Below are 72089 nucleotides of genomic sequence, written 5' to 3'. Positions count from 1 at the left end.
AGCCCACCTTTTATTTCACAGTGTAGTGTGCTCTTCAGCTTAGCACTCTTTAAATACAAACCTGAACTGTCTTGGTGTTGCACACCTTCACATGACATAAATTTAGGTTTCATTTTATTATAAGACTCTGAAATGATGATGTCCAAATAGTGTGATTTCCAACAATATCTATATTCCACACTGTAAACAACAAAAAGCAATTTTCTTTGTAATTTAATTGCCCCTGCATTCTTCTTTACATGTGCTTTTAACAGTAATAGTGTTTTGTTTTGTTTTTTAAGGAAAGAAGACCTTTTGTGAAAGAAACTAGACAAAGACCCAACATATAACAAAGTGGCTTAATTAAGCTGGCAAACCTTTGAGAAGTTTCTCCAGTAGTTCGTCAGAGTATTTCAGGGCTCCCAGGTAAACAAGAACCTGAGGTAATCTATAGTCAGCAAACATGGTGATTCTGGAGATGTCCTTAAAGCAGCCGTCTCCTTTTCCCTCTAATACACTCCACGTATCTGCCACAAGGATTTGGGCCCGTTTGTAAAAAGAAATTCTTTTCCCCTGATGAATGAGGAGAATATAAATGTTACCTGGGTATGTGAAAGCTTTATGTATGCTATTAAAAAAAGGCACACACAGAAAACATTTTTCAAGGGTAGAATAATCTTACTCTTTGGTAAGAAATTATAGGCCTTTTACAGAAAAAAAGAAGGGGTCTAATAAATACTAAGTTATCTCTATCACTCCAAATTTACTTCCTATATTTTTCAAAGCACATAAAATACAATTTATGTAATCATGGCACTATTTAGTGTTCTTTTTCAATGGCATTACTTCATATACATATTTCTGTGTCACTATAATCCACCTGCTTGCTATTGTTAAGGGCTAGATAGCATTTCTTTAGAAAGTTTAAGTTAAAAAATATATGTTTTTCTGATTGCAACATAATTCACATTAATTGTATAAAATATGGAAGAGTATAAAGAAGAAAATAATCATTCCTAAATTCACCTCTGAAGAGAATTACAACATCCATTTCTTTTTTTTTTTTTTTTTTGCGGTATGCGGGCCTCTCGCTGTTGTGGCCTCTCCCGTTGCGGAGCACAGGCTCCGAACGTGCAGGCTCAGCGGCCATGGATCATGGGCGCAGCCCCTCCGCGGCATGTGGGATCTTCCCGGACCAGGGCACGAACCCGTGTCCCCTGCATCGGCAGGCGGACTCTCAACCACTACGCCACCAGGGAAGCCCTACAACATCCATTTCTTAATGTTTCCTTTCAGATAAAATGATTAACTTATTTCAGAGATAAAGACAAAACTGATCAGCAGCTATAATTTATCAAGTCTACCCTTTTTGGAAATGGTCCAAGTTAATATGTAAGTCCATATAACAAAATTAGTTACCAATTATATTTATACATGGAAGAAACAAATTTAACCAGGCATTATAAGATAATGGGTCATAATTTAACTCAAAAATTCTCTATAGGGACTTCCCTGGTGGTCCAGTGGTTAGCACTCCATGCTCCCAATGCAGGGGGCCTGGGTTCAATCCCTGGTCAGGGAACTAGATCCCACATGCCGCAACTAAAGATCCCGTGTGCCGCAACTAAGACCCCGGTGCAGCCAAATAAATAAATAAATTTTTTAAAACTCTCTATAAAACTACAAATGCTCATTAGCTTTCACTATGGAAAAACAGATAAATACAGTCTACTCCTAGTCCTAACACCAATGCTAATAACCTCAAATCATCTTTTATAACTGCTAGTCTGCTAAATGTGAATAATCAGTATCACTGGCTCCCAAAATATATTCTGACCACCTTGGAGAATGTTTAAATAAGTAAATGACATAAAGAAGTAAATAAAAAATGAAATTAAATTCTTCAAGGAAAGACTCCATATAAAAATTCTTTAAGATGATAATACACATTCCTTTATTTACTAAAAAAACCTCCAATGCTACACTGTCCTAATGAGAAATAACCTAATATTCCTTAACCTTAAGGTATACCTCTTACAATCAATCCAGATTTACTTTTACTAAATAAACTAAATTTCATTTCTTTTTTTTTTTAAACTAAATTTTCTAAGGCCACCACTAAAAAAGCAGGTATCTTGTTTTCTAGGGCAAACACATACACTCATTTTTTGACATAGTGTAAAGACTGTAAATTACAATGAGTGCTGGGGGAACAAATCACCACTAAGAAATATCCCTATATCGTTTGCTAATAATCTATATTCTCAAACCTATCAAAATATGACAACCTGGCAGCTGTTCCTCTATATACACTGGACTTATATATGGTAACTAGGTTTCTAATTCAAGTCTACTTTATTAAACAGCAAGGCATAAAACTTAATTGGCAAAATAAAACTGTTTCAAACAAAATTATTACATCATAATATTTACTATGATAGAAGCTATTGTCTCCTATTTTTAACAAGATTCATAGAGCAAACTGGAAAAATATAGGAACCAGACTTATATAACAAAATCAGTGCTGGCATCTAACAAAACACAAATTGTCACATCATGAGCACTGTTTCCATGGTAGCCAACTAGTATCACAAGGGTTAGATTATAATACCCTAAAATGAAAACAAAAACAAACACAAATTCAAGCAAGGAATCTAAAAATAAACTCAAATCACCTATAAAACATTTTCTTAACAAGCTGATATGGTTTTTAGTAATGAAATAATTTTAGTAATAAAATTCTACATCTGTAAAATATTAACTGATATCACTGAAAATACCAGTAAATCCCCAAATAACAATTACCCTATATTTCCATAATATTGCTTTGTGAATAAAATATTTTCAAAATAGTACCTTTATAAAGTAATTACCAGTGTAAAACTCTATAACCATGAGTTGATTTTCTGCAACAAACTTATTATGAGCAAATTAGAAAGGTCAAAAATTACAAATGCTTAAGAGTAACGTAAAATGTTATCAATTAAAATATCAGAAAAGCTCATGCTTTTCATGTATATTTATCAGTACATCAGCGTAAAGGAAGCCAATCTATTAATTAGGACTTTTATATAGCTACTGAATAGTTAAATCAGAGTCACTTGAAGAGCTTAAAAAAAATAGTTCTTTTACCCATAGATCAGAATCTTTGAGGATGGTGCTTTGGAAATGTATCTGAATTCTGAAGCTTCCTAACTGATTCTGGGGCACAGCCAGGTTGGGAAATCACTGATCTAAAACTGTCTCATTTAGACAAATTTTCTAATTTCATTAATTTGTTCATAATATCTAAAAGTGAATGATAAATCGCAGTAACTAAATAAACATTAAAAACAATTGTAACTATTTTTATGTAACTTGCTGAAGATTAAAAAATACAGCAACCAATACCATGACCATATTACGAAGGAGCAGGGAAAAGGGCATTCCAATATGCTGTGGCTGATCATCTTTCTGGAGAAGAGTTACCATTTTTATGTATCACAAGCCTGAAAATCCTGGCCATGCTCTGACTCAGTAATCCCATTACTAGGAATCCATCCTAAGAAAATATTATGGGTGTGAACTGTTGTCAGTATTGCTTATTATTATATAAAACGGAAAACAATAAGATACAAAATTTAATTTAAAAACTAAAACTGTGTATCACAATTATTCTGGTAAAATAGTTCAGGCAAATAATTATGGTAATGTACATCCATATGGTGGAATACTGTGAAGTCATTAAAAATAGTAGTATGGAAAAAAAAGTGTGCTGTGAAAGAATTTTTATTTACATAGATGCTCATAATATGTTAAATTTTAAAAGTTTGTATAGCATAACTCTCCCCCACTCATATGTATACACATTCACACACACAGAGAAAAAGACCAAATTGTGAATGGCGGTTACCTCTTGGCAGAATAAAGACTGCTCCTCTGTACCTTCCAAATTCTGTATTAATTTGTTTTACTTTTGCAATTAGAAAATTTTAAAATATGGATTAAAAGACATTTGATTTTAGCACTTTCTGAATTCAGAAGCAGCGCCCAAACTTAATTAGAATTCCTTTAGACTTGGAATTAATTGAGCAAAGTGCTCTAACTATTTATATATCTTTTAAATGAATATGCAAAAGTAACTGTAAATTAACTAATCAAAGGGTTAAGTGAGCACCCACTACATGCTCAGTGTTATGTTAGGAATCATACGGCTTTCAGAAATATAGTGCTTTTGTGTAACAATAATGATAATCTTATGAAAAAATACATGAAAAAATATAATACTCCTTTAGGAAAGTGTTAAAAGGTTTAGGTTTGATTTTTGTTACATTTTGGGGATATTTCTGTAAGAATGTATTTTAGAAATAAATACTGATGGGAAATGGTTCAGGTACTAATTTTCATTTAAAATGTATCAGCCTTAAAATTAATCTATATCCTGGTACAGTTTTTAACTGAACTTTTCAGCATACATAACAAATCAAAAGAAAGCACTATGCTGTAAATAAAAGAGAAATTCAACAAATGCTTACTAAATCAACACCATAATCTACCAAAAAAATCACTCCTTTCTTTCACAAAGACAAAAATTCAGGACAACTTGAAAGTAAATAAACTACATGGTGTCCTGAATTCATTCCATCCTGAAGTCATGTTAGATTTAATCTCAGCCCTTCTTGTACAACAACCATGTCAGTTCTGGAATACACAGAGCCTTAGCCACATTAATGGCAGTTTGATTTATTTTATACACTTTAATATATTTATAAATGGTCGGAATGATGGACCAAGGAACTTGATCCAAATTTCCTGAAAAACAAGGTTGAAATGACATACTTTGAAGACAAAGATAAATCTCAAAGTACGCTCTGCATTAGTAAAATTGTTCCTCAGAAGAGAATAAAGTTCAACAGTGGCCTAGGGCCTCTTTTCTAAGAACTGCCTCTATCCGGCCCATTCAGTCCTCGCCCAGGAGTTTTAGAACCCAGAGGAAGTTTCTCCCTCTCTCCCTGATGGCTGAAGTGATAAAATGCAAAATTCATGGACCTTTTCTACTTCATGGAGAAAGCTGGTCTGCAGTAAAGGAAAAATGGAGTCAAGAGAAACAAAGAAGAGAGACTGAATCCTGATGGCATTGAGTCCCTGATCCTGGATGTTTATCCCCAGTACCTATCCCCAAATTCTTTTTGCTTAAGTTTTTTCTTGTTTTGTGTCTGTCAGTTGCAATTAAAAGAATCTTAACATACATAATCAGGCATCTCTCACTTTACAGCAGAATTGAAAAGCTAGCTATTTCTTGACTAAATGACCTAAGATACACTAGTTAACCTTTCTTTTTTTCAGACTTTGGTTCTTGGTCTGCAAACAGGACTGTAATGTTCCTTGTCCCTAGGCCCCACAGAGTTGTTCTGTGGATCAAATGAGAGCGTCTGTGCAAACACCTTGTAAATCATAAAGAACGATTTGAACAATATTACTGGTAATTTTAGTTGCAGAATTGTGATTACAAAAGGGTAGCTTCAAAATTTTAAGTTGACACAAGTATTCATTAACTTAGTCAATAGATTTACATTATATGATCCCCCTGAAGTTGCTTTCAATTCTACGTCACAGTTAAAATAAACAGTGATAACAAATTCTAAACGAATTATACAAAAGCAAAATCCAGGTGTACACTGGGAGAGTACACAAAATGTTCACCCTTTTAAAAGAATGCCTATTTAAACTTTTTTGTACCATAAAGCAAATAATACTGTTAAAGTACCCTGTGTATGAAAAAGAAAACACACAGTATATATACACTAGAACTCTGCAAGAAATATTTTTTATTAGAGAGAATTTAGTATACATCCTGATTTTCATCCAATGAAGTAAATTTTTTGAAGTACTAAAAGGACCTCACTATCCCTAAGTGACAACATCATGTTGAAGGTCTAGTGTTAATTCAGGTTTGAAAGATTTTTAAAGGACAGAATAAAGAGAATACACTGATTAGAAAACATTAAGAAAAGTAATATCTTTGAAACACTACTTAATAATTTTGTTATTGTTCCTTTGTTCCACATGGAAAAAAATTCCAAAATTTAAATTTTTATTCTCAAAAGGAATTCTGGAAGTAAAAGAGTTAACTATGAGAAGATAATTAAAGAACTCTAAAATGGCCAACAGGGGCTTCCCTAGTGGCACAGTGATTAAGAATCCGCCTGCCAATGCAGGGGACACGGGTTTGAGCCCTGGTCCGGGAAGATCTCACATGCCGCGGAGCAACTAAGCCCGTGTGCCACAACTACTGAGCCTGCGCTATAGAGCCCGTGAGCCACAGCTACTGAGCCCGTGTGCCACAACTACTGAAGCCCACGCGCCTAGAGCCCGTGCTCCGCAACAAGAGAAGCCACTGCAATGAGAAGCCTGCGCACTGCAACGAAGACCCAATGCTGCCAAAAAATAAATAAGTATATTTTTAAAAATAAAAATAAAAAAAATTAAATGGCCAACAGAAGCAACTCACCTCAAACTGAGTCACATCTCTATAAGAAGGAAAGCTTTCAACTACCAGGTGCAATAACTTCTGAGCACTTTTATCACTTTTTCGGACACAATTAAGAAAAGAGCCTTCAAATTTCTCAAGCAGAATATTCCCGGTTTCATTGAGAATCCGATGCCTCTCTTCTATCAAAGGCATGGGGACGTCTGTGTCAGAACGGAGTATATGCCGAACCTCATCCAGGGTAACTGTGGCATAGTACGAAGCACTAGTTATTGGTATCCCTTGGGGAGAAAAGAAAAGGCATTGGAACAACGTCATACATTTATATTCATTAGGCCCTTGCTATTGCAACACAATTAAAATGAAACCACATAATTGTTAAAGGAATGCATAATTGTTATAGGAATGCAGTAAAAGCGGATGAGTAATTAAAAATCAGAAGCAGATCCCTCATTCTCTATTTGCTTGTCTGTATTTATTCATCCACTTCTAACAATTGTAATATTACATCAGATGGATTTTGACTGTGTAAAATGTGTTATAATTTCTGCCCTTTGTTCCTCAGATGCCATCAAAGTGGCATTCTTTAGAAAACTGACTTTGACTTAGCTGTGACAATGATAAATATTAGAATCATTTCCCACTGAATAAAGATTTCATGCCAGCCTCTTCTCATACTTTTAAGCAGAGGTACCGGCAGTGAAGAACTTCAATTTCGCCTTATCAACACATTATTCCATCTCCCAACTCGCTCTGTGGGACCCTCCCACTAAACTGAAACCCAAAGCTGCTGGGTCTGACCGGGAGAAGGGGCACCAACCTTCGTCCAGGGCTCTGTTGACCGCGGCGCACAGGGACCAGTACCCACTGTACGTTTTCCCCCCGTACCCCACCAGACATCTGTGCTCGTCACTCTCCGACCAGAAGGAGAAGTTGAGCGTGTCTGTCACGAACACCCAGTTAACGGCGGCCTCGTCGGCCGCCTTGGGGTTCAGCTCATGAAGGGCCTTCCAGGCCCCCACGCGCAGCTCGGGCCCCGCGGCCTTGGCCAGCAGAAGCTCGGCCACCCTCCGCACGCCTCCGCCGTCAATGAACACATCTCGACTGTTCTCCGCAATGAATTCTGCGGACTCCCTGGGAGTCAGAAGCCCGTCCATCCGCCCCTCTCCTGTGTAAAGGGAACCGACGCTTTCGCCCGCAGGCCGGCCAAACTCTCCTCCCTCTCTAGCTGGGGCAAGGGCCAGGGTCCCCTACGACTCCTCCTCCCTTTCCACCGCGGGATCGCTGCCCTAAAAGGCTCCCGCCCTCTCAGAGAGGCTACCAAAACCGACCGGGCCCGGCCCCGACAGCCGAAGCCGTACCAGACTGGGGAACTGTGCATACCGCTGCGCTGCGCAGCGCGCCAGCCCGAGGCCAAAGGCACTTCCGGGAGGGTGGCCCCGCCCACTCGCGCCGGGGCGCACTCCCGGGACCCGCTTCCGCTTCTGAAGGTCTGGAAAGCGCCTCGAAGCGTCCGGGGCGCCCTTGCTGGGAGTTGCCCACTCCGAGACGTGGGGCTTGGCCGTTTTGCCCGTGCTCCCCCCTCCCTCGGGCAGGTGGGCCTGCGTCCGCCGCCGTGGCCCGAGTCGCGATGATTCCAACCGGTGTACTGCGTTGCCCTCACTCGGCTCCCGCCCCTCCCCTCTCCACGGAGGGCGAAGTCTAGGCAAGATATCCGTGGCGACGCCCTGCATCCGGGTTCCTGGAACGCGAGGAGCTTTCTGGCCGCGGGTCTCGGTATGGGGGGCCAAGCCACCCCTAGACTACGACACGGGTTGGCGGTCCCGCCACCCCCACCAACCATGTCCCAGGCAGGCCACTGCTTCATTTTGCTGAATCCTGGCCCATTTGGAGGTTTAGGATTAGTTGGAATGTTTGGAGAAATGGATGAGGAAACAAGTGTATTAAATCGTTAAATTAATATTATGTGCCTGGATTTGTGCTTAGATACCGAATCCCATGTAGTCTGCGGCCGTGTCAAAAGCAGCAATCGTAATCCCTATTTGTGCAAGAGAAGCTGAGTGATTCAGTGCTTACTTCCTGGTCATGGCAGTGGTCTGGGCTGAGATTCCATCTCCAAGTCAAAGGCACTTTCCACGAACCAAGCTCACCAGTGCCAACCATCCTGGTCAAGTAAGGGACTATGTCAGTGGCTCTAATCAACTGAAGAGGCATTATTATAAAATATAAGTATCACCTTACAGCCCCAAACTTAAAAAAGCAAAACAAAACAAACGCACACAAACCTTCTAGTAGTATAAGGAGAGAGGTTTAGGAGTCAGTTTAGTGATGATCCAAGTTTGCCTCGTGATGAAATTTTGGTATAGAGGCATGTATTTTTTTCTCCTTCAGAGACTTAAATCTCCATGGATCATATAAAACGTTCACATCTTTGAAAATCACCCATTAAAAATAATCATCAGTAGTCATCTCTAGTTATTGAATTGGGGGAGTATTTGGAACTTTAAGTCTGACAACTGTGCCTTTAGAGAAGCAGAACACCTTCATCCCTGCAGTTTCTTCATTTGGATAAGAAAAAGGAATTTTAAGAGCTTCACTACGATTTACTCTTCCAGAAAAAGTAACTAGTACAGTAATACGGTTGTTGAATAAATGTCAACCTGTTGACTACCCTAGCAGTTGTAAGTCTTGGGAGTCAAAGAAGTTGATTAGTAGGGAGTTCCCTGGCGGTCCAGTGGTTAGGACTTGGTGCTTTCACTGCCACGGCTCCAGGTTCAATCCCTGGTCCGGAACTAACATACCGCAAGCCATGTGGCCAAAAGAAAAAAAAGTTGATTGATTAACAAGAAAATTTAGCAATCTATGAAAGAATCCAAGAGGTTAAATAATTTAGGCCATTTTCTTATACTGAGGCTTGTTGACAAAAAAAAAAAAAGTCAAAATTCTATGTTCAGGCTATTGAGTGAGACATAAGAGTAGTATAAACAAAAGTAAAACATGCTTCCTTCTCTCAAGGAACTTGTTAAGATAAAGCATAAACTTTTCGTGTATAAGAGTTGTTTTTTTTTTAAGTATGTTTGCAAGATGCTAGGAATAGAAAAAGTGAGTTCTTTACCTACTCAACATCCTTTCCCTCTTTCTTCCTTCCCAGCAGAATTCTTTTTTTTTTTAACATCTTTATTGGAGTATAATTGCTTTACAATGGTGTGTTAGTTTCTACTTTATAACGAAGTGAATCAGCTATACATATACATATGTCCCCATATCTCCTCCCTCTTGTGTCTCCCTCCCACCCTCCCTATCCTACCCCTCTAGGTGGTCACAAAGCACAGAGCTGATCTCCCTGTCCAGCAGAATTCTGACGTTGTTCAGGAATCTCTCTCTTACCCATAGTTGGTGTAGCACAGCATCCTCAGCTCCAGAGGTGGTCTGGACTGGTCTAAGGGTAATATTACCCTCTTGCCAGGGATTGGATTAGGATCATGCATGTTCCCCAGTTCACCTCAATGAGTTGCAAGGATAGGTTTGCAGGATGCTTCCAGAAAAGCTATTCCAGGAGAACTTCCAGAAGTGATTCATGCTCCTTCTGGACATGGTTGTTCTTGGATATGAGGCTTGAAATTGCTACAGTCTTTTTTTTTTTTTTTTTTCGGTACGCGGGCCTCTCACTGCTGTGGCCTCGCCTGTTGTGGAGCACAGGCTCCGGACACGCAGGCTCAGCGGCCATGGCTCACGGCCCAGCCGCTCCACGGCATGTGGGATCTTCCCGGACCGGGGCACGAACCCGTGTCCCCTGCATCGGCAGGCGGACTCGCAACCACTGCGCCACCAGGGAAGCCCACGTCAACTCTTAAGTTTGTCTTACTTTTGGATTCCAGTTATCTGAGTTAATAAACTTCCTTATAGTTAAGGCAGTTTTGAGTTGGGTTTTCTATTATTTGCTATGAAAGCTTCCTATCTTAGGTAGCAAATACAGACATGCTATCTGACATCTTATGATCTAGTGGGGAAGGCAGACAATCAAATGTCTGGGTAGAATTATGCTTCAAGCAACAGAAAACAAAAAGGGGATTGTTATTCTCATATAAGAAGAAGTCCAGAGGTAGGCACTCCAGGGCTGGTGCAACACTTTGAGAATGCCAGCAAGGAGCCAGGCTCCTCGCTTCCTGTCTCACTATCACTAGTATGTGGCTTTATGGTTGTAAGATGGCTCTACCCTTACAAGGCATTGTGTCCACAAAAAGAAGTAAAGGGGGCAAAGGGCCAAGGAAACATGCCAACTGAATATGTTTCTTTTGAAAACCTTTGCCAGAAGCTCTACCACATAGGCATAGGCTTTTGAAGAGATCAAGGGAGGGAGGCATGGTCAATGATGTTGTGTCCCTATCATTTTCCACCCCCCAAACAGTAATCAAGTTAGATTATTCCAGTTATCAAGAGAGCCATCATTCTGAATAGCTAAATTAAATGTCAAGCATTGGCAACAATCATTGTTACATCTGCTATTTTCTGTCATGATCTGCTATGGCAGATACTTAAAAAAGTGGGTTAAAATGTATTCTTGGGCAAAATTTGCAAAAGTTGGCTAGAGCAATGGATGAACAATAGACATTGCTAGAGAGTGGTAGTTTCTGATATATGCAGAAGGAGGAAATTAAAGAAGTAAAATGGATTTTGTGAAGGTAGGATATCTGTTATTTTCATTTCTCCTGACTCTCCCGAAGTGACCAATATACTAAAGCCCCAAGAAGGCTTAACAGAAAAGAGATATGGTTCACTACTATGTAATTTTTCTGTTCATTTTCTCCTTGATTTATCCATGTATAGCATTTAAAATTGATCACTTCCTTAAATTCACTCTTGGCTTCTAGGGCATTATATTATATTATCCTAGTTTTCTTAGTACCATTGAAGGCTCCTTCTCTTCCTCCTGTCTTCTTATTGTATGTAGAACGTCCCATCTACAGGCTTTGCTTAGGGACAGAATGGACTCTTTTTAGTGAAAACTCTGACTCTTAAATACTTCAACTTCTATTTAAAAATATGCAGCTATAATGGAATAAATATATCATTTCCATTATATACCATTAACATTCTCACTACAGTTCAAAACCAATTAGAATTTTTTTGAACCATAGTTTGCTTTTAACTAGTGAAATATTAATATTAACATTTCCTACTTTGGAGGAAGAACTAAGTATTATTGAAAAAACAGTACAGAGCTTCCAGATTGGTGAGATTCGGGGAGAGTAACATGCTGGGACAGCATGGAAGCTCCATGCCCCTTCCCACATACCTTGCCCTATGTGTCTCTTTCATCTGGCTGTTCCTGAGTTTTATCCTCTTACAGTAAACTGATAATCTATTTATTTTCCTTGCTGTCTAAAAAACACAACAAAGTTCTGGAACAAGCCAGACAGTCGTTGAGAGGTTTGCTGAGTTCCAGGGATGTTCCTTTAGCAGATTACAAACAAGACTTAAATGTCATTGAAGAAATGATTTCAATGATATTAGAGATCATCAGTTCCTGCCTGCCAAATTCTCTTCACCACCCTCCAAACTTGGTGTATGCACTGCTTTGAACATGAGATCTCTTTGAACAATTTTGAACTCACCCTTCATTTCAGGATGTAACACAAAATATTGATCTGGTAATCACCTTCTTTAGCTCAAGGATGCTACAAGCTGGAGCTGAGCTGTCAGTGGAATGGGTTCTGGAAATCATCAAGCAAGGGGTTGTTGCACTGCCCAAAGACAAGCTAAAGAAATTTCCATAACTGATATTTAAATATGTGGAAGCAGGGCAGGGGAAGGGGGAATTGGATGAAGGCAGTCAAAAGATACAAACTTCCAGTTATAAGAGAAATAAGTACTAGGGATGTAATGTACCACATGATAAATATAATTAACACTGCTGGATGTTATATATGCAAGTTGTTAAGAGAGTAAATCCTAACAGTTCTCATCACAAGAGAAATAAATTTTTTTCCTATTTCTTTAATCTTGTACCTATATGAGATTATGGATGTTCACTGAACTTATTATGATAATCACTTCATAATAAAATTGATGTATGTAAATCAAATCATTATGCTGGGGACTTCCCTGGTGGTGCAGTGGTTAAGAATCCACCTGTCAATGCAGGGGACATGGGTTCCATCCCTGGTCCAGGAAGATCCCACATGCTGTGGAGCAACTAAGCCTGTGCACCACAACTACTGAGCCTGCGTGCCACAACTACTGAAGCCCGTGCACCTAGAGCCCATGCTCCACAACAAGAGAAGCCACCACAATGAGAAGTCTGTGCACTGCAACGAAGAGCCCCCGCTTGCCACAACTAGAGAAAACCTGCGCACAGCAATGAAGACCAAAAAACAAACAAAAAAAAGTAGCCAAAAAAAAAATCATTATGCTGTACATCTTAAACTTATACAGTGCTGTATGTCAATTATATCTCAATAAAACTGGAAGAAAACAACACACGAACCAAAAAAACGCAAAAGTGGGAGAGGTTCTGGGGAACAGAAGTAGACAGATTGCCTGGTGTACCTTCTAGTAAAGAGGATCACATGATCATGTTTGCAATGCACACTTTGATTTGCAGAATTGGTGCCAGTTGGCAGCAGATCACTTGGTAGTGAAAAAAAAAGGTGTGGGTGGAGTGGGGATTCACAGTAACATATGCAAAAAACCTACTTTTAAAAAGTGCAAAAATAAACAGATACAAAGGAATATTTATCATGACAGAACCTGAGGCAGGGATTAAGTGCTGATGTTTTATCTATGAGGTGCAATCTGAGGGCATTGACAGTGAGGGAGAGGAAAGGAGGAAGTTCGGTTGGCAAGTAACACAGGGGGACATAGTATGTGTGCTGGCTACTGCTTCACGATGAGCCTGGAAGAGACACAGCTAATCACTGTGTAGAAGCATTGGCACAGCCTGCACTACCCTGGACAAACTATGTGAAGAAACTGTGCCTCAGAGCAGTCTGTGGAGGAAGAAGAGAAAGGAGATCCTCCTCTCTCTCTCTGTCTCTCTCTTTTTCTAGCTGTTTTAGGATTTTAATGTTCTTCACCTATTCAACATAAAATACTGACAATATATAAACAATAAGGGAAAAGACTCTTCAGCAAAGACCTTCCAGAACTCACAGTTTCCCTCTGGTCAAACACTATAAAAGAACATTCAAGTGAACAAAGGATAAGGGAGTTTAACAGAGAATTTTAGTTCAACGGCATAACCAAAAAAGAGCCAATCAACCAACCTTCTCTTCTACTCTTTGAAAGGAAAGCAAAAGTGAACCTGAGAACTTCTAAATCTTTTTTGTAAAGCAGCTTTAAAAGGGAGGGAGGGTGGAAGTGGGGAGCGCAACTGTGGCTAATGTAATACTATAATGCAGGAAGTGAAGGATTCTAACAAATTCTAAAAGTCTCTATGTGTATTACTGAGAACCACATTATTGGAAATATAAGCACATAGTGATATAAACTATTTGGTACTAAAAACAGACCTTGCTATATAAACATGTAGTACGTCACTTTTGTCTCTTTATGAAAATAACAGTATAAAGAAAGATCTCCAGTTTGCCCTTTAGTCTGGAACTTCTGAACACTCAGCACACGGTCAGTGCAGGCCTGAATTAACAGCTGCAGAAGCCAGGAGACCCCACTGCTGTCACTTTGTAAAGGATCAAGAATCGAGTTTCTAGAGAACACCATCCACCCTCCTCACTGTGTGTTTGTGTGCCTCTAGAAACAACTTCAGTTTGCATAATTAAGTCCACAATCAAGTGTGAATACTGAGATCTAGCTAGAAAAAGTAGCAGCAAAGGCAACATAAGCTAGTTTTTGTTAGAAAAGCAAGAGGAAGATTTTTTAAATGTTTCCAGTTCAAGTCAGAATTAAGATGTCTAAGTCCCACCAGCTGTGGATGTTTTGCTATTGTTCCTTGAAAAAAAGAAGAGTCTATAATAAATATGTCCATTCGAGAAAAATGCCATGTTTGTTAAGATTTTCGTAGCCATTCCCAAGTTACTTTAAATTTTGTCCGATGTTCAAGGACAGAGTACGTATTGGTTAGGATGTGTTCATAGATGTGTCTCCAAATAATTTTTCATGAAGGCTGCCAGCTTCTGAACATCTTCTCTCCTGTTGGCATTATACAGAGAAGCCATGATGCCTGCAACAGACCCACGCCCTTTCAAGGAGATTATATTGAATTCAAAAGCTTTATTGAGAAATCTTTTAGTCTAAAGCATCATCTCCTTTGGCATTGCCAATGCAGAATGCAATATTCATCTTGCTTCAGAATGGAATATTTGCCTTGCTTCTATTCTGGGCTTCACTGGATATACATAGGATCCTTGAGAATTATCAATAACATCATAAATCATTTGAGATTTGACAGAACTAAGCTTCATGGTTGCTTCACCACTGTTAGTCTTCTTTTTTTTTTGCAGAACTTCCCCGACCAGGGATCAAACCCTCGCCCCCTGCAGTGGAAGCATGGAGTTTTAACCACTGGACCACCAGGGAAGTCCTTCACCACTGTTATTCTTAATATACTCCAAGACCAAGGCAATGCCATAGAAGCCGAAACAGGGAGCTGTGTTGAATAGAGTTGTTTCTGGCTTGCACTTTGTATTCCAGGATGGAGGGGCACTTTCTGAGGGTGAATCCTAGCAGGATATCTTGAAAGATCACCACTGTGACCCCTGAAGAGCCAGCATTCTGCTGGGCACCGTCAAAAATCACACCAAACTTGTAAACACCAAACTGGTTTATATGGGAAATTTGAGGACGTGTCAAAAACCAGCAGTGCTCCCCTGACATCAGGGATAAAGTAAAATTCTACTCTGGACCTGGTCTCATTTGTGCAGTAATACATAGAGGAAGTGACCTGATTGAAGTTCCAGGGGCTTGGATCCAGAATTTTCCTATAACTTCTAAGTTTAGAATGGATGACACAGTTCCCAAACTTCTAGGCTTCTGGGGGTTTTCACGTCAATCAGGTTTAAGGGGACAGCACTGAACTGGCCCAACCAACCCTCCTCTTTGCACAAAAATCATTATCTGGAACGGTTAACAATTTCCACATGAGATTCTTTTTTTTTTTTTTTTCCACATGAGATTCTATGTGCCGTTAATAATCTCAGCTAAAGCTGATGGCCTGTGGCTCATTTCAAGAACACTAATGCAGACTCCTTTGTGGTCTAGTAGTTCTTTTTGTATGTCTAACAACACAGAGCTAGGCAGCTTGATGGCCTGAGCTAAAACTGACTGCCTACCTCCAAGTGTTCGCAGTGCATCCCGAGCGGCATGGGTGGAGCTGGCTGGAGAGGATCCATCACAGGACAGTGTACATCTCTCTCCTGTCTCTTATTTCCCCATAGTCAGAGTTTTCCCCACTGGGAGTTAACTCCTCCATCATCCCAGATTGCATCACCCAGCCCCTTTGGTGGCTGTTAGAGAAGTCAGAATCCTTGCCTGTGATGTGTGGCATTTTATCGCAGTCTGAAAGTGGAAGAAAAAGCCAGAAACTCGGGGCACATTGCTAGTTGCTCTGGATGTTCAGTGGCAGCCTTGAGATAGGGCCTGGCACTCTCCTATAAAATGACTGATTTATGCCCCAGATGGCATAGCTGTGAAGGCCCAACTGACACTGGTTGCAGCAGTGGCAGCTGAGGTGGAGCAGGAAGCTCTCACCCATAGTTTGTGGCTCTCCTCCCTGAAATTAGCCATGCTGCCTGTACAAGAAAAGCCTCTTCTTGCAACAACATGGATGGACTTGGAGGGTACTATGCTTAGTGAAATAAGCTGGACAGAGAAAGACAAATACTGTATGATATCACTCATGTGGAATCTAAAAAATACAACAAACTAGTGAATATAACAAAACAGAAGCAGACTTACCAGATATAGAGAACAAACTAGTGGTTACCAGTGGGAAGAGGGAAGCGGGGAGGGGCAAGACTGGGGTAGGGGATTAAGAGGTACAAAGTACTATGTGTAAGATAAATAAGCTACAAGGATATATAGTACACACAGGGAATGTAGCAAATATTTTATAATAACTATAAATGAAGTATAACCTTTAAAAATTGTGACTATGTTGTACACCTGCAACTTATATAATATTGTACATCAACTATACCTCAACATAAATAAGTAAGTAGAAAAGCCTCTTCATTTAATGGGCTGCATATAATAGCAACTAGCTAGCTAATTAAGGAAAACAAATTTTTAAAGAAGTTATGAAAAAGCTCTCAGGATGGAAGGGAAGGCTGGGGAATGAAACGTGTAAACAGAAATCAGGCAGTTCTAGAGTACTGAGAGCAGAAACTACCCAAAGTTCTCTTCTACTGGTGCTGCTGAAAAAACGATGATAATTTTAACTTGCTTCCGTTATTTTGTTCAAGGTTCAAAGTCCCAGGACAAAGTGTCTGGTTGGGCAAGGCTGGGTCAAATGCCCACTCTTTTGGGTGATAAGGAGTCTCTAATGACCAAGATTTCTATCTCATCAAGTCTACATACAACCGGGAGAGAAAAATTCTAAAAGGAAAACTGGGTTCTATTAGAAAGGAAAAACTAATGCTGTGTTGTTTAACAAAATTCACCCCTATGGCTGTTCGGCACCCAAACAATTTTATTCCCATATGTATACCTTCAAAAATACTCCTGCCTAACAGAATGCAGCTATGCCTCATAAAGTAAAAGGATTCGCACTCCTTCCTCAGAAGGAGATAATTCAATGTATCATTATTTACTGCATCAACTCTGTCAAGGGTGTCTAGGTGAAATCAATTTCTGCTCTAGCTCCAGCTCAGCTGTCTTAGATCAAGTGCCTAGAAGCAGCGCCCAGCCCAGGGATTCTTGTGCAAATGATTTGCTGGGGAAATGCTCTCAGGTGAAAGGGAGTGAGGGAAGCAGGATAGGGCAGGGAATCAGTCAAGCCATGATTTGATCTCAGCTGGAGATTAGTGTCAGCCTGATCCCACAGAATTCTGGAGTCTGGACCGTACACAGAATTGGTGCCACTTTGAAACACAGGTATGAATAAATGATCTAGATAAAAAAGGCCACGTGATTTACCAAATGAAGGCCCCAACCCAACTGGGGCCACCTCCACCTGGAACATATAGTTTGGTAGTATTAGCCTTACCTCTCCTGATTTTATTTTTTATTTTTGGCTGCGTTGGCTCTTCGTTGCTGAGCGCGGGTTTTTTCTCTAATTGTGGCGAGCGGGGGCTACTCTTCATTGTGGTGGCTTCTCTTGTTGCGGAGCATGGGCTCTAGGCACACGGGCTTCAGTAGTTGTGGCTCAGGGGCTCTAGCGCGCATGCTCAGTAGTTGTGGCGCGCTGGCTTAGTTGCTCGGTGGCATGTGGAATCTTCCCTGACCAAGGCTTGAACCCATGTCTCCCAGGCGGATTCTTGACCACTGCACCACCAGGACAGCCCCTTTCCTGCTTTTAAAATGGGGACTTCTAGAGGTCCCAAATTCCCTTATACCCTCCTTCTCATTAAGTTTCCATTTTCCACTGAGGTTAGAACAAACACATAAACTTGCCAAGTAAAAGTAAGTTGATCTCTTCCAGTTTAAAATGATCTAATTCAAGTTAGATTAACTTCAGTTAACTTAAAGGTCAGACCTATTATTAGGGCTGTTTGTTTTCGCTAAAAGCTCTTTCATTTCCACCTTTCCAAGACTTTCCAAGGTCTGGGTGCAAAGGATTTAGGTGTTCTGATAATGGAAGGAAAGGGCCTTTATTAGTAAACTCTGACCTCTGAGGCGTAGTCTGCCTGGTGTCTGAATTTTGGCACCTACTCTCCCTATAGTTACCACTGAATGACTAATGCTAGTTTAACTGGTGGTCTGGTTTCTCAGCACTCAGGCCAGTGGTCTTCCTTGACTAACTTGATCTCACTTTGGCTTTCACTGGTATTGACAACCCTTCGAAATTCTGCTGTGTCTCCATCCAGTCCCTGGGTGGGCTGTCTACCTTATAGCTCCTGTCATGCAGTAACCACCCCCTTCATCACAGTGGCCCCATGGCAAGCCCCTTAGCACTTAACTAATGTTCCTCTTATGCCATATAGGAATCAAAGGTAATTCTGAGGAGAACGAGAGCGTCAGGTTCTCTCTGTGCCCAAACGTGATATGTCTCAATTCTGCTGTGCTTTACTGGCTTATGTGGTCATAAGGACACTTTGCAGTGTTCCAAATAGGTGTCTTGAGCCTTGCTTCTGTTTTTGGCTTCTTATTCAACCTCCCTGGAATTTCTGCTCACTTGCCCTGCCCCAGGCTGAACCCTAGGGCGATCTCTGAGGGACTTAGCTGGCACTTTCTACACTGTTTCTGCCAAATCTGTCTCATTACTATCAAAATCACTTCTCCCACTTTTGGTCTGATATGCAGATATCATATGCTTTCCCTTGCTACGCTATAGACTTCCTTCATACTAGGTGAACAAGGTGACCCTTCCTTTCCAGTGAAGCCTGTCCTTAATGGTAGAAAGACTTTAGGGAAAAAAGGGGCAAAGGGAGTAGATGTCCAAAAGGGGAAAACGGGGAATTCCCTGGCAGTCCAATGGTTAGGACTCTGTGTAGGTTTGACTGGTTGGTCCGGGAGCTAAGATCCCGCAAGCCGTGTGATGTGGCCAAAAAAAAAAAAAAAAAGAGGGGAGAAGTGGGGAGAATGTTTGAGATTTTGAGAAGTGTGAGGTTTTGGTGACCAAATGTTTATTTCCTTCACAATTACAGGTTTGGGGGTTATAGGTCTGAGTTCGGGGGAGGAGGGAGAAATTGGGGGAGATCTGTAGAGAGGGAGGATAGGAAAGTCTTATGGGTTCTGGACAAAGAATGAGGTGGATAAAGCTTTGAGGTCATAGGATAGCTGGTATATCATTTTACCCCAACACTGTTGCTAGTGCCTGTTGCTCAGTTAGCAAACAGGGAAGCCCAACCCCACAAAACACTTGCATTTTACATTTTTCCATGTGTATTTGCACATCCAACCACCTTGATTCAGCAGATGAGCTCCCCATTTTTAATATAGACAAATGGTAACTGCTTGGGCTTTTTCAGGTATTCCCTTCTCTCCTTTTCCTCAGGTCAGATGTCTTCCCTGACTCGAAGTGTTGAGGCCTGGCCTGGGTAAATGATGTTGATCTGTGTATATATGCCCCATGTCTTTATTTTTTCATCTGCTAAGAGGAGCAGAAGGCAGAATTTTAGTCAACACACTAGGATATTCCTAGTGCAGTTTTGTTTCAAGCAATATGCTTGTGATGACTATACATACATCTACACACACGTATGCTGGTTTCTGCTTTCTTAAACACATCTCACAGTACTGTTTCTTTTTCATTACCAGCTTGTAATTATTGATCTCTCCAAATACTTTTTGCTAACCACTGCCTCTTCAGGGCCTACCACTGTACACCTAGGAACAAAATATGTATTTGATGAATTAATGAAAAAATATAGAAACTTGTGGTTCTCTTAACTACATGTTGCTATATTACAGGTCTTCAAAACTATTTTAACTCGGGGAATTTGTTAAATATGCAGATTCCTGGCACCTCTTATAGAGATTGTGGTTCAGTACAGCTGAAGGATGGTCCAGAAATTCTCATTTTTAACCAGCACTGCTGATTTTGAAGGTGGTCCTAAGAACAGCCTGAGAAACACTGCAATATTGCTTCCCAAGGGTTCAATGCCACCATCAAGAAGTTGGGTTGGGACTTCCCTGGCTGTCCAATGGTTAAGACTCCACGCTTCCACTGCAGGGGACACAGGTTTGATTCCTTCTTGGGGAACTGTGATCCTGCAGGCCACAAGGCACGGCAGAAAAAAAAAAAAAGCCGCATCAGTTTCACTTCAAACTTGCCAACAATGGGCAAACCTTGATAAGTGGGAGATGTAAAATGTAGCATTCAAGGTTACTTTTTCAATAAACATTTTGATGGCCCTGAACACCTATTGACAGAGAAGTTTCCACTGGTCTAAAGAGAATTTAAAATACAGGTCTCTTTATCTAGCAGCAGTCTTAAGCAAACCACAACCTATCATGTTTGTGGAACAGTAATTCCATTTTGAGTACCAACAACATAAGGCATTTCAAAACAAAACCACTAGTATGGTTAAGAGAAAAACTGCTGTCCACTTTCCTTAAAGACTCAGTCTCTATGTGTTGCAGTGGTATCAGTGATTAGATTTAGCAGTAACTGACAGATCATTCAATAAAATTCATGTACTTTATTATCAGTTTCATTATGCAAACTATTAACATTTGAATAGTAGGGAAAAGATTTAAATTCCTTTCCTCGATCCTGAAAAAACTTTGGTGCAATCTGGTTTCCAACATTGTTTGCCTATCACTTGATTTTCAAAAAGTTAGGCTAAAAACATTTTTGAAACTACATTTAAACTTTTAAAACTTCAATAAATCCGCCTAATATTTTTTACAAAATAGGCTCAAATTTCCGTTTGTTCAGTGAATTTTAAACTTACTTCAGAGAATTTTCTCAAATTGCCAGCCCATGTTCAGACACCATTTACCAGGTAAGAGTGGAAATGAAAAAGGCCCCTCCCTCCAAAGTTGTGTCCCCAATTTACCAACGTCACAGATTTTTAGTAGGTTGTTGTGTTCAAAGTCTGATTTTTAAAAGGCAAAAATAAAAACTTTCAGCCAAGCCTATTTACGTAATCCTTTAAAGATTTTTTTTTGATGTGGAACATTTTAAAGTCTTTATTATTAAACTTGTTACAATGCTTTTGCTTTTTGGTTCTTTGGCTGCAGGGCACGTGGGATCCCAGCTCCCCAACCCGCACCTCCTGCATTGGAAGGGGGAGTCTTAACCACTGGACCCCCAGGGAAGTCCCTACACAACTAATTTTTGAATGACAAACGAAAACTTTGAAAGCCAGTGTTCTCGCCAGGGATACTTTCCTCCAATGTAAGTAACAATTTGACTAAAATGTCATTACCAATAGTTTTTCTCTAGGGGAGGGGCACATTTCAGCATAAGTACACTATATTGACCCTATGCAACCCAAACTTACCCATACTTAAAACAAACACAAGAGGGAAACTAACACCCAAGTGGCAATTCAGACTAATTTCACCTTTGGGGAGACCTTATCACAGGTAGCATTTTAAGTGATGTTGTGGTATCACTGTCACTTATCAAGAGAACACCCCATCTCCCTCCCTAAAAAGGAGTATCACTGAAATTTTAAACACCTTTGCATGTACTAGTCATACATAGTCCAGAAAATTCTGCTCACTTCACGTTCTTCTATCATACACAAGCCTCTTCTAGACTTAAACAGAATTGCATCCATGAGTTCTTTTCCATGTAATTGCTGAGTTCTCAGGCTTTCTGGGCAGTTGGAAGTTAACAGGTAGCATTTTAAAGATTTACGGAGCCAAGAACCAGAAAAAAAAATTTTACATTCATCTGTAAACACTCTCAACAAACTGGAACTATTTTAAAGTTAAACCTAAGAAACTCAAAGCAGCTCACAGGTAATGTGAGAATAGGACTTGTAGAATTGGAATGACTCAGCTCTCATTATGCTGGACTCCCCTTTAAAACTAAGAGCCCAACTACTGTAATTTTTAACTTACCACCCCTACCATATCTGATTTATAAATGCTAGAAAAACACTTCACACAAAAAATATATAATTTAAGATTACTGTATTTCCTTACAAGAGGAATGTTTTAACAAATTTTACAGGTGTCAATCAACCTTTGTTCGAATTGGGCACACATCAAATCTAGCATTTTGGGAGTTTTATTTTGGAAGTGAACTTTTAACTATCAATACAAATGCCAAGATACTACACAAAACATCCACAGGAACTTTTTTCATCTTTTTTTGAATTGTTCACAAACATTTCCTACATAATCCAACATACAACAGAGAAATGGTACATCTTTTTCTTTCAGTTTGCATACAATGGAAAAACAAGAATATATATATATATATTACAAAGTTTAACTAATAGACACTACCAAGCTGACAATTTAAGTCTATAGGTGAGAAATTATCTAATAAAAAATAATCAGAATTTATTTAGCATCAGTCACTTCCATAACCAAGTATTACTCTGATTAATAAAACTTGCTGCCATTAGGCTTCTGGTATATACTTATACCAACTACTCCATATCTGTTGTATTGCTCCCCACCTTGGTTCTTCACAATTACAAACAGAAAATCGTTGCAAAGTAGGGGCAAGCATTTGCAAAAACAAACAAAAATCCCCAGCTTATTATAAGCATGAATGTGTGGTGGAATTTCCTCCCAAGCAATGGACTTTCAAATCACTTAAGAAATCACCAGAACTTAATGTGTCAAGATACTTTGCCTAAGTCCAAGAAGAGATGCATTTATTTATATCCAACAGAGGACTGAAAATTAAACTTAGTGTTTAGTTTGGGGGCAGGTTGGGGGGAATTCAGCCATTTGAAAAATGACCGTCTTAAAAAAAAAATGACCACCAAAAATAGGTTCACTAAATTTATTTTAAAAATCATAAAACGTTTCTTACAAAAGAGCATTACATTCTGCACACTGCTCTGAATAGATGCCAGGGACATATGGACTATTGTTACTTTCCCTCCCTGTCCCACCCCCCCCAAATGTTACAGTGATCACAAAGTAAAGTGTTCACAATAATTACATGGGGGGATTTTTTTTTAAACCACCAACAATGAACAAAAATTAAAATTCACTCACTCTGCTGCTGTTTCAAAATTTCAATGTTAGTTTTTGCACACCCTCCCCCACCCCCCAACCCTGTTTGTAAGGAACTAAAACATTACATCTGGTGAACAGCAAAGATTTCACTACACCTCAAATGCAGAACACCTATGAAGCAGAGGAATGTTGGCTTTTTAAACAGAAGCAGATAAAAAAAAAAAGATGCAGGACTCCTTCAGTTCTTCACTAGTCTTAGAAAAACTTTCCAGAATACTGCTTCACACTATAAAAAAGAAAAAATATCTTGCATTAGAATCCTTCAACATCTGCATACTGCTTCACACTATAAAAGAAAAGAAAAAAAAGTACGAATTAGAATTTTTGTTCGTAACATCTTAATCAACATTAAGACAATTTCAATGCTAAATTAAAATGATAAACATGTCCATTACACAGAGATAAGAATTAAAACATTAGCAATTACAAATTAGAGCAATGTAAAACCCAAGAAAAAAGATTAACAGTAAATCAGACATTAGTAGAGCAGAATTAAAATCAGAAGTTGTTAATATTTGGTAGAAAAGACAAAGAAATGTCAGTTAAGGTGTGAAATGCTGCATTTTACAGCACCAATCATTTGTCCTGTAGAGGCATGGCCTGTGCCATATGGCAGACTGTGATTTGTTGTCGATTTAGTTATCTAAAAACAACAAAATCACTAGTCTTCCACACAGAACTAGACCAACATCCATTGAATCTTCTATATTTTCTACAGGCTCTGTATAATTTACAACAAGTGGTTTTGGCAGCAGTTTTCACCAGAGAAATGAGAAGTTTGCTTGGTTAAGGCTTCTTCCAGCAAGATTAGTATTGAATGTCTTCTTTTTTTAGTAAGAAAGCAGAAGAAAATTAAAGCAAAGCTATTAGAATGTTTAGAAGTTAGGTCCCCAAAAGGTTGAGACACCATGGCTTCTAAAAAGAAAAATCAGTTGAGAAGAGAAGCTTTTTAAGGTTTTAGTATGTTTACGCTAACATAAAGCTAAACAAACTGACCTGTTCTGCAGCAAGTACTGTGCATTTTGTATCTGGTCCTGTGTTCCTGTAATGGTAATGATCCGGTCTTCGGACCCTTCTAAAGGCTCATCAATTTTGATAGACGCTCCTGACTCATGACGGATTTGTTTAATCCGCTGACCACCTTTGCCAATAATAGATCCAGCCAGCTGAAAAGAGTTTTAAAAACAAGTGTTTATTATATACTTTCAAAGTATTATCCTGTATGTTCAGTGACCATCAAGAGTATTAACTTTGTACAACATACTGACCATGCTGTGCTAATTTAATGCCCCACACTAGTCAAGGTTTGAATTACAATGTAGTTACATCACCCATAGACATTTCCTTTAATAAATGAACCAGGGGCTCAGAACCCTGCTAACTGCTTTTTAATGGTACTGAACATCTTTTGACAAGGCTTAAACTGGAGAATGACACCTCAGCTTAAGTCCTTGAAACACAATTTTAATCCTAAAATGGAATATTTTTGTTAAAACCTTTTATTAAAAGCCAGGGAACTTAAAATGACTTACTAAATGTCCCTTATAATATTAAAGATACTCACATCTTTGGGAATAGTTACTTGTGTAGTAATAATAGGTCCACCAAGATCACCATATGAGCCACGACCCCCTGCATAGGAATAATCTGATTTAAATAATGAGTATTAAGTTCATTTACAAAGCATGAAATAATATTTGATTTCACAAAGAAGAAAACTTACCATATCCAGAGCCACCCTAAAAACAGAACAGAAAAAAATAGAAAATTACTTCGCCTTCAAAACTTCAGGTGTTTTAACATTAAATCCCCTAGAGTTTAGGAAAGCAAAGTCCTCCCATATCTTCCCTAGTAAGTAAATTTCAAAGACAATCCTCAGGGGAAGAAACCATTCAGGTACACAGTATCCCAAGAAACAAAAAAGTTATATGGGGGGAAATAAAACACTTATCGATGAGTAAACGAGAATGTTAAAATTATTAGTGACATGAATAATAAACACCCATGATACTCAACCTGTGGTTCATAAGCCATCTGCCACTCTGATGGGCTCCATGTATCTATTGCAGAGTCCCAGGTTTCATCAGCACTGAAACCAACCTGTGTTAGAGATAAAACTATTAATATGAACCTGCACTATATTTGTCTGAATCACCATTTTTATATGACCAATTACTATTTCACATCTCTATACACACTGGCAGTAATCATGTATTTTGGGGGAAACAAAGATGGAACAAGTCTTAATATCCCAGCAAACACCCAAAACAATGATTTAAGTGGCTATCTACAAAAGCCCGTTTGTAAGACAAAATTCCTCAGTTAATAATCTTGAACAAAATCTTAGCTATCCGACTTTAAGACCCCTTTTAGCACTCATAAATACATTGATGAAATATCAAAGTTCTTACCATGCCATCATAACGGTCTCCAGGTCTTCCTCTTCTGTCATAGGCCATTAGATCTCTGCAAGCATAGTACTTGTTGTAATCTCAGCTGGTCACACATATGAAATAAAAACTTACCCCCTCTACCCATAAAGTGCAGCTTCTTGTATGTTAATGTGTGGATGAAAGAAACTTACCCCCCTCTAGGTGGTGGTGGTGGAGGAAGAGGAAGATTCCGAGCTCTGCTACCACCCCGGCCACCTCGTCCAGGAGGAGGTGGAGGAGGTCCTCGACGAGGGCTCATATCATCATAATCTCTTCTGGATGGAGGCATGGGACGCCCACCCCGACCAGGAGGCATTCTGTCAAAACCACCTCTTCCCCGCATGGGAAATCCCACAGGACGTCCACGGCGGTCATCAAACATCATTGTAAAACCACCATAATCATAGGTTTCATCATAAAAATTGGGATCGTAAGGCTGAGCACGTCCTTTAATGGGAGACTGAAACAAAAACATAGCAACTTTATAGACTGAGGAAAAAGCCTTAGTTCACACCAAACATTCTTTTAACAAACAGAACATTTCAAGCCCTTTGTATTTATCCTGGGAGGTACTCGAGATAGGGATAGGAATATATACAAAGATAGGAAGGATTTAAAAAAAGCATTTCTGGTGAGTTTCAAACAAAAAAATTTGAGGTTTACTGCTTGCGAGGTAAGGATTAACAGCTTTATTTTACCCTTAGAGCTTAATTAACAGACTACAAACCCCTTTCACATTTCACAATGGGGATTATGAAGAAGCGACCACCCCAAGGGCTGAGGGGATCGGTATCCTGGGTATGCAGTGTAGTACTATAGAGGAACCATAGAAACTTCTTTTGAAGGACCAACGGCTATTAAAAACCTCACCAACAATGTAAAGACAACTCTCCAGATTCTCCCAAAGTATTTCTAAGTTAAAGTGATAGCTAAAAGCAGGGTGATAGAAAATTGTTAGGTGAAGGAAAAGTAAAAGCCATTTGTCTAAATGTTCTCAAAGTACTTTTGAACAAGACATCTGTTTTACAAAATTAAGCGCAAATAAAATAAAGGGTTCTGAAGGTACCTCTGATATAAGATCAAGGATGATCTTTATGCACTCTACAACCCTATCAGGTTTTCCTCCAATAAGAACGACTCTGTCAGTGGATTGAGGACAACATTCCTGGAAAAGCTTGATTGTTGTCTGAGTGTTCTGTTAACAGATTTACAAAAAAAGCAGCATTAATCAATCATTGATCAATCAGAAAAAAGGAAATGCAGTACAAAACAATGTCCAGGTTTAGACAGATTTAATTTGTATTTCAGTAAAATTTCCCCCCATATAAAAAGCTTGTTAGTAACACTAGGACTTTGCACGATAAATTTTTGGCAAAATAACTTGTATAGCATGGCCAGGCCTTTCTGTTACATTTTAATTAGCAAACTAGATAAGGGAGGAAACTCAAAAAGGGGAATGAGAGAAGCCCACGGAACCAAGTCCACATAAAAAGCTATTTTCTAGTAATATGGCAGGAAAAAAGAAAACTATCACTTTACCTCTCGAAGTTCTTTGATTTTAGCACCTTTGACCCCAATAATTCCTCCTGCCAGACTCTGATGAATCAACAGTCTCAACTCGCAGTCAAAGTCGCTTCCTTTATAGTGTTGGTACTGCGGAGGGAGAGTTATAAAATTTTAGTCCCAAATCAAGGATTCCCCAAGAATACACACTTATCTGCTATAAGCATACCAATATACTGTTGCAGTGAGCAACCTGAATTTATATTTCAATAACTTTACCAGTTATGTGCTTATTATCCTCAATAGCCAGGCCCAAAAAGGACATTCTGCACCACCTTAAAAAACTATTTTATTTTCAGGTCCTGCAACACCATACCCACACTGCAGCCATTTAGCATGTCGCTGTTACCACAAAATTATTATTAACATTCAAATAACACCATAATAAAAATGACTGCAAAGCACTTTGCAAATGTAGTTAATTCCCACTGCAGCATGGAGCAGGGTCAACAGTGAGTTGTAAGACCATTCATTTATCACGTTTTTAAGCCTTTTTTCTATAGAGATGGGAAAAGTACGCTATGTTGAAAATAAAATTGATCCTATGGGCCAGGCTCCATACTTCAGTGGGGTTCAATGGCACTATGACATACATTTAAGCATTCCACAGCATCAGATTCGAGCGGGAGCTGGCTGGTTGCAGTGGGTGATGGCAACTGCAGGCCCTGAAAGTAGAAAAATAAGAGTAATAGGTTAAGTGTCTAGTGTGATCAGGCTATTGTCGCATATATTGGTAAAGCTACTACAACATATTTCACATCTATATCATTAAATAACAAGAAACTGCTTATCTACATTAAGAATCAACATACATGGTTTTTCTCTATACACCTAGTAAATAAATGATTACATAAAATTTAAAAATCCTTGAACTAAATCAAACACAGTCCTTTCTGACAGTCCCACAATCATTATTCTAACTCAAAACCTCTAAAACTAAAGCCCATAAAACATATGCTAAACCTCATGAAAGTGTATGGCCACAGGTATTTCCTATCTACTCCAGTGGCTAGACTACATTTTCAAACAAGTAATGTGGGTATAATAACGCTACACCTTAAGTGGCAGAGTGCAACACATTGCTGCTACAAAACTGTTATAGCCAATGTCTCTCCACCTCCCCCATTTTGCCTCATTAAAACATCCTTTAAGCACCCCCCAACTGCCAAATACATTTTAAAAATGAGCCTACCTCTTCCAAGGTAGGGATGATTTTCTTCAGAATTTCTCCAATTGTTTCAATATCAGCACTGATACTCAATATGCTGTCAAACATCACAAATACCAGATAGTACAAAAAAAAGGTGGAAAAGAAAAATGAGTTTTGTGGTCATCACCAGTAGTCAAACAACTTTTACAGAGAAGAACATACAATTATTTAATCCTCCCCATTTAAAGTAGCCTATTTATACATTTTTCACATGCATTTTGTTTTATGCCCAATACAAACATGGTAACATTATTAGGAGACTTGCAGAGAGACAAAGAATGGGCTCTTGGAAGGGCTCAGATTAAGTGGGCAATAAATTGACCAGAACTGAAGCAGAGTTGAATACTTATGTTCCCCGCCACCACTAAGTTAATTAAGGATACCCTCGCTGTTACATTGGTAAAACTGGCACACCTTCTCTTAGGCAAAGTGGGGGAATATGCAAGTGGTGAACATTATATTTGGAGTAAGGTTATGAATACCAGTTAGAAATTAGATCACTAATGGGCTCTGCAAGAAAACAAATACAAATGCGAGACAAAAACAAAGACAACACAAATGAGAAGTGAAGGAAAGTGAACCAGAGTTAGCATTTCATCAGAAAAAATTATGAACAGGCAATGTTGGGAAGCAAGGTGGGCCACAAAGACAGAGCGAGAGACTATTTCGGTAACAATTTGATTTACAATGCAGCAAATATGCAACACTTGAAGCTGTGCTCCTTCCATCGAAATAAAATTAGTGGATCGTTTGGGTGGGCAACTCACGGTAAAAGTTCAGTGACAAAAAGACTTAATGGGGAAAATAAGACAGAAACTTGAAAAACAATACACCGTCTAAAGGGGATACTATTTAATTATATAAAAGGCAGGTAATAAAATACATTTCTCTCTTTCTAATCAGGCAGTGAGGCATAAACTGTTGGGACATACCGCTCGGGGCCACTGCTGTCTGGGACTGAAACACTGGCATTGTACTGCATTGGTCATTGGCGTTCGTGGATGTTGGCATTGGGCATGGGCATTCAATCAGAAGTTGTCAAGTATGGTACCCGTTTGGCAACGAGCACATTTTTGGGCATAGCCAACCAGGGTTTTCACATGGGCGTTCAGGGGCGGATGGGCCAACGTCATGGTGGGCAACGCAGGGGTAAGTCGATCCAGTACATGGGCAACGGAGATATATGGCCAAAAAAACAAGGAGAGGGAAAAGGGGGAAAAGCAATAAATTTTAATTTAATACAAACTATACTCATACTCTCAATTAATGAAACAAGCTTAAGTTGTTCTGAAGACTAACACAATAATGGACTTCTCTACATCTGACTGTGGCTTAACATTTAAGGACCTTTAATGATGGTACTTTTTTTTTTTTAAACAAACAATGTTTCAGTAGCAGGCTGGCTCATGAGGGTAGACACAAAACCTGTCATGACTCGAATTCTTGAGGAAATGGGGAAATTATTAACCCAGATAATTATATAGAACATCTGGATTAAAAGGAAAGAGGTTTATAAAAGACAAAACAAAAATTCCCACACCACCAAAAACCCTGTTAAAAGACTGTTTGGTTTCCTGGAGATATAAAAACGCACTCCTAGATCGTAACAGGCAAGTTTGTAAAATTTAAACAATTTTCCAAGTTCAGTTTACAGTAATCAAGAGGAACATACAAAGATCTGTGACCAAGAGAGAAATGAAAAAATACCAAATAAGTATTCAACACAGTTATTATTTGCCTCAACTTTAGCAAGGAAACATCAAGAGTGTGTACATGAGAAAAAAAATTTAGGAAATCTGGTGTACCCAAGTCCTATAAATATGCTCACTTCTGGTGATACCAACATTTAATGTGTCTAATCACAAGAGTCAACCCACTATAAAATATGAAGACTTAAAACAAATCATCGGCATTGACAAACGGCTTCCCAGTTGTAAGATTAAGTGCCTACTCTATTCTTTACCCATATCTTAATCATGCAACCTTAATTTCTTTGTGCTCCACGTGCAAGCTGTTAAAGAACAGATGGACAAATTGGAAAAAAAAAAGGGAATAAAAAATTTGGAGTTTAATCAGCCACCTGCAATGGTTTTCAGTAATACTGTACTTGATTCATACACGGGAAATGGTACAAATTAAGGAGTTTTATATTGTTATTTCTAATTAAGATGTTATCTTGCTTGAAGTGAATAATTTGGTGTAAAGTTATTAGAAAGGGAGGTTTAATATAGACCACCCCCTGCTCAATCTGGGCTTTGTTAAATCAGGAATGTCAAACCTTGAAAATCATCTATGTAACCAATTATTATAAAAGGCTTGAATCTAGACTATTAAATGATTTCTATGATGCAATTCTTTAATCCTACAAACACATAAACTGAAGCTTCTTGTGTAGTAGTTTAAACTCTTTAATACTTACGTCTGTACGGAGAGCCTTAATATTCTTGCCTCCTTTTCCAATCACTGCCCCAGCATTCTGGAGAAAATAAAAAGAAACTTATTTTGTCTTTTCCTAGAATTATGGTGTCTTCCTACGCTCCTAAGATTTTAGCCAAACAAACAAACACCACACATGTCTAACCTCTTTTTTGGTTATAGAGATGAAAATCTATCTGGGGATGTCAAGACCATCAGGTTAGCAAAAACTAAAGAGTCTATGTGCTTTAGGGACTAAACACCAAGGCAGAGCTTTGAAATACTCAGAACATACTGAGTCTAAAACTTAAGCAATAGCACTAACTTTACAATGCCTTTCTGCAAGCCAATTAAATAATTTAAATGCTAGTAGGTACTTTCACATTGTGAGGTGTATTATCAGTCAGGTAAGCTGCCAACCAGGATGTTTTCTAATGAATTCACAATGTAATCAGACACAATCTTTAATCCATTAATGCTTTAAGGATCATCCACACCCATCTCCTAGTTCAGCCCTGTAGTAGGCTCACTATGTTAAGGGCTTTCTTTTAATTGTTGGCAAAATAACACAATTACCATAACCTAGAAAGTCTGTTTAGGAAAATCCACACAGATCTTTTATATTCTGCAGGCTGCAAGCTTTTGCAAGCTTCCCAGAAGGTTCAATCAGAACTTTTCTTAATTCCTACTTAAGAACCACTTTCAAAGTTTCAAGAATAAAATTTATACCTTGCTCTGAAGCAGAATGCGTAATTCAACCATCTCATCAGTGTTTCTAGATCTTTTAAAAGCTTGTTCCTCTTCCATATCTTCAGCAGGGCGTTTACCTAAAAATTAACAGTTCAAATTTCAGAAAGCACCAGCATCTTCAAGGAAGGGTATGTTTAATTATATTTCAATTTTAACCTACAGATTAGAGAAACTTTAAATCCACTGTTTAAAGGGATTTGTTGCTAATCTTAGGTATGTTTTAAAAAGGCCAAAGGCACTAGTTCTTGGACTTTTAAGCATGAATTTAAGCACTCCATTCCAAATGGTTTTCCAAACACAAGATATTGTGACAACACTTCAAAGGATAAGAAACTTCAAAATGCAAGAAAAATATTAGTTTTACATTTACTGGCTTTCTTTTAATCAGTTTACAGTTACCTATGCAAATGAGTTACTTCTGGTTCATAAATATACACTCAGATGTAACTGACAGGGATCTCAAATTAAACATACAAAGTAATAATGAAATTAACAGAACACCAACAAGAATAAAATTGTTAAAATGTCTTCTCACCAAATTCGCCATTGGTTTCGGTGTTGGGAAAGGTTTCCTCTGGCTGTTCAGTTTCCATTTTCTTGTATTAAAGGGACACACCAATCTGTTGAAAAATAAAGAGGCTAGTACAATTGGTTTATTGAAAAGTAAGCTGTGCATCTTGCTAAATGTTAAAAACAAGGGAAAGTAATGACTGTTTCTAGAACGTACCAGTTATTAAATATATCCTTGCAGGGCAGAACTGAAGTGTTCTGGGCGGGACCAACTGACACCCTAGTGCTGCAGTAGCCTATAAAAACCAACACAAATCAGTTTTGCTTTTTTGGTTATTACTGAATACTAAGCAACACCAATTTGAACACAACAAACAAAAGATCTCTTTCTAAAACTTGCTTCTTTGTTTTAGGGTCTTAAACTTCCAAACGATTGCCTTCAAACACAAAAACACAAGCCAAAAGACCGTATCTGATTCTTTTGTAAAAGGAAAAACACATTCTTAGCCTTTGGATCAAGTCCCACCACAGCAATTAGTTATTTTATATGATAAATACAACGAAAACTAGACACATGTAGGGCATATCGATAAACCCACGAGTCTCACTATTGTTCCCGAAAAATATAAATTTATAAAAAGATACACAAGATTATTTTTACATTGGGATTTTAAACCGCTTTTGGGTTTCTTTCCATTGGTGACTTGAAAAACTACCTTCTGAAATCTTTAAAGTTTACAAATACAAAAGCGAATTCAAGCCATACCCAACCGGCAGGTCAATCTACTGGAGCGATAAACCTGCAAAGCTGATACAGGAGCACACCCAAACTGCTAATACTACTCGACTATCCTACAGAACGCCTGAACACCAACACCATCACTAGCGAGATATTTTACATTACGTTAAAAGCGGTATAACCTCACAATTATACCTCCAACACCACACTGGCGATAAGACTGCAAACAGCCTTTTAGCTCGCCTCTCATGACTGGCAAAAAGCGGCGACCTGCGGCCCCCAGGAATAGCTGAACAGCTTAGAGCTAAAAACCAAGGCCATATTTACGCCTTCCACTCTTCCAATGACCAACTGAAACGCTAACCTGGCCCATCACTCAGTTAAATACTGAGGTGTGGCGGAAGATTTGGGTAAAGTGGTTTAACGACCGCAAGCTCTATTTATGAAAATAAACAAGTATCCTTCAGGTCCTTCAGTCACTGTTTCTCAGACCGTGAAAATCGCTAAGTACATGCGTGGCCAGCCGAGCGCAAACATGCCGTTCTCTCTCCAACGCCCGGGACACCGGGATCGGCAACGGCCCAGCAACAGGAGTTGAAAAAGCTCCCGAGGCGAGAGCACCAGCGCCGCCGCACCTCTCCTCACCCAGATCCGACAGGAAATGGCGGCCCGCGTAATGGCGACTACGTGCTACTAGGCGGAGCCGAGCGCGGACCCCCCCTCCCCCACCCACCACGCGGTCCCGAGACCTCGTCCCCCGCGCCCTCCCCCCACCGCGGGAGAGACAAAGCAACTGTGGCAGCCCCGACCCTTCCAACTCGCCCGTTCCCGCGTCGGGCCCAGGCCGGGAGCGCCCAAGTGCGCCGGGACCCACACAAAGAGAGCGGCGTTCTCTACCGCCCTCGGGGCCCGCCCGCCGACCCCCTCTCCTTCCCACAAGACCTAGTTCCCAACACTACAAAACTGCAGCTCATCCCACCGTCACAAGCCTCGCGACTCCCCGAAGCCTCCAGTACCGCAGCGCAGACTGCAGATATACGCTCAGGGAAATGGCGGAGGTGGGGGGAGGGGAAACCCGGCAACGTTCCATCCCAGAACAGGCCAACCACCAAGCAGCCCCAACCGCCTCCCTCAAGTGGAGAAACTGGTCTCCGGCCCTCGCCCCCACGCGCCGTTCGCCCAGCCCCACTCCTCACCGGGCAAGGCTACCGTCCCTATGCCGCCGCGCCGCCTCAGCCGGTCACAGCTAGACAGAGAACGAGCGTAGGCCCCCACCGCCCTCCCCGCGCTCTCCTACCCCGCCGCCGGGCCCGATAGGCTGCCCCAGCTACAGCGGTGGCGCGAGGGCGAAGCGATTGGCCCAAGGCCGCGTCAATCAAGGCGCTGGAGGAGGCGACAGCCCCGCCTCCCGCCGGCGCCTCCCTTCAGGCTGTAAGGCCGCTAAGGGCCCGAGAAAAACCAGACTTGGAAAAAGTCAGCGCAGCCTTTAGGGAGGCCAAACCCCTGCCCGAACCCATAATACCCAAGCCCCAATAACCCTAATTACCTATGGGCCGCAAACAACCGGGAAGTAGGGAAGACGTCGACGTTGGTGCAGCAGAGAAACAGAGGATAATGGCGCCTGCAGTGCTTTCGCCCGGAGAGCCCTCCTCCTTTCTCGTTCGCGCACTCACTAGCTGGGGGGAGGGGGGAAACCTCTCGCGAGAACTAAAGGCTGTCCAGTTCACGCGCACAGGGAGGGGGCGGGTGAAGGGGCGTCTTCGGGGCCCTGAGGAGTCTTCAGGGTTTGGAGGAGGGGCGTGAGTGCGCGGCAAAACGGGCGGGAAGGAGCAAAAAAGGATTAGGGCGCGCGCCGTGGTGGTTCCTGTTCTCACAGTCGCGAGGCCCAGGAACCAGTTTTGCGCGAGGGGAAGGCGGGACGTCCAGGTCGGTGTTAGGCCCAGGCGAATGTCCCCGTTTCCACAGCCCGCATTCGCGTCTCCTTTCTTCCCCCGTGCTCCCCTCTCGCCCGGGCTGCGGGGCGAGTTGTGTGTAACGGGCCGCGGCGCCGTCAGGCGTGGCCCGGCCCGGGGGCGCAGCCGGAGGGTCGCGGCCCGCTGTCCGCTGGCGGCTCGGGGTTCCGGGAATTGTTGGCCGTCCCGCTGGGCTGTGGCGGGCGAGCCTCGGAGCCCGGGAGAACTCAGTTCCTTTGCTTCCGGCGCTGAGCCTGTACTCCCGGGGTCTTTACAGGGCTCTCCGTTCTGACGAAACCTTTTGTTTTTCCTTTCTTTTTCTTTCTTTCTTTTTTGTTAATGGGACCTGCGATACGAGTATTTTGTAGTGTCGGTGCTGCCGCTACGTGTGAAAAATTTCTGGAAGTATTGCTTTCATATCCTACAATGAATGCAAATCGCAAAATGCGTTGTAGACATCCGCTTTGCGTTCGTTCACCTCTTTAAAGCGCCCACCGTGTGTCAAGGTATTCGGCAGTGATTAAAACAGACTAAAACCCTCGCCCTCAGATATGTTACCGTTCTAGCGTGTTCAGTTTATACTTGCTTTGTGTGCGGTTACTTCTAAGGCCCCTGTGTCAGGCTTTGATGGTTCCCTTTGTTAAGGCACTTAAGGTCACTCTGAATCGGTGACAAACCTGGGAAATTGCCAGTAAGTAGTACCCAGTATCCACATCCTGACTCAGCTCTCCAGCTCTCACCCACAACCCCAGACTTGTGTTCAAGCATAAAAATGTTATAATTTACATGGGATGTAAACCCACCGTTAGAATACACTTTTTTTTTGTAATTATGAATTTGTGCTGATTCATTCCGCTGTAACTTGATTTTCCTCTTGAATACTTTGCAAATTAGATGTAACCAGCATTTTAAAAAAATGTCTGATTTCCGCCATCTTTTATCTTTTACTTGCTTAATCAGGAAGAGAACTCTTTAGGAGGAACTGAGAACTTCATGAAGCACCAACATTTACTGGCTGGGAGGATAGTTAACAAATACTGTTAGAGCATACTGTCTGGGATTGTGGAGTTTTTAAAAGGCTCTTTGAGTTGTAATATTTTTTAATGGCCCCACCATGAAGAATATCATAGTCTTGTTGGGAGGTAAAACTTAACTTGTGTTTGGTTTTACGATACATAGTTTGGATTTTTATTTAATGTTCAGCCAAGAAAATTGAGTGTATGAAGGGGCTGGGGATACTTGGATTGTAGAGATTTAATCTGCCAGTCAGGATTTGCAGCATTTAATTGAATCTGTCATTTAAAACCTGGGACACTTCACTAACACAGATAGGCACATATAGGGGTACTGTACTAATGATGTTTTCTTCAAGCTAGTATTTCTGTTGCAACCATCATTTTCTGCCTTGATAAACAGTGATGATTGATGGGCCGGAATGCAAAGTAAGCAGCTTTATCTTAAGAACTTATTCCCAGTTTCACTGTCTTCTGACTGGACCCTAACTGCTGAAAGGTCTTATTTCTCTTTTCTAGATGCCATTGTCAGGTTTTGTTTTTTTTTGTTTGTTTGTTTGTTTTGCTTTTTTCTTTTTCTACTTGTTTTCTTCCTTGCCTCTTTTAATTTGCTTTATAGGTTTACTGTTTAAATAACAAGAAAGTCTGTTTTTTCCACCATTTTCATTCAGGGACTTGCTAGCTTGAGGAAAGTCTCTCTTTTCACCATCCTTTCATTCTCTATTGTTTTCAGCCAAACTGTTACATCTGTGCTCATTCAAGAACTTACCAACTTGGTTGCTACATTGTGGCTCCTGTGTTGAGTAAATAATTGTATGATTATTTGGATTCCTGATGAATTTAGAGCTAGTATTACTTAGCTTGTGGGATTTACTTTAGATAAACTAATGTAATTGAGATTGTACACGAGCGAGCTGGATGATTACTTAAAATTTTATAACTACCGTTTTCTGAGTTTGTGCCAGACCTTGTGCTGGCAGTTTAATGCTTATTACAGTTCAGCTAGTAAATTGTGGTTAAGAAAAAGTTAAGGAACACGTCTAAGGTCACATAGCAGAAATGGGATTCAGACTCCTAAACCTATTCTCTGTCTGTCTTTTCCTTACATTAGGTTATGGAGGATCCACAAACAGCTCCACTAATTTCTTCTTTCTGATTTCAGTCATTAAATACAAATTTTTTTCCCATAATTTTCAGAGTGCCTTCTCAAAATTCTGGGGTTACCTTAAAGTCATCCCCAAGGAGTTAAAACACAGACTCACCTGTATTTTTTAGATGAAGACAGTGGAAACATGGACTGGTTATAACTTGAGTATTTGTTAGTGCTTTTAAGTCTTAGCTATTGATTGAATGCCACATACAATGTCCAAAAGGATGGTATCAATACTTCTGCCTCTTTTTCTATTTTTTAAAAAATTGAAATATGTGAGGCTGACTGAAAAGTAACATAAATCAAATTTGCCTAAGTCTTAGTGGCAAATGATAGAATTTTTTTACTCTATTCTCTTCTGCTCAGTTCCTGCAGTCAAGATCTAGAATGTAGATTAGTGTGGTCAGCCAAGTTTAGCAAGCACAAGATGTAAATCAATTTTTAAAAAACATTTTTTCATGATTATAAAATTAATGGAGATTAAGATGTATGTAGTTTTACATCTGACCTTTTCTCCTAACAGAATAAAAATATGAACATATTTTCATGTCATTAAATAGTACTTAAAAATGTTTTTTCAGAAGACTATTTCATGGATCCAATGTAATATATTTAATTAAAAAAATTTTTTTTTTTACTGTTGTTGAACATTTAGATTGTTTCTGTTTTTTTTCCAAACTGTAAAAGCCCAGTGATAAACACTCTGGCACATAAAATCTTTGTCCTCATTTCTGATTATTTTCTTAAGATTAGGTTTTGAAATCATACGGTGTGAACATTTCTTAATGTACAATTTCAGCGTATACTTTTTCATATTTTTTTCTTGGAGAGTGATGTTCTTGAGGATCAGGGGCTGTTCTTTATGTATGAGCAGATGAGAAGTTGTGCTGCTATAGCTAACACCTCCCCTCTGAGTTGCTTCTACCTGCGGTGACTATGGTTACTCAGTTTCTCAAGAAAGGGAGGAACAAAAACCTTAGGAATTCTCTTGAAGGAGTAGATGCAAGTAATACAATTTACTAAATTATTAAGGGGCTCGGTTATTGAAACCCAGTCTAAACTTTGTAATCCCACATGATAATACTTTTTCCATTTAATTAAAAAGTTTAATAAGCTTTTCTTTTTTACCTGTAGGAAAAAAAAATCCTATTATATGTAGAAACATCTTATTGAAATTGTTTTTAACATGCAGTTGTGGGGAGTAAACCATGTTTCAGATCAATATGCCCTCCACTTTACTTACTTTGCTGTTAAATGAAGAATTCTATGTAGCAAATGTGCATTTGGTTATAACATTATTATAAAATTGTAGTATATCATGTAGCTCTGGAAGTGGAAATTTAAATCCTAGAAGGTAGTATTTGGAGAAAATTATTAATTAGAACTGCCACGTGTTTATAGAACAATTTCCCTGTGGTTCATTGAGCACTGTTTCTCAGAATTTGTCCCAGCTATCATCTGAAAGGAGTTTTGTCACTTGCCGAATGCAACAACACAAACAAGGAAGTGCGTGTTTGAGATAACTACAAAATTAAAAAAATAAATGAATACATAAGCCTTAAAATATCAGTTTGTAATATTTAAAAATTTAAAAAAACTTTTATGTCATATTTTAATAGAGTTATAGCAAAAGGAAAAGTACTTAATGATAACACTGTTTTGAAGCTGTTACAAAGATAGATGCAGTAGGTGATGTGTTTCTTTGATTTGACTTAGTAAAGGAAATAATTTAGAATATACTAGGTGAGCTTGTCGTTTAAATGAGATCTGAGAAAAGTCTGTTCATTGTAATAGTGTAGTGCTCTTATAGAATGGCCATTTATGAATGAGTTTTATAGTTTATATGCAAGTGGGTATATGTAAATGAGGGACTGGCTTTACTTTCTCTTTTAAGTCGAACAGGGTCTAGAAAATGTTATAGAAATGGAGGTGAGCAGAATTTCGTTCTGCGTTTGCTACCATGTATGATCTGTATGTCTTAATCTTCATGCCTGTTTCATTCTCACCCAAATAGATGACAATCCCTACCCTTTCTATCATAAATGACTATTTTGAGGTTTAGATAATATTACAGATGTAAAAGTATGTATTTTGAAAAAGTTTAAAATCTTACAAGTAAGAGGTTTTAATTTTTATTAAACCTTTTTCTTCAGTTCTCTGTTTAAACAGCTGTACTGCTGGGATATAGAATTAACACCACTGAAATTCCTTTCTTTCATTTTCTATCCAGCCTTGACCTTTTCAGTTCACAATCAATCAGTCTTTCTTTTTTATTGGTTCCTTCATCCTCCTAGAAGTACTAACAGTATTAACTCCTACTGTTTAACAGGTTCAGGTAGAAAATAGCATTTGTGTTAAATGGCTGCATATAATAATTTAGGGGTATATACTGTATACACCGAGTAATTTATAGTACAAAACATTCTGCAAACAATTAATTGTGGCATTTATACTTGATAATTCATTTAAATAATTATAACTTTACTGAAAGTACACTGTCTTGATTTCAGTTTACTTAATGACTGTCATCTCATTACTACAACACCTCTGCCAATTAGACTAGGCCCATTTGCCAGTGCTGTGGTGTTTAAATTTTAGTGAAGAAAGTAAGGTAACTTACTATTGAATGAGTACACCTAAGAGCCTTGGATCTAGCTTAATTTTTGAGGTTAAAAAAATGACAACAGATGCGATAAAGTAGCACTTGGGAATCTTAGGTTATAGAAGTACAGATCTCTGTCTTGAGGATAAGATGTCACTCAGCTGTGGCCTCATAATATCATGCTTGGGGATTTTAACATGCCTTATTTTAATTAATTTCATGCTTCGATGTTATTTTGTTTTAGGGTCATCTTTTAAGCATGCAGCTGAACTTGGTTTTTTCAATTTGAGAGTATCTTTTAACAGGTGAGTTGATCTATGTTCATTATGATTGCTGATATATTTAGACTTATTTCTACCACCTTGTTTATTCTTTCTATTTATAGTGCTTGCCAGTTCCTTTTGTGCCTTCTTTTGGATTGTTTTCTTTATTCTGTGTTTTCTTCAGCAAGTTTGAAAATTAGTTATTAAATATCTATCCTTTTGGTGTTTGTCTTCAGTATTTTTATTGAGGATATAATTTACATTCAGTAAAATTCATGTTCTTTTTTGTATATAGTTCTATGAGTTTTGACAAACATTAGTCACATCATCGCTGCCACCTGTTTCTATAGTGTTGCCTTTTCCATAATGCCATCTTGGACTTATACAGTGTTTGTCTGGCTTCTTTTACTTAGCTTGCTGCATTTAACATTTGTCTTAGTCTATTTGGGCTATTGTGACAAAATAGCATAAACTGGGTGGTTGATAAACAACAGAGATTTATTTCTTTGGAGACTGGGAAGTCCAAGGTCAAGGTGATGGCAGATTTAGTGGGTGTCTGATGAGAACATGCTTCTTGGTTCTTAGATGACAGTCTTTTTACAGTAACCTCCCATGGCAGAAGGGGTAAGTAGCTCTGTGGAGACGTCTCTACTGTTTATTTTTTTGTTATTGGGTTGTAAGTTTTTTTTTTAAATTAATACCTTTTCAAAATTCTGACTTTATTTTTATTTATTGATTTATTTTGGCCATGCTGCACGGCATGTGGGATCTTAGTTCCCCAAACAGGGATCGAACCCGTGCTCCCTGTAGTGGAAGCACAGAGTCTTAACCACTGGACTGCCAGGGAAGTCCCATGAGGGCTTCATTCTCATAATGTAAACACTTCGCAAAGGCCCCACCTCCTAATGCCATCACATTGGGCATTAGGATTTCAACATATGAATTTTCTGAGTGATACCATCTGTAGCAATATTCATCCATGTTATTGCATCTATTAGTTTATTCCTTTTTATTACTGAATAGTATTCCATTGTAATGATGTACAACAATTTGTTAATCCATTCACCAGTTGAAGGACATGTGGGTTGTTTCTAGTTTTTTGGTGATTATGAAAAAAGCTGCTATAAATGTTCACAGAGATTTTTAATGAGTATACGTTTTCATTTCTCTTGAGTAAATACCTAGTAATGCTGGGTTGTATGGTGAGTTTAACTTTGTAAGAAAATGGTAAACTGTTTTTCTTCCTAAGAAACTGCTAAACTGTTTTTTAAAGTGGCTGTGTCATTTTGCTTTCCCACCAGCAATGTATGAGAATTCCAGTAGTTGGTATTGTCAGTTATTTTTTATTTTAGCTATGCTAATAGATGTGTAATATCACACTGTGATTTCAATTTTGCATTTCCTTAATGTCTTACTCGTTATCTGCATATCCTTTGGTGAAATGTCTATTCAAATCTTTTGTTCCTTTTAAAATTAGTTTGTCTTCCTATTGAATTTTAGAATTCTTTATATAGTCTGGATATAAGTCTTTTGTCAATTATGTATTTCTCCCAGTCTGTGGCTTGTCTTTGTGTGTGTTTGGCTTGTCTTTATACTCTTAACAGTGTCTTTCACAGAGCAGAATTTTAAAATTTTGGTGAAGCTCAGTTTATTAATTTCTTTTATGGATTATGCTTCTGGTGTTGTATCTAAGAACACTGTTAAGAAACCAAGATCACAAAGATTTTTCTCCTAACTTTTCTTCCCCTTTAAAAAAAAATTGAGGTATAATTGACATATAACCTTTTAGTTTCAGGTATACAACATAATAATTTGATATTTGTATACGTTGCAAAATGATCACCACAGTAAATCCAGTTAACATCCATCACCACTTAGTTACAAAAAAATTTTTTTTCTTGTGATGAGAACTTTTAAGATCTACTCTCTTAGCAACTTTTAGATATGCAATATAGTATTTTAACTACAGTGACCATGCTGTACATTACATTTCCATGACTTACTGATTTTATAACTGGAGGTTTGTACCTTGTGACCCCCTGCACCCATTTTGCCCACCCCCACCCCTTACCTCTTGCGGCTACCAATCTGTTCTCTCTTATCTATGAGCTTGGTTTTTTTTTTCTCCTAACTTTTCTTATAGATGTTTTATAGTTTTAGTTTTCACATTTAGGTCTGTGGTCCATTTAACTTTTATATATGATGTGAGGTATTGGTTGAGGTTCATAGTTTTGCATATGGATGTTCAGTTGTTTTAGCATCATTTGTTCAAAAGACTATCCTGTTTCCTTTGAAATGCCTTTGCAAAATCAATTGACTGTATATGAATGGGTCTATTTTCTAGGCTGTCTTCTCTTCCCATTGACTGATATGTTAATCCTTTTGCCAGTACTTCACTGTCTTGATTACTGTAGTTTATACTAAGTCTTGAACTCAGTGTGAGTCTCCAACTTTTTGTTTTCTGAAATTACCTTGGCTATTCTAGTTTCTTTGCCTTTCCATGTAAATCTTAGAATCAGCTTGCCATTCTTTTAAAAAAAAAAATGCTGGGATTTTGAATGGAATTGCATTGAATCTATATATCTGTTTGGGGAGAATTGAAACTTGATCATAGAGTCTTCAACACAGCATATCTCTTCATTTGTCTAGGTTGTCTTTGATTTCTTTCAACAGTAGTTTGTAGTTTTCAGCATATACATCCTGCACATATTTTGTTAGATTTAAGTTTTGAGGGCTACTGTAAATTGTACTCTTTGTTCATTGCTCGTACAGTCAAGTCTCATTATTCCTGGTAGTTATGTTCTATATAAAGTCCCTGTGAACACTGAATTAGGGAATACTGAACTATTGTTCCTAGGGGAAAGACAAGGTTAGGTTCCTGTGAGCCTCTGGTCATGACATTTTCACCAACTGATTAGTACATAACCTTGTTTTATTTGTGTTTCTGTTTAAAGACACTTTATTCACTATATGTTGTTGATTCATTAACTGAACTTATGACCAGTGGCACTATAACTAATGCCTGAATGAAGCTTAATCTAACACACAGATTTTACATATGACACATCTCACACAGTTTTCTTATGCTTTGGAACACTAGACAGCGCTTCAGAAGTATGCTATGGAGCTGTTTTAAATAGTGAAATCATCAACAAAAAGCACAAAAGTGTGAAAATGTGGCACTAAATAGAGCACAAAAAAGACACTTGCATCTTGCTAACTCGTTTATCAGGTGATATAGTTTCTTTGTACATTCTTTGGCATTTTTTCATAAACATTCATGTCATCTGCAAATAGAGGTACTTTTATTTTTTCCTTTTTTTCCTCCTCTACTTCCCTCTTGATTTTTCTCTCTTTCTAAAAAATTATGGTAAAAAACATATAACATAAATTTACCCTCTTAACAGTTTTGAAGTGTACATTATGTATCTTCCTGATGTGGGATAGGGATGCCACATTCTTAAATGTCTTAAAGAATCGTCTAATCAATCTTGTTTTTAGAGTACCCTTTACTTCCAGGCATACTTAGTATTGCCTTTTGTGGGTTCTGGGTTTTTATATCAGCCATTCTTAATGCCACCTTAGAATTCAACTTTCTAATGTCTGCTAAATCATGTACTAATCTGTTTGCTTTCCAGTTTCCAAAATTTGTTGCCATTGTTTCTTCTCCCATTTTCTTTGTTCTTAGAATTTTATGGCTTTAAAAAATCTATTATCTGAGTTTTGCGGGGATTATAAGAATGTTTTTTCAATCTTTCATTATTACCCTTAAACACATAATTTTTATATTTTTCTTATAAAATAGTAAACATAATCTCTATTATCCTCCTTGACAAAACATAATACCTTAACTTCCCTCTGAATTCCTTTTGTATTTTCTACATTTTTGTTACCTCAAATTTTAGATCCAGCTTGTTGAATCTTAAGATTTAAAAAAAAAAAGATTTTTTTTCTTTGTCCTTGATGTTTTACAGTTTACCATGCTATGTTTATAGGTGGATTTTTACACTTGTTGCTTAGCAGTATTGAGCTTTTACACCCTACAGAATCATATCTTTCTTGAATTTTAGAAAAATTTCAACCATTATTCTTTATTTTTTTATTATGAAAAAATTTCACTTTTATTTATATTTTTTTCTAGTTTTATTGAGAAATAATTGGCATACATCACCATATAAGTTTAAGGTGTATAGCATTTACATATACTGTGAAATGATTACCACAACAGATTAAGCTAACATCCATCATCTCATATAGATAAAAAGGTAATTGGGCTTCCCCAGTGGTGCAGTGGTTAAGAATCCACCTGCCAATGCAGGGGACACGGGTTCGAGCCCTGGTCCGGGAAGATCCCACATGCCACGGAGCAACTGAGCCCGTGTGCCACAACTACTGAGCCTGCGCTCTAGAGCTCGTGAGCCACAACTTCTGAGCCCACGTGCCACAACTACTGAAGCCCACGCACCCAGAGCCTGTGCTCCGAAACAAGAGAAGCCACTGCGATGAGAAGCCCGTGCACTGCAAGGAAGAGCAGCCGCCGCTCACTGCAACTAGAGAAGGCCTGCGGGCAGCAACAAAGACCCAACACAGCCAAAAAAAAAAGAAAAAGAAAAAGAAAAAATAAATTCTCCTTGTGATGAGAACTCTTAGGATCTAATCTCTTAACAACTTTTGTATATATCGAACAGCAGTGTTAACTACAGTCATCATGTTGTGCATTACATCCCTATTACTTGTTTATCTTATAATTGGAAATTTGTTCCTTTTGACCACCTTTAACCATTATCTTAAAAAAAAACAAAACTGTTTCCTTCACCTCTTCTATTTTCTTCTGAAACTGTGATTACTTCAGTGTAGAAGCCTGTTTTCCCTACTTAGCCTTTTTCCCCCTTCTTTGCTTAATTTCTTAAATTTTCATACTCTGTTCTATGTAATTTCCAAAGTGTAAGTTTTTTCTTCATTTGTTTTTAGCCTTTTGTTTATCCCATCTACTGAGTTTTAAATTTCTGAGGCTGTTTCCCATTTCCAAGATGTCCAATTGATACTTTTCATAAATGCCTGTTACTGTTTAATTATCTTCTATTCTTCTTTAAGGATTAGTCCTACTTTTAAAGTGTATTTAGTATGCTCAAAGACATTTTAAAAATATTTAAGATTATTTTAAAAATATTTAAGATTCTTCATTTAAAAACAGATTTCTCTAGGTATAAATTCTCCTGTTAGTTGTGTCTGCTGATGTGGCTTATGGTGGTGATTTTCCTTAAATATGTTATAATTTTGGTTTGAGAGCTCATGTTGGATAGAGGTTTTTCCCATGTGTGTTTTTCCCTTTTGTGTTTTTTTGGAGTTGCTTCAACCTGACCCTCTGGCTGGCATAGCTCTAGATCAGCTGTGTCATTAGAGACTTGGGTTTTTATGTGAATAGCCTAGTTCTGGACCATGCTATATGTACTACACAAGTTATGTAGGCCTCATTTCCATTCTTACGTTATCTCTGTTTCCTCCATAGGCCATAGGTAGGTATTGAGTGGAAGATTTTTTTGGCCCAGTTCTAGCAAGTAGTCTGTTCTGGTCTTCTGACCTATAATTGGCACACTGGACCCTTAAACTTAAAGCCTTGGAGCTTTAGCCTGAAGTCTCCTTTTCCTGGTGGCTTTAAATCAGCACTAAAACTCTAGGTTTCTCCTCTGTTCCTAGCCCACAAGACTTTTTAAAAAATTAATTACTTTTTATTTTTGGCTGCGTTGGTTCTTTGTTGTGTGCGGGCTTTTCTCTAGTTGCGGCGAGTGGGGGCTGCTCTTCGCTGAGGTACACGGGCTTGTCATTGCGGTGGCTTCTCTTGTTGTGGAGCATGGGCTCTAGGCACGTGGGCTTCAGTAGTTGTGGCACACGGGCTCAGTAGTTGTGGCTCGCAGGCTCTAGAGCACAGGCTCAGCAGTCATGGCCCACGGGCTTAGTTGCTCCATGGCATGTGGGATCTTCCTGGACCAGGGCTCAAACCTGTGTCCCCTGCATTGGCAGGCAGAGTCTTAACCACTGTGCCACCAGGGAAGCCCTGGCCCACAAGATTTTACTCTTTGTTATTGAGTGTAGCTATGTATTTAAAGTTTTATCTAGTTTCTTGTATATCCTTCTAGAGGTCCTTTATGTATAAAGTAAATAAGAATGTGCTTATTTTCCTTTCTTTTGTACACAAAAGTTAGCACACTGTGTTTTGCTTTTTTTAGCCAGAAGGTAGAAAATATTTCCGTTTGATAAATCAGAGGACTCATGTAGAGATTGTTGGTTTCTTTGTTAAAGAGACATGCCGATTTGACTCTGCATGGTTTATTTTTATCACTATGGGCAGGGACCTATCCTACCTTTGAATTTTTACATTGTTTTTCACATGTAATTTAAAAATTATATATTTGTACTCACAATTATTTTCTTCAGTGTAATGATTTATCAGTTTGGTAGTTATGACCTTCTTAATTCCTCCTTTAAAATGTTATTCTTGTATTCCTCACAATAACTAACTCTTCCTTTAAATTTTAACCATTTGTTAAATTAACAATGTGACCACTTGTTTAGGGTCACAGAGTTTGTAAGTGAAAGATAATTTGGCATCACACTTGCACTCTGAACCGCTAGATTATATACTGGCTCTCATTTGTTTTTTTATTTCTTTTTTTTTTTACACGATAAGAGGGTTTTACTTTTATTTATTTTATTTATTTATTTTTTATTTTTTTGTGGTACGTGGGCCTCTCACTGCTGTGGCCTCACCCGTTGCGGAGCACAGGCTCTGGACGCGCAGGCCCAGCGGCCATGGCCCACAGGCCCAGCTGCTCCGCGGCATGTGGGATCTTCCTGGACCGGGGCACGAACCTGTGTTCCCCTGCATTGGCAGATGGACTCTCAACCATGCGCCACCAGGGGAGCCCCGGGTTTTACTTTTAAATGATTATCAGTACACCAAATAACAACATGTAACAAATTCTTGATTTCTGTCTTCTAGTAATTTTTATTAAAAGATATTAAAAGCAGCCCAAACAATTATACTAGTATTCATTGTTCTAACCTTTAGCCAGAAAAGACTGTTTTAAGGCTGGATGCTGCTTAGTACAGGTTACAAATAACTATTTACTATTTTTTGATAGATAAATCCCCTGACCTTCACAAAGCTTTAGGGGAAAAAAAATTAATCCCTTTCTTCTTAAAAAATTAAAAACAAACAAACAAAACTACACCTACAAAAGAAGAAGTCAGTATTGATATATATGTTGCTTTAACTAAAAGATGGGAAACTAGACAATATATGCCTATTAAATTTTCTAAGAAATGCAAGGTTAAAAAAATGAAATCTTTGGATAAGCTTTAAGTTTTTACAAGGGAGCTAGACTTGCTATTTTCCAAAAAGTGAGAGGACCTACTATATAATATACAGAGATAATTTAATGCCTTTTCACAAGAATGTAACTTGAGCTTTGTTAGAATTTCATTTTCCATGAAGGCATCTAAAATGCCAGTCCGTGGAACAGAGCTTCTTCCCCTATGCATTTATGCAGTAGTTTTCATGGATCTCTGGCTAGATGTAGCAGGCAAAGGCCAAGAGGTTATCTAGCACTTTCATCCCTGTTTTGCCAGAGGTCGATCTGGAGAATGGTCATCACCTGGGTCTCTTTTTCCGCCCCAGTGCTGCCCCTGCCATGGAATCCCAGAGCTCCAGCTTCTCTGGCTTTGAACCTTTCTCCCTCTGCAGTTGGCACTGTTCAATTTCAGTTTCAGCTGCTTTGGTCTGCTTCAGCCTCAGGTTGCTTGTGGGCCTCGGACGCCTTTTGGGTGGCCTGCTTCTGGCCTGTAACCATTGCTGGGGCCTAAGTGAGCAGCCTAAATGATTGGATTGCCACCTCGGGTCAGCTGATTTGTGCCTATGCTGGTGCTCTGCCCGCCATCTTCTCCTATCCTTTAATTTTCACAGTAGCCCTGTGAAGTAAGTATAAAGGGAAGGAAACAAGCTAAGGTAGAGTGTCTGAGTTTCTCGTGGTAACTTGCTTTTGTTTATTTCATTCCATACCTCATGTTTTTATTCTGTACTACCTCTACTCTACCCTGATTGATAATAGGAACCTTCAAACCATACCATCAAACTTTGCACTTATGAAAATAGGCCAGTGATTCTTTCTGCAGCTTCCTCTTATAACCCTTACTGCTTCTTGTCTTAGCTCTCAGGGCCATTTCTGAGCAATAGAGGTTACAAGTACTCCACTGAACAACCAGTTCCAAATCCCATCCTCAAATCCTGTGCTTCTGTTCCAAATGGTAAGTTTTCTTACGGACATGTTAAAACTTTTATAAATTCGAACTCTTAGATATCTTCATCTGTAGAAGGAAAAAATATACTTCTGTGAAAAAAGGTTAGTCTTTAGTGTTTGGCTACTTTTTTATCATACTGAGAAAATCAGAAGTATATTTACCTGATAGGACTGTTGAGAATTATTTAGCTAAACAAATAAGATGCTTTACATCAGCTCAGAATCTATTGTTACTTGTTATAATTTTATGGAATACAATGGTATAAGTTTTAATAGAGTATGAATTATATATATAGAAAGGACCTTAGTAAATATTGTTTCCTAGCTAAATTTTAAATGATTAGAATCTGATTATTATATTAACATAACTACTAATTACTACAGGTATTTCGTAGGTCTGACATTATGCTTTACAAATGTTAATCATGTAATCCTCACAGCAACTGTGTTAGATAGGAGGTGGTACTGACATTTTATAGATGAAAAAATTAGGTTAGAGAAGTTAAGAAATTTATACTAGATCACAGAACTTATAGTTTGAAGAGCTAGCCTTCAAACCTAGGTGTATCTTGTCTCAAACCTTTTGCTTTTCTTATTTTACCATCTGATTACTTGTGGCATTTGAAGTTTTGCCATGTAGAAAGTCAAAGAATTATAAAGGTGCTGAAGAGAGAAAAATCTAAAAGTTTGATTACTCCTGTTTGTGCATTGTAGAGAATTATAGAAACTATATTTAGATGTACTGAATTACCATAATTTTTTTTTTTGTTTTCAGGTAATAGATGCCTAATATTTCTTTTATATAAAAGAAATGAGTATAGCTAGTATTGCGTTAAGAGTTGAAACCTGGCTTTTAGCTACATGGCATGTTAAAGTGCCTTTAATGTGGCTGGAAGCTTGTATTAACTGGATCCAAGAAGAAAATGATAATGTTAATTTGAGTCAGGTACAAATGAATAAACAAGTGTTTGAGCAATGGCTCCTTACTGATCTGAGAGATTTGGAGCATCGTCTTTTACCTGATGGCATTTTAGAAGTTCCAAAAGGAGAACTGAATGGATATTTTGCTCTGCAGATTAATTCATTGGTTGATGTAAGTCAACCTGCGTATGCCCAGATACAAAAGTTGAGAGGAAAGAATACAACCAATGACCTAATTACAGCTGAAACACAAGTAACCCCAAAACCTTGGGAAGCAAAGCCTTCACGAATGTTGATGCTACAGCTTACTGATGGAATTGTACAAATACAGGGGATGGAATATCAGTCTATTCCAGCTCTTCATAGTGATCTTCCTCCAGGTACAAAAATTTTGATTTATGGAAACATTTCTTTCCGTCTTGGTGTTCTCTTATTGAAACCAGAAAATGTGAAGGTGTTGGGAGGAGAAGTAGATGCTCTTTTAGAGGAATATGCCCAAGAAAAAGTTCTTGCAAGATTAATTGGGGAACCTGATCCTATAGTTCCAGTCATACCAAATAATTCTAACCAAAGCATCCCCAGAATTACAGATGTTCTACATCCTGCATTAGGACCTTCTGATGAAGAACTCTTGGCAAGTCTTGATGAAAACGATGAGCTTGCAGCAAATAATAACACCTCTTTGGAAAGAAGTTGTTTCAGCACAGGTAGTTCTTCAAATACTGTTCCCATCAGACAGTCAGATTTTGAACCAGGACTTGTTATTTCTCCAAGATCAAAAGAGAAACCACGAAACCAGTCTATGCTTTTTACTGATGAGGAATTGGATGACTTTTCATTGGAGGAGGCCTTGCTTTTAGAAGAAGCTGTCCAGAAAGAACAAACAGAGACCAAAGAATTACAGCCACTGACTTTGAACAGAACTACAGATGAAAGTATAGAGAGATTTTCACATAGATCTAATACTCTGAATAATTTTTCTTTGATTTGCAAAAATGGAAATAATAATTGGAATGAAAAAAATTTATCTGAGCAAATAACTAATGAAGACAAATCTTTTAGTTGTCCATCTGCTAGAGACCAAAACAGTAGTATTGTTTCAGTTAATCATAATGTACCCCTACCCCATAATTTTACAAATAAAGATAACAACTCAGAGACATATAATAAAATAAAACAAACCAGCAGTTCAGATGGACATTCCTTAAATAATAAAATATTAAACGGAGAGCTGGTCAGTTATGTACCAAAAAGTTGTTCACACATTTCTAATAAAAATGAGCACCACTTACAGACTTGTTCTTCAAGATCATCAGAGAATAGCACTAATCTTTCTATCACCATGGATTTATATTCTCCACCTTTTATCTATTTGTCTGTTCTAATGGCCAGCAAACCAAAGGAAGTTACAACAGTGAAAGTCAAAGCATTTATTGTAACCTTAACTGGAAATCTCTCAAGTTCTGGTGGCATTTGGAGTATAACAGCAAAAATTTCTGATGGTACTGCATATCTAGATGTAGACTTTGTAGATGAAATACTTACTAGTCTGATAGGGTTTTCAGTACTAGAAATGAAACAGTTAAAAAAGGATCCTTGTAAATACCAAAAGTTCCTGGAAGGTTTGCAGAAATGTCAGAGAGATCTAATAGATTTGTGCTGTCTAATGACTATTTCATTGAATCCCTCCTTGTCTAAGGGAACGGTACTGGCATTACAAGATGTTAATGTGGAACACCTTGAGAACCTAAAGAGGCGAGTAAAGAAATAATTTACTAGCAAACAATTTTAAAAAACAAGGAAATATTTAGAATTAAATTTGTCCTTTTACTTTCACAACTTTCTTTTTGTAAAAGGGGAAAAGGATTTCATAACTGATTTCAGTCTAATTTTAAAATGTTTAATTATGTTTGTGTATGTAAGTTTTTTTAATAAATTTTTTATAGTAACTGCTGAAGCAATTTGATGACCCACTGTTGTTGAGAAATTTTGTTTTCCACTTGTTATTTCACATAAGGTGACTGCTAAAGTACTGTATTGGTGTTTACTGATGAATCATACTGTTGAAAGTTAACAATTACAAATAGGTAGTTGAGTACTTCTAATATGTAGAGTACCCCAAAAGATTTGTTTATATTATTAGGAAAAAATGTAAATACAGTGGATTAGAATGTCAGACTCAGATACAAATTGTTTTGCTGGTTTTTGTTTTGCTGATTGGAAATATTTGTCTGGTATATTTAAAACAAATTATCTTAATTAGATACCATTTCAGAGATTATATTGAATAGTTAAAAACTTTATTTTCAACGATAATCTATTATTATTAAGAAGATCCAGTAAGTATTTCATTTTTTTTTCTGGATTAAAATAAGGTATTTACACATGTCTTTAGTTATTTCCTTTCTTTCTTTTTTTTTAAATTTATTTTATTTTATTTATTTTTGGCTGCGTTGGGTCTTTGTTGCTGCACACGGGCTTTCTCTAGTTGCGGTGAGCGGGGGCTACTCTTCGTCGTGGTGCACAGGCTTCTCATTGCGGTGGCTTCTCGTTGCGGAACATGGGCTCTAGGCGCACGGGCTTCAGTAGTTGTGGCACGTGGGCTCAGTAGTTGTGGCTCGTGGGCTCCAGAGCACAGGCTCAGTAGTTGTGGCACATGGGCTTAGTTGCTCCGCGGCATGTGGGATCTTCCTGGCCCATGGCTCGAACCCGTGTCCCCTGCATTGGCAGACGGATTCTTAACCACTGCACCACCAGGGAAGTCCCAGTTATCTCCTTTCTGAATTAGGTGTACATGTAAGTTCTTCCTTTAGTTTTGTTGGAAGTGCTGATTTCTTTTTTAGGGAGATTGTTCCCCCCGGCCTCCCATCCCCACAAAAAAAAACCAGAAGGGAGACTGTTTCCCCCTTTTCCACTTTGCTGTTAAAAAGTCACATTTGAAAGGTAAAATTATTTTTATTATTCTTTTGTTTTTAAAAAAATCTAAATTAAAGTATCTTGAATTTTAAAACATTAAACAAAACTTAATAAAATGAAGACACTGTGTTTTTAGTTAAAATAATGTAATAGGAAAATATCTGGAAGTAAGATAAATACATATATAAAAATATGATATGGATATAGTAGAAAAATATTCTAAAATCTTTTGTCATTATTGCTTGAAGGATGATAATCAGAGTTCAAGGCACAATCCAGATTTTGCTGCTATATCATCTGATAATAACCACTTCTATATACTTGCATAGCTCTTTTACTACAAGAGATCTAAATGGATGTTATCTTTCATTATCTTTCTTGTAAATGTTCTCCTGTACCCTGTCTCTTTGAGTAGTGCTGGAAAGCTGGGATTAAACCTTATTTTCTCTTCATATTCCGTCACTAAAGACTGGGTATAGTACTTTACTGTATCAGTCCATCCTTCTAATTGGTGCTTTAATTCTGGCTCTAGTTTTCTCTGGCCTTAAGTATTCCAGTAGGTTTACTAATTGGCCTGTGCCTTATTTCGCCCTTAAGCCTTTTCCCGTAATTCTTCCTGAATGATCTTTCTTGAATAATAAATTTCTTGTTTTCTCTTTGTTACCCTTTAATAACAACCTCCTCCTATCTGCTTACCTACAGGGTGAAGTCCAAACTCTTCATGTATAGTATGTAAGGCCTTTTGCAATCTGACTCTTGCCTTCCTTTTCAGCCTCATCTTGCCTCCTTATTCTTTTTTTTTTTAAAAAATAAATTTTTATTTATTTATTTTTGGCTGCGTTGGGTCTTCGTTGCTGCGCACAGGCTTTCTCTAGTTGCGGCGAGTGGGGACTACTCTTTGTTGTGGTGCGTGGGCTTCTCATTGCAGTGGCTTCTCCTGCTGTGGAGCACAGGCTCTAGGTGCGTGGGCTTCGGTTGTTGTGGCACACGGGCTTAGTTGCTCTGCGGCATGTTGGATCTTCCCTGACCAGGGCTTGAACCCGTGTCTCATGCTTTGGCAGGTGGATTCTTTACCACTGCGCCACCAGGGAAGTCCCATTGCCTCCTTATTATTCACCTACCTGGTCTGCCACTAAATTTTAGTCATAGTTGTTCTCCAGATGTGGGGAATATACCTCATGCATGGCTCATAGTAATACCGCTACCTCCCATATTCGTTTGTATTTCCACTCAGCTTAAGCTTTAGATGCCCACTGAAGTGTTTCATGAATTCCCCTGCCCGCTTTCATGCTCTCTATATATTGTACAGACTAATATTATATATATTATTGTACTTATTTGCTTCCTTTACTTTACTGCTATATTTCGGGCAGAATAATTCTTTGTTGTAGAGAGCTGTCATGGGCTGGCCTCTACCCATGTGATGTCAGTAGAATCCTTCCATTTGTGACAACCAGAAAATATTCCCTGGGAGACAAAACTGCCCTTGGTTGAGGACCATTGCTTTAATGGAATATAAGCGGCTTGGGGGTATGGCTAAGTGATTTACCTTTGTAACTCCAGTAAGTATTTATTGTTATTACAAATGACTCAACATATCTGATCATCTGCGTTCCCTTGCTTAATATCTTTTAGTGATTTCTCATCATCTGTTCAATAACATGGTACTTAAAGCCCTGAAACCTCTGCATACATGGCACCTCAAATATCTTCTTCAGTGAAAGAGTAAATTAGAAAAATCTGCCCAAGAGACTATAAGAAAACTTGGTTGACTTCACCTAGATTCTAGTAGAGAGGTAAAAAGTTTTCCCTGAGAATTTGTAGCCATAGGTCTGCTCTTATGTGAGGCTAAGCAGACACTCAAGTTACCTGCATGATAATCTCCAACTGAGAATTCAAAAAAGAATGACGCTGTGGGAGGCTGGCAGAAGCAAATGGGAAGGGGAAAAAATGGGCATAATCAGATCATCTTTGTGTGCCTCTTAGGAGTAAATCTGCTTTCAGAGAGTACATATTCTTTGCTCCTCCATTCTGTATATCTTACATGTATTGGCCCCTGCCCTAGTCCACCACTGCTTGTGATTGGGTGGGTACATCTGCTCAATTCTGGAGTTAGCAGGCACTACAAGAAATGCTCAGACACTCATGGACAACTGTAATATGCGCAAGAGGAAAACAGAGAAGTTTGAAAATATCAATAGGGAATTGGGAATTTTAAAAAACTAAACGACTATAATAGCTAAAAATAAAAAATCAGTGAATGAGTTTAACTCTTGATGAAACACAGCTGAGGATACAGTGAATTAAGTTTGGTCAGAAGAAAAAAATTCAGATTAATGTATAGAGAGACAAAAGCATGGAAAAGAACCAGAAAACAATGTAACACCAAGAAGGGCTAACATTAATGTAGCTGTAGTCCTTGAAAGAGAGGAAATAGAGCACACTTAGAGTTAATGCTTAAGAAATTTATAAAGTTTATGGAAATCAAGCTACAGGTTTCAGAAGTCCCACAAACCCCAAGCAAAATATATTCAGAGAAAATCATACCTGTGCAAATATTATCAATACCATTGAAAGCTAAAAAAAGAGAAAAAGAGCAGTGAAAGAAGGCATATTTCAAAGGACCAAAAACATGGCAACTGACTAAATAAAGACAGTGGGAATCATGATGGTGTGCTCCTGAAACTTATATGCCAATTTTACCTCAATTTAAAAATTTGGGGATCAGAAGACAATGGGATGGCGTCTTCAAAATGATGGAAAAAATAAGTACCAACCTAGAGGTCTGTACAAACCAAAAATGCCCTTAACAGTAAGGGTGCAATTGGTAAAATTAAGAAAAATTCACACACAAAAATAATTTTTTCCCTAACAAACTACACAAGAAGGTTGTCTTTAAGCAGAAGGAAAATGGTAACCAGATGGAAGCTTGGAGACACAGGAAGGAATGATGAACAACTGAAAGGGTAAATATATGGGTTAAATGAATAGCAATTTTGAAATGAAAATAATTCTTGAGGGTTAAAAAAAAACAAAGGACTAAACTACATGAAAACAATGGCAGTTGAGTGAGGGATAAAGAAAAGTATTTTAAGGTCCTTATGTCAGAGAAGAGGTTAAATCTGCTGTTTTATATTGGACTTGAATATTCAAAGTTGCATGTTATATTTAGAGTATAGACACTAAAAGATTTGAAAAGTAGTCTATCACTATATACTAATGCGAATAAAAAGAATAACAAGAGCAAAAAAGTGTTCTCAACCCAAAAGAGCAAGAAGGGGAAAAGAACAAAGAAAAAATGGTATATAGGAAAAACAGTGGGTGAGGTGGTAAATTTAAATCCAAATGGATCACCCAGAGAGATAAACCCACACACATATGGTCACCTTATCTTTGATAAAAGAGGAAAGAATATACAGTGGGGAAAAGACAGCCTCTTCAATAAGTGGTGCTGGGAAAACTGGACAGCAACATGTAAAAGAATGAAATTAGAACATTCCCTAACACCATACACAAAATAAACTCAAAATGGATTAAGGACCTAAATATAAGGCCAGACACTATAAAACTCTTAGAGGAAAACATAGGAAGAACACTCTTTGACATAAATCATAGCAAGATCCTTTTTGACCCACCTCCTAGAGAAATGGAAATAAAAGCAAAAATAAACAAATGAGACCTAATGAAATTAAAAGCTTTTGCATGGCAAAGGAAGCCATAAAAAAGACGAAAAGACAACCCTCAGAATGGGAGAAAATATTTGCAAATGAATCAATGGACAAAGGATTAATCTCCAAAATATATTAGCAGCTCATGCAGCTCAATATTAAAAAAACAAACAACCCAATCTGAAAATGGGCAGAAGACCTAAATAGACATTTCTCCAAAGAAGACATACAGATGGCCAAGAGGCACATGAAAAGCTGCCCAACATCACTAATCATTAGAGAAATGCAAATCAAAACTACAATGAGGGGCTTCCCTGGTGGCGCAGTGGTTGAGAGACCGCCTGCCAATGCAGGGGACATGGATTCATGCCCCGGTCCGGGAAGATCCCACATGCCCCGGAGCGGCTAGGCCCGTGAGTCATGGCTGCTGTGCCTGCACGTCCGGAGCCTGTGCTCCACAACGGGAGAGGCCACAGCAGTGAGAGCCCCGCATACCGCCAAAAAAAAAAAAAAAACTACAATGAGGTATCACCTCACACCAGTTAGAATGGGTATCATCAGAAAATCTACAAACAACAAATGCTGGAGAGGGTGTGGAGAAAAGAGAACCCTCTTGCACTGTTGGTGGGAATGTAAATTGATACAGCCACTATGGAGAACAGTATGGAGGTTCCTTTAAAAACTAAAATAGAACTACCATATGACCCAGCAATCCCACTATGGGGCATATACCCTGGGAAAACCATAATTCAAAAGGAGTCATGTACCACAATGTTCATTGCAGCCCTGTTTACAATAGCCAGGACATGGAAGCAACCTAAGTGTTCACTGACAGATGAATGGTTAAAGAAGATGTGGCACATATATACAATGGAATATTACTCAGACATAAAAAATGAAATTGAGTTATTTGTAGTGAGGTGGATGGACCTAGAGTCTGTCATACGGAGTGAAGAAAGTCAGAGAAACAAATAACGTATGCTAACACATATATATGGAATATAAAAAAAAAAGGTTCTGATGAAACCAGGGGCAGGACAGGAATAAAGACGCAGATGTAGAGAATAGACTTGACACAGGGAGAGGAAAGGGTAAGCTGGGACAAAGTGAGAGAGTAGCACTGACGTATATACACTACCAAATGTAAAATAGATAGTGGGAAGCAGCTGCATAGCACAGGGGGGTCGGCTCCATGCTTTGTGACCACCTAGAGGGGTGGGAAAGGGAGGGTGGGAGGGAGATGCAAGAGGGAGGGGATATGGGGATATATGTATACATGTAGCTGATTCACTTTGTTATACAGCAGAAACTAACAACATTGTAAAGCAATTATCCTCCAATAAAGATGTTAAAAAAACAATCCAAGTGGATCAGAAATTCCATTAAATGTAAATAAGCTAATTCTTCCAATAAAAGACAAACATTGTCAGTTAACAACACAATCCAATTGACAGGCATACCTTGTGCTTTGCTTTACTGTGCTTTGCTTTATTGTGATTTTTATAAATTGAAGGTTTGTAGTAACCCTGGTTAGCAAGCCTTTTGGCACCATTTTCCCAACAGTGTTTTTATTTCAGTGGCATTTAGTACTTTTATTTTTTATTACTTTTTAAAATTTTTATTTATTTTTTAACATCTTTATTGGAGTATAATTGCTTTACGATGGTGTGTTAGTTTCTGCTTTATAAACAGTGTTATTTTTATTTATTTTTTATTTATGTTTTATTTTTTTGCGGTACGTGGGCCTCTCACTGTTGTGGCCTCTCCCGTTGCGGAGCACAGGCTCCTGGCGTGCAGGCTCAGGGGCCATGGCTCATGGGCCTAGCTGCTCCGCGGCATGTGGGATCTTCCCGGACCGGGGCACGAACCTGTGTCCCCTGCATCAGCAGGCGGACTCTCAACCACTGCCACCAGGGAAGCCCAACAGTGTTATTTTTAAATTAAGGTATGTACATTTTTTTAGATACACTGCTAGTGCACACTTAGTAGTCTACAGTATAGTGTAAACATAACTTTTATATGCACTGGGAAACCAAAAAAATTTGTGTGATTCACTTTATTGTGATAATCGCTTTATTGTGGAGGTCTGGAACTGAACCCTGAATATCTCCGAGGTATGCTTGTATATACAAGAGAAACAAAATGTAATGATACAGAAAAGTTTATATAAAAAATATATAAACACTAACCAAAAGAAAGCTGCTGTGCTTATATTAATATCAAACAGAATTTTAGGCAAAAGACTTACTAGTAGTAAAGAGACTTAATACTAGTAAAGACTTACTAGTAGTTGATAATGATAAAAGGACTAATTATTAGGAAGATTTTGCAATTTGAAATTTATAGAATTCAATATATTGCTTCTAAGTTTATCAGAGGACTACAAGGAGAAATAGAGAAATCTACAATCATAGAGGAAGATCACACACTCAGTAATCAAAAGTTAGTAGGGATATAGAAAGTACAATTGACCTAACAACCATGTGTAGGCTATTGTACTCAACAAATGGATAATAGTTTTTCATGGACATGCGGGACATTTACAAAAACTGTCCATTTTCCATACCAGGAAGCACATCTAAACAAGATTTAAAGAATTGTAACCAGAGTATATTCTCTGACCATAATTAAAATGAGATACCAAAAAAAAAACAGGCAAGGGTTTAGAAAATCTCATATATTTAGAAAGTACAATACATACTCCAAAGTAACCTTGGGTTAAGGAAGAATCCACAATGAAAATTAGAAAATATTTCATTTAAAAAATAAAGTATCAATTCATGAGGTGTAGGTAAAGCTGTGCTTAGAGGGGACTTTATATCTTTAATTTAGTAGAAAAGATGGCTAAAAGTCAATGAGTGGAGCATTTATCCCAGTAAGTTATAAAAACTGCAAATTAAGCACAAAGGGGGAAGAAAAAGAGCCTAATTTATTGAAATAGGAATCAAACATAATAAAATTAAAGCTAAGAGTTGCTTCTTTGAGATTAAAATGAAGGGAAAAGTGTGAAGACAAAAATATCAAATGAAATAGAGACACCACTTATTGTTTCTATATATATTAAAAATCTTCTAAGAAGATATTATGAGTAACTTAATGCTGAGGCATTAAACAATTTAGATGAAATGGTCAAATACCTGAAAGGCTACAGATAGAAGAAGAAAGAGAAAAATCTAAATCGCTCCGTATTTTGTTAAAGTAGTTGAATTTATTTTTGTCAAGGGGAAATAATAGTCTTCAATTAATGGTGTTGGTACAACTGCATAGCCACATGCAAAAGAAAGAAGTTGAACCTATAGCTCACATCATATACAAAAATTAACTCAGAGTGGATTGAATACCCAAATGTAAGAGCTGTAACTATAAAACTCTTTGGAAGAAAACATAGTTGTAAGTTTTTGTGACCTTGGATGGGGCAATGGTTTCTTATACATGACAACCAAAGAAGAAACAGATAAATTGGACTTCATAAAAATTAAAAAAAAAAAATTGTGCTTCCAAAGTCTATCAAGAAAATGAAAAAACAACCCTCAGACTGGGAGAGTATATTTATAAGTTATATATCTGATAAGAGATTAGTATCTAAAATCCTACAACTCAACAATAAAAAGACAAATAACCCAATTTAAAAATGGGCAAAGTGTTTGAATAGATATTTCTTCAAAGAAGATCTATGAATGGCCAATAAGTACATAAAATGCTCAAGATCATGAGTCACTAGGGAAATGCAAGTGAACACCACAGTGAGGTACTATACACTCACTAGGATAGCTGTAATCAAAGAGACAATGATAGTTTTGGCAAGGATGTGGAGAAATTGGAACCTTCATATATTGATGGGGCTGTAAGATGGTACAGCCTCTTTGGAAAACAGTCTGGCATTTCCTAAATATAGAGTTACCATATGACTTAGCAATTCCATTCTTACCCAAGAAAATTGAAAGTGTATGCTCACACAAAAACTTATATATGAATATTCATAGCTGCATTACTCATAATAACCAAAAAGTGGAAACAACTCAAATGTTCATCAACTGATGAAACAAAATGCATACATATGTACAATGGAATACTATTCATCCATAAAAATACTTGCATGTCTATAGAAAATTGTTTTGCATTGCTATCAGGTATCTACATAAAAAGGAATGAATTATTGATAAATGGAACAACATGGATGAATCTCGAAAAGCATTATTCTAAGTGTAAAAAGTAACACAAAAGACCACACAGTGTATGATCCCACTTATATGAAATATCCATAATAGTTAAATCCATAGAGACAGAAAGTGATTCTTGGTTGCCCAGAGCAGGAGGGAGGATAATCAGTGAATGACTGCTAATGGATATGGGCTTTTTTGGGGGGTGATTTACACGCTCTGAAATTAGATGGTTGTGATGGTCGCACAACTTTATTAATATACTAAGAACCACAGTCAATTGTACACTTTAAAAGGGTGAACTACTATTTGAAAGCTCACAAATCCAGACCTAGATGGCATCCCCAGTGAGTTCTTCCAAATATTAAAAATTAACACCACTCTACATAAATTCTTCCAGAGATTAGACAGCAAGAGGATATTTCCCAATTCTTTTTACTAGGCTGACATAACTTTGAACGTGCATAGGAGATTGAAAAAAAGAATTACAGATTAATCCTCATCAATTTTGAATATAATTTCAAAATATAAATTCATCCTAAATATAATATTAGCAATTAAACCTAAAAATATAAAAAGAATACATCATGACAAAGTGGGGTTATTTCAGGAAAGCAAGGATAGTTTAACCAGTAAATGTAATTCACATTAAGAGATAAAAACTATAAGCCCATTCCAGTAGATGCAGAAGAAGCATTGGATAAAATTTATGTATTCATAATAAAAACAAACTAGTAAGAGGTAGTTTTCTTATTCTAATGAAGGGTATCTACATAAAACCTATAGTAGACATCATACTTAGGATTGGGATTAAGACTGGGTATCTGCTATTAGTACTTCTGTTCAACTCTGTTCTGGAGGTCCTAGCCAGAGTAATAAGGCTAGAAAAAAGAAAACCAAACAAGTGTTGGAGAGAAAGAAATAAAGTTCTTTATTTATTTGCCAATGACTTGTGTATGTAGGAAATCCAAAATCTATAAACTATTAGTAGTACGTTGTACTTGGCAATGTTACTGTATATAGGACAATAGAAAAAAACACTTGATTATGTTTTCATGTATCAGGAACAAATATAAAATGAAAAGAAACTGCTATTTACTAGCATAAGCATCAGATACTTTGCAATGAATGTAATGAAAGATGTGTAAGACTTCTACACTAAAACCCACAAAATATTAAAGATGTAAGTAAATTCAGTTCATAGATTAGAATACTCAATATTTTAAAGATGTCAGTGCTCCCCAAATTGATCTATGGATTCAATGCAATATCACATTTTCAGTAGAACATGTTAGTATAAACCGAGCTGATTCTAAAATTTATATGAAAATGCAAACTTAAGCTGTGCCACCCCCAAATACTTCAGCAAGTATTTCCTATAAACGGTTACAATATATGTAATCAGAATAGGAAACACAAATTTATATGGAGTAAAGGGATGTTGAAAGTAATGTACAAATGGAGGCAAAACTGGTCTTTCCACAGAGAGGACAGGAACTTAGCTGATCCTCTGTCAGATAAGACAACTTGCATGTCTATAGACAATTGTTTTGCATTGCTATCAGGTATCTACAACTTACAGAGTTGTAAAATAGCTCCCTTAGGATCAGAATTAGATAACTTGGAGGAGAGTTATCTACACAAGATGTAGTTTTCTATTGTAGCACACATTTCCCCCTACATCTTTAATTTGACTTTAATCCTTGGGTTGGTGGAAAGCTCAACCACAGGTAATAGTTGGGTTCCATTACTCAGATTCGTGTGAAGTTTCCAGAGGGCTTTAGAAAGAGCTGAACATTAGATGAGGCCCCACTGGTCCCTAGTCCATGATGTTTACAGCTGATATTCATGGTATAAGCCCAAATGACTCCTTTTGTGCCATATGGGGTACATTCTACTTTGCCAAGGAAAGAACCTCCAGAATAGCCTAGAGAATATAAATATACGTGCAGGGGGACTTCCCTGGTGGTGCAGTGGTTAAGAATCCACCTGCCAAAGCAGGGACACGGGTTTGATCCCTGGTCTGGGAAGATCCCACATACTGTGGAGCAACTAAGCCTGTGCACCATAACTACTGAAGCCTGCGTGCCTAGAGACCGTGCTCCACAACAAGAGAAGCCACGGCAATGAGAAGCCCACACAGCAACAAAGACCCAATGCAGTCAAAAAAATAAAAAAATAATAATAATTAAAAATATATATATATATATGAAGATGAGGGATAATGTAAGGGTTTTTTGGTCTCATCAGAATTTGCAAATATTTACTTCTCTTCAGCTTCCCCATATATTGGCCATAAGGCTGTTTGACTCTTTTCTTTAGGTTCTTGAGCCCTGGTGCTAAGCCCAACTTTCCTAAGTGCACCAATAGCCATTCCCCTTTCAGGGGTGGGGTGGGGTGGGGAATGGTTTTTTTTTTTTGCGGTACGTGGGCCTCTCACTGTTGTGGCCTCTCCCGTTGCGGAGCACAGGCTCTGGATGCGCAGGCTCAGTGACCATGGCTCACGGGCCTAGCCGCTCCGCGGCATGTGGGATCTTCCCAGACCGGGGCACGAACGCGTGTCCCCTGCATGGGCAGGCGGACTCTCAACCATTGCGCCACCAGGGAAGCCCAAGGGGAATGGGTTTTATTATTGGAATTCCCACACTCTGCCATCTGCTTTCCAGTTTTGGAGAATTCTCCCCCCTTTCCAAATTTCTCATTTTTCTCCTCTTTACCTCCCTCTAACCTAATTCCCTCGGTGATTCCAGGCACACTTTTTTTTTTTTTTTTAAATTGAAGTATAGTTGATTGTATATGTATATATATTATATATACATAACATGTTTTGTATATATAATATATATACGGTCCCCTGGCCATCTGTTTGTCTGTAGGAAAATGTCTATTCAGATCCTCTGCCCATTTTTAAAATGGATATTTTTGTTGTGGTTATTGAGCTATATGAGTTCTTTATATATTTGGATATGCTTATTGGATATATGATTTGCAAATATCTTCTCCCATTCGCTAGGTTGTCTTTTTGTTTTGTCGATGGTTTCCTTTGCAGTGCAAAAGCTTTTTAGTTTAATGTTGGCCCATTTGTTTATTTTTGCTTTAGTTGCCATTGCCTTTGGAGTCAGATCCAAAAAAAATACTGCCAAGAGTGATGTCAAGGAGCTTATTGTCAATATTTTTTTCCAGGAGTTTTATGGTTTCTGGTCTTAACATTCACGTTTTTAATCCATTTTGAGTTAATTTTTTTTGTATGGTGTACAATAGTGGTCTAGTTTCATTCTTTTGCATGTGGCTTTCCAGTTTTCTCAACACCATATATTGAAGAGATTGTCCTTTCTACATTTTATATTCTTGGCTCCTTTGTTGTAAATTAATTGAATGTATAGATGGGTTTATTTCTGGGCTCTCTATTCTGTTTCATTGATCTGTTTTTATGCCAATACTGTTTTGATTATTACAGCTTTGTAGTATAGCTTGAAATCAGGGAGCATGATGCCTCCAGCTTTGTTCTTTCTCCAGATTGCTTTGGCTAAATTGGGGCTTCTGTGATTCCATACAGATTTTAGGATTGTTCTATTTCTGTGAAAAATGCCATTGGAATTTTGATAGGGATTGCACTGAATCTATAGATTGCTTTCAGTAAAATGGACATTTTAACAATATTAATTCTTCCAAACCATGTGCATGGAATATCTTTCCATTAATTTGTGCCTTCTTCAATTTCTTTGATCAATGTCTTATAGTTTGCATTCTGCAGGTCTTTCATCTCCTTTGTTGTGAAAGTTAACCAAAACAAAACAAAATACGCAGTATTCATGGTTAAGAACATGCTTTCTACTGTCTACCACTTCCTGCATTATTATTTTTTGCCCCAAAGATAATCACCTGTCTGATGACTATTTTGCTTCCTGGTTCTTGGCAGGAGAGTGGGTGCTTTCCATATACAGGCTTTAATTAATTACCCTGCTTTCAGACCCAGCTCCTGTTGTCCATCCTAGTCAGAATTTCCTGCCTCTAAGTATTTTGGGTTTCTTCAGGTAATATTGGTGCACTCCTCCATTACATTCTTTTCCACTCATATTCTAAGTAGTGATTCCTCCTGCCCTGCTTTATTAGTCATCGGTCTTTCATCCTCTTTCTGTTTCCCAAAAATTTGTTAAAATAATGTGTTTTCTAATGGCTTACCTTCCTTTCTCTTAAATGTTGTGGGTTTATACACTGAAAATAACTTTCAGGGTTATTTAAATAAGGTTTTCAGAGGGATTAACAAAAAGCCTTTGGCTCTTCATCATCTTGAAGAAGAACAAATTATTTAATTCTCAGAACAACCCTATACAATTCTATTTTACAGATTTGGAAACATTGGCACAAGGAGGTTAAATAGATTTTTCTAACACAAATAAGCTATTTGATGATGTAGTGGGAATTAAATCCCAGAAGCTCTACTCCAGAGCTTCATATTCTTGTTTTCTCTCTAAATTCACTACTAAGAAATCCTAAGACATTTAGAAATATCCTAGGAGACAGCAGATGTATTATTATCTTGGACTATTTCATTTTCAAAAACCCAGAAGACACCTGGTTAAGTATATGATTCCTAATTATGTTTGGCAGATGATACATTCTAAAATGTATCAATTTATATTTGTTCTGGATTATTCCACTTTGCATCTCCTTAATCAGTCCTTAGTTGCTTCATATTATTTGATTTATTTAGAACTGTTTTGTCTGTTGAAAAAAAATTTTTTTAATCAGAGAAGTGCAATGGAAAAGAATAGATATCATTTGGAGAAATGAACAATAACAGAAAAGGGGCAGTGGGGTGGCTTAAAGTGGCATACATAAAACATAAGTTTATTCCTATATCTTTTTCCCTGAAGGCTTATTCTTAAGGGACGTCTATAAAACAGAAATGTACCAGATGGCCATGTTGAGATCTGGTTAACACTTGCCAGCAAATACTGCTTTATAAACTCTAGAAGAGACCTGTATATTTAAACATAGTAATCTGTATATCGAATGCCAGAAACCTGGTTTTAAATATTCAGTTTATATCCTGGCACTGATCACTGAGTTGTCTCCTTGATTTTCTATTCAGTTTTGCCATTGAGAATGAGCAAGTCTTGTTTCTCAGAACCTCAGTTTCCTCATGTATACAAGTGAGGAGGCTGGACCAGATGATTTCAAAGATCTTATCCTCCCACAGAATTCTGATTCTATTATTCAGCTCTTCTTATTTTGTTTTTGGTGGTTCTTAATATACCTTTTGATAAATACTTTATTTTATTTATTTATTTATTTATTATTTTATTTTTGCGGTACGCGGGCCTCTCACTGCTGTGGCCTCTCCCGTTGCAGAGCACAGGCTCCGGATGCACAGGCTCAGTGGCCATGGCTCATGGGCCTAGCCGCTCTGTGGCATGTGGGATCTTCCCAGACCAGGGCATGAACCTGTGTCTCCTGCATCGGCAGGCGGACTCTCAACCACTGCGCCACCAGGGAAGCCCTGTTCTTTTTTTTAAAAAATTATATTTATTTATTTATTTGGCTGTATTGGGTGTTAGTTGCGGCACACGGGATCTTTGTTGTGGCATGCAGGATGTATCGTTGCAGCATGTGGGCTCTTCCTTGTGGCACATAGGCTTCTCTAATTGTAGTGTGGGCTTCTCTCTAGTTGTGGCTCAGGCTCAGTAGTTGTGGTGCGTGGGCTTAGTTGCCCTGAGGCATGTGAGATCTTAGTTCCCTGACCAGGTATTGAACCTTCATCCCCTGCACTGATAGGGGGATTCTTAACCACTGGACCACCAGGGAAGTCCCAGTTTTGCCTGTTCTTGAACATGATATAAATGGAATCAGACAGTATGTTTTATTTATACATCAAAGTACATGAATGTTATGGCAGTGTTATTCGTAATAGCCAATAGTGGTAGCCACCCAAATCTCCATTAACTGATGAATGGATAGACAACATACAGTATATCTATAAAATGGAATACTATTTGCCAACAAAAAGGAAAGAAATACTGATGCATTCTTTAGTGTGTGGCTTCTTTTACTCAGTGTAATGACTTTGAGATTTTGTTGTGTGTATCAGTAATTCATTCCTTTTTATTGCTGAGCAGTATTCCATTGCAAGTAGCATAAAATCTCAGATCCTTCACAGTTCTTTTTTTTTTAATTTTAATACAGCAGTTTCTTATTATCAATTTTATACATATTAGTGTATATTTGTAAATCCCAATCTCCCAATTCATCCCACCCCCACCCCTCACTTTTCCCCCTTGGTGTCCATACGTTTGTTCTCTAAATCTGTGTCTCTATTTCTGCCTTGCAAACCAGTTCATCTGTACCATTTTTCTAGATTCCACATATATGCGTTAATATATGATATTTATTTTTCTCTTTCTGACTTACTTCACTCTGTATGACAGTGTCTAGGTCCATCCAAGTCTCTACAAATGACCCAATTTCATTCCTTTTTATGGCAGAGTAATATTCCATTGCATATATATACCACATCTTCTTTATCCATTTGTCTGTTGATGGGCATTTAGGTTGCTTCCATGACCTGCCTATTGTAAATAGTGCTGCAATGAACATTGGGGTGTATGTGTCTTTTTGAATTATGGTTTTCTCTGGGTATGTGCCCAGTAGTGGGCTTGCTGGGTCATATGGTAATTCTATTTTTAGTTTTTTAATGAACCCCCATACTGTTCTCCATAGTGGCTGTATCAATTTATATTCCCACCTACAGTGCAAGAGGATTCCCTTTTCTCCACACCCTCTCCAGAATTTATTGTTTGTAGATTTTTTGATGATGGCCATTCTGACTGGTGTGAGGTGATACCTCATTGTAGTTTTGATTTGCATTTCTTTAATAATTAGAGGTGTTGAGCAGCTTTTCATGTGCCTCTTGGCCATCTGTATGTCTTCTTTGGAGAAATGTCTATTTAGGTCTTCTGCCCATTTTTGGATTGGGTTGTTTGTTTTTCTAATATTGAGCTGCATGAGCTGTTTATATATTTTGGAGATTAATCCTTTGTCCATTGATTTGTTTGCAAATATTTTCTCCCATTCTGAGAGTTGTCTTTTTGTCTTGTTTATAGTTTCCTTTGCTGTGCAAAAACTTTTAAGTTTCATTAGGTTCCATTTGTTTTTGTTTTTATTTCCGTTTCTCTAGGAGGTGGGTCAAAAAAGATCTTGCTGTGATTTATGTCAAAGAGTGTTCTTCCTATGCTTTCCTCTAAAAGTTTTATAGTGTCTGGTCTTATATTTAGGTCTTTAATCCATTTTTGTTTATTTTTGTGTATGATGTTAGGGAGTGTTCTAATTTCATTCTTTTACATGTAGCTGTCCAGTTTTCCCAGCACCACTTATTGAAGAGACTGTCTTTTCTCCATTGTATATCCTTGCCTCCTTTGTCATAGATTAGTTGACTGTAGGTGTGTGGGTTTATCTCTGGGCTTTCTATCCTGTACCATTGATCTATACTTCTGTTTTTGTGCCAGTACCATACTGTCTTGATTACTGTAGCTTTGTAGTATAGTCTGAAGTCAGGGAGTCTGATTCCTCCAGCTCTGTTTTTGTCCCTCAAGGTTGTTTTGGCTGTTTGGGGTCTTTGTGTCTCCATACAAATTTTAAGATTTTTTGTTCTATTTCTGTAAAAAATGCCATTGGTAATTTGATAGAGATTGCATTGAATCTGTAGATGGCTTTGGGCAGTATAGTCATTTTCACAATACTGATTCTTCCAATCCAAGAATACAGTATATCTTTGCATCTGTTTGTGTTATCTTTGATTTCTTTCATCAGTGTCATAGTTTTCTGAGTACAGGTCTTTTACCTCCTTAGGTAGGTTTATTCCTAAGTATTTTATTCTTTTTGTTGCAATGGTGAATGGGATTGTTTCCTTAATTTCTCTTTCTGATCTTTCCTTGTTAGTGTATAGGAATGCAAGCGATTTCTGTGCATTAATTTTGTATCCTGCAACTTTACCAAATTCATTGATTAGCTCTAGTAGTTTTCTGGTGGCATCTTTAGGGTTATCTATGTATAGTATCATGTCATCTGTAAACAGTGACAGTTTTACTTCTTCTTTTCCCATTTGTATTCCTTTTATTTCTTTTTTTCTCTGATTGCCATGGTTAGGACTTCAAAACTATGTTGAATAATAGTGGCAAGAGTGGACATCCTTGTCTGGTTCCTGATCTCAGAGGCAATGGTTTCAGTTTTTCACCATTGAGAATGATGTTTGCTGTAGGTTTGTTGTATATGGCCTTTATTATGTTGAGGTAGCTTCCCTCTATGCCCACTTTCTGGAGAGTTTTTATCATAAATGGGTGTTGAATTTTGTCATAAGCTTTTTCTGCATCTATGCAGATGCTCATGATCATATGGTTTTTATTCTTCAATTTGTTAATATCATTTATCACATTGATTGATTTGCATATATTGAAGAATCCTTGCATCCCTGGGATAAATCCCACTTGATCATGGTGTATGATCCTTTTAATGTGTTGGTGGATTCTGTTTTCTAGTATTTTGTTGAGGATTTTTACATCTATATTCACCAGTGGTATTGGTCTGTAATTTTCTTTTTTTGTAGTATCTTTGTCTGGTTTTGGTATCAGGGTGATGTTGGCCCCATAGAATGAGTTTGGGAGTGTTCCTGCCTCTGGAATTTTTTGGAAAAGTTTGAGCAGGATGGGTTTTAGGTCTTCTCTAAATGTTTGGTAGAATTCACCTGTGAAGCCATCTGGTTCTGGACTTTTGTCTGTTGGAAGATTTTTAATCACAGCTTCAATTTCATTACTTGTGATTGGTCCGTTCATATTTTCTATTTCTTCCTGGTTCAGTCTTGGAAGGTTATACCTTTCTAAGAATTTGTCCATTTCTTCCAGGTTGTCCATTTTATTGGCATAGAGTTGCTTGTGGTAGTCTCTTATGATGCTTTGTATTTCTGCGGTGTCCGTTGTAACTTCTCCTTTTTCATTTCTAATTTTATTGATTTGAGTCCTCTCCCTCTTTCTCTTGATGAGTCTGGGTAAAAGTTATCAATTTTGTTTATCTTTTCAAAGAACCAGCTTTTAGTTTTATTGATCTTTGCTATTGTTTTCTTTGTTTCTATTTCATTTATTTCTGCTCTTATCTTTATTTCTTTCCTTCTACTAACTTTGGGTTTTGTTTGTTCTTCTTTCTCTAGTTCCTTTAGGTGTAAGGTTAGATTATTTGAGATTTTTCTTGTTTCTTGAGATAGGATTGTATTGCTTTAAACTTCCCTCTTAGAACTGCTTTTGCTGCATCGTATAGGTTTTGGATCATCATATTTTCGTTGTCATTTGTCTCTAGGTATTTTATGATTTCCTCTTTGATTTCTTCAATGATCTCTTGGTTATTTAGGAACGTATTGTTTATCCTCCATGTGTTTGCATTATTTACATTTTATTCCCTGTAGTTTATTTCTAATCTCATAGTGCTGTGGTCAGAAAAGATGCTTGAAATGATTTCAATTTTCTTAAATTTACCAAGGCTTGATTTGTGACCCAAGATGTGATGTATCCTGGAGAATGTTCCATGTGCACTTGAGAAGAAAGTGTAATTTGCTGTTTCAGATGGAATGTCCTATAAATATCAATTAAATCTATCTGGTCTTCTATGTCATTTAAAGCTTGTGTTTCCTTATTAATTTTCTGTCTGGATGATCTGTCTATTGGTGTAAGTGAGGTGCTAAAGTACCCCACTATTATTGTGTTACTGTCAATTTCCTCTTTTTTTTTTTGTGGTACATGGGGCTCTCACTGTTGTGGCCTCTCCCACTGCGGAGCACAGGCTCTGGATGCACAGGCTCCGCGGCCGTGGCTCACGGGCCCAGCCGCTTCACGGCATGTGGGATCTTGGGTCTTCGTTGTTGCATGTGGGTGTTTTTTTCTTTAGTTGCGGGGAACGGGGGCTACTCTTCATTGCGGTGCATGGGCTACTCATCGCTGTGGAGCATGGGCTCTAGGTGCACGGGCTTCAGTAGTTGTGGCACGTGGGCTTAGTAGTTGTGGCTCACAGGCTCTAGAGCACGGGCTCAGTAGTTGTGGGACATGGGCTTAGTTGCTCTGCAGCATGTGGGATCTTCCCGGAGTAGGGCTCGAACCCATGTCCCCTGCATTGGCAGGCAGATTCTTAACCACTGCACCACCAGGGAAGCCCTGTAGGTCCTTTTCTTGTCTTGTGTTTCCCATTTAGAGAAGTTGCTTTAGACTTTGTTGTAGAGCTAGTTTTGTGGTGCTGAATTCTTAGCTGTTGCTTATCTGTAAAGGTTTTGATTTCTCTATGGAATCTGTATGAACTCCTTCCTGGGAAGCGTAATCTTGGTTGTCTTCATTTGTTTTCATTTTTTTTCTTTATTCTGTTCTTCCAGGTCACTTATCTGTTCTTCTGCCTCAGTTATTCTGCTATTGATTCCTTCTAGTGTATTTTTCATTTCAGTTATTGTATTGTTCCTCTCTGTTTGTTCTTTATTTCTTCTAGGTCTTTGTTAAACATTTCTTGCATCTTCTTGATCTTTGCCTCCATTCTTTTTTCCGAAGTCCTGTATTATCTTCACTATCATTATTCTGAATTCTTTTTCTGGAAGGTTGCCTATCTCCACTTCATTTAGTTGTTTTTCTGGGGTTTTATCTTGTTCCTTCATCTGTTACATAGTCCTCTGCCTTTTTATTTTGTCTATCTTTCTGTGAATGTGGTTTTCGTTCCATAGGTTGCAGGACTGTAGTTCTTCTTGCTTCTGTTCCCTTCACAGTTCTTGACAAAATGACATTCAATAAACATATACACTTGCTTACAAAATCTCTTAGCAACCTAGGAATATGAGGAATTTACTCAAGGTGATGAAAAGGATGTATCAAAGGAAGTTTTACATGTGTCATACTTAATAGTAATACTTGAAAAGGAGTCTCAGTTATATTAGAAATGGGCCTTAGTTTGGAGTGTATTAATTGGTGTAAGAGATCAACTCCACTTTCCGGCTACAGGTCCCCAAGTGGAGCGGGAGGCCTGACGGGGGAGCCAAGCGGCAGCGGCGGCGGGGGTGGTAATGGCAGAGCTGGTGCAGGGGCAGAGCGCTCCAGTGGGGATGAAGGCTGAGGGCTTCGTGGACGCTCTGCACCGGGTCCAGCAGATTGCTGCTAAAATTGATTCAATTCCTCACTTGAATAATTCCACACCTCTAGTGGACCCCTCAGTGTATGGCTATGGAGTACAAAAACAGCCCTTGGATGATGGAGTAGGTAACCAGTTAGGGGCCTTGTTACATCAAAGGGCAGTAATAACAGAAGAATTCAAAGTGCCTGATAAAATGGTTGGATTTATTGTCGGTTGGGGAGGTGAGCAGATTTCACGGATTCAAGCAGAATCTGGTTGCAAAATTCAGATTGCCTCAGAGAGTTCTGGGATTCCAGAGAGGCCCTGTGTACTTACCGGAACCCCAGAAAGTATTGAACAAGCCAAACGGCTCCTGGGACAGATCGTGGACCACTGTCGGAATGGACCTGGCTTTCATAATGACATAGATGACAACAGCACGATCCAGGAGATTCTCATCCCTGCGTCTAAAGTGGGGCTGGTCATCGGCAAGGGAGGGGAGACAATAAAGCAGTTGCAGGAGCGGACAGGTGTGAAGATGGCCATGATCCAGGACGGCCCATTGTCCACGGGAGCAGACAAGCCTCTTCGCATCACCAGAGACCCATTTAAAGTACAGCAAGCAAGAGAAATGGTATTAGAGATCATCCGAGAAAAAGACCAAGTCGATTTTCGAGGTGTACGTGGTGATTTCAGCTCCCGAATGGGAGGAGGCAGTATAGAGGTGTCTGTCCCTAGGTTTGCAGTTGGGATTGTAATAGGAAGAAATGGGGAAATGATCAAAAAGATCCAGAATGATGCTGGTGTGAGAATTCAGTTCAAACCAGATGATGGTATTAGTCCAGAGAGAGCTGCACAGGTCATGGGACCCCCAGAGCGATGCCAGCATGCAGCACATGTCATCAACGAGCTTATTCTTACAGCTGAGGAAAGAGATGGCTTTGGAGGCCTGGCGGTAGCCAGAGGAAGGGGCCATGGTCGCGGTGACTGGAGCGTGGGAACCCCTGGTGGCATCCAGGAGATAACCTACACAGTGCCGGCAGATAAGTGCGGCCTCGTCATAGGCAAAGGGGGTGAGGACATCAATAGCATAAACCAGCAGTCAGGAGCACACGTAGAGCTTCAGCGGAACCACCCTCCCAACACGGACCCCAACCTGCGAATATTCACCATCAGGGGAGTT

The 72089-nt window shown here is 38.4% G+C and overlaps 3 protein-coding genes and 2 pseudogenes across 15 annotated transcripts in view; 2 read left to right on the top strand and 3 right to left on the bottom strand.

Annotated features, from left to right (window-relative positions):
- The window catches only part of CUNH9orf64 (chromosome unknown C9orf64 homolog), a 13505-nt gene extending 5652 nt beyond the window's left edge, over positions 1 to 7853 (bottom strand). Inside the window, exons 1-3 of one of the 3 annotated variants that reach the window (XM_029201330.1) lie at positions 7832 to 7853; positions 6470 to 6729; positions 357 to 552 (exon numbers count right to left, since the gene is read on the bottom strand). In XM_029201330.1, coding sequence (XP_029057163.1) covers positions 357 to 552; positions 6470 to 6643 — 370 coding nt within the window. In that variant the 5' untranslated portion in view covers positions 6644 to 6729; positions 7832 to 7853. The other 2 variants (XM_029201331.1, XM_029201328.1) reach the window with 2 other exon arrangements.
- Positions 7854 to 14535: 6682 nt separating this feature from the next.
- Positions 14536 to 18425, bottom strand: LOC114884431 (annotated as a pseudogene).
- A 3711-nt stretch (positions 18426 to 22136) lies between these two features.
- HNRNPK (heterogeneous nuclear ribonucleoprotein K) lies at positions 22137 to 34652 on the bottom strand. Of its 11 annotated transcripts, none has more exons than XM_029201762.1 (17): positions 34384 to 34652; positions 32316 to 32394; positions 32124 to 32208; positions 31568 to 31665; positions 30843 to 30899; positions 29356 to 29399; positions 28406 to 28478; positions 27807 to 27878; positions 27190 to 27303; positions 26717 to 26845; positions 25803 to 26110; positions 25630 to 25684; positions 25235 to 25318; positions 24942 to 24957; positions 24783 to 24865; positions 24215 to 24384; positions 22137 to 23504 (listed from the first exon to the last, which is right to left on the bottom strand). In XM_029201762.1, exons 3-17 carry the CDS (start codon positions 32179 to 32181, stop codon positions 23471 to 23473), a joined length of 1395 nt encoding a protein of 464 aa, XP_029057595.1. In that variant the 5' UTR covers positions 32182 to 32208; positions 32316 to 32394; positions 34384 to 34652; the 3' UTR covers positions 22137 to 23470. The 11 variants fall into 11 exon arrangements, with proteins under 11 accessions (XP_029057595.1, XP_029057597.1, XP_029057598.1 ...); XM_029201766.1 differs by having other exon boundaries at positions 22144 to 23444; XM_029201767.1 differs by lacking the exon at positions 34384 to 34652 and adding an exon at positions 34034 to 34152 and having other exon boundaries at positions 22144 to 23444.
- A 2-nt stretch (positions 34653 to 34654) lies between these two features.
- RMI1 (RecQ mediated genome instability 1) lies at positions 34655 to 50984 on the top strand. The gene is made up of 4 exons (XM_029201760.1): positions 34655 to 34763; positions 39799 to 39859; positions 48025 to 48121; positions 48890 to 50984. Exon 4 carries the CDS (start codon positions 48926 to 48928, stop codon positions 50804 to 50806), a length of 1881 nt encoding a protein of 626 aa, XP_029057593.1. The 5' UTR covers positions 34655 to 34763; positions 39799 to 39859; positions 48025 to 48121; positions 48890 to 48925; the 3' UTR covers positions 50807 to 50984.
- Positions 50985 to 70859: 19875 nt separating this feature from the next.
- The window catches only part of LOC114883768, a 2511-nt pseudogene continuing 1281 nt past the window's right edge, over positions 70860 to 72089 (top strand).

Source organism: Monodon monoceros, unplaced genomic scaffold (assembly GCF_005190385.1).
Source record: "Monodon monoceros isolate NGI ecotype Baffin Bay Population unplaced genomic scaffold, NGI_Narwhal_1 Super_Scaffold_5, whole genome shotgun sequence".
NCBI lineage: Eukaryota > Metazoa > Chordata > Mammalia > Artiodactyla > Monodontidae > Monodon > Monodon monoceros.
The sequence above is the reverse complement of the archived record's forward strand: the minus strand, read 5'-3'. Positions and strand labels throughout refer to the sequence as shown.

Excerpts from the sequence above, each read along its gene's own strand:
- HNRNPK (XM_029201762.1), bottom strand. The coding sequence starts at position 32,181 with ATGGAAACTGAACAGCCAGAGGAAACCTTTCCCAACACCGAAACCAAT. Across the intron at positions 29,400-30,842 it reads TTAAGGCTCTCCGTACAGAC|TACAATGCCAGTGTTTCAGT; the intron begins GTAAGTATTAAA and ends TGACCAATGCAG. Across the intron at positions 25,685-25,802 it reads CCACCACCACCTAGAGGGGG|AGATCTAATGGCCTATGACA; the intron begins GTAAGTTTCTTT and ends CTATGCTTGCAG.
- RMI1 (XM_029201760.1), top strand. The coding sequence starts at position 48,926 with ATGAGTATAGCTAGTATTGCGTTAAGAGTTGAAACCTGGCTTTTAGCT.